This window comes from Arachis stenosperma, chromosome 10, assembly GCF_014773155.1.
Source record: "Arachis stenosperma cultivar V10309 chromosome 10, arast.V10309.gnm1.PFL2, whole genome shotgun sequence".
Lineage (NCBI taxonomy): Eukaryota > Viridiplantae > Streptophyta > Magnoliopsida > Fabales > Fabaceae > Arachis > Arachis stenosperma.
This window is the reverse complement of record NC_080386.1, coordinates 107,714,404-107,786,492: the sequence shown is the minus strand read 5'-3', so window position 1 is coordinate 107,786,492 and position 72,089 is coordinate 107,714,404. Positions and strand designations below refer to the sequence as shown.

Sequence of the window (72,089 nt, the reverse complement as noted above, 5' to 3'; positions counted from 1 at the left end):
TTATCAAGAACTAGAATACAATTTGTATCGTCAGTAACTGGTCACTGATAGGGTATAATTCTAAGGATGTGGTTATCATTTTTCTGTAATTAAATTGTTAACTACATAATTATCAATTTAGATATTAAATATCAGGGTAGATATTTTCCAACAGTTGAAGTTAGTTTATTGGTTACACATTTCTTAATTTATTAATTTAGTTATTAACCATCGAAGTTTGATAATTAAATTATTAAGTTAAAGTTTGATAAGATTATTAATTACTTTACTGAATGTTTTTATTTTATGTAACATATTGAGGAAATGTCTATTAATTAAGTGAGTACATATTAACGTAAGAAGTTGTATCGACATAAATTCAGTTAGTACATACGCGTAAATTTCTCATAAACAAATGTATAGAATAGTTAAGTCGGTTTCATATGTCGATGGACCTATAGAAATTCTTAATAATTGTGATATTTTTTTTTGTCAGAAGCCTCGCTTACTTTTGTTCTGGCGAGTGAGTCACACGCTTCCACCACCCGACGCTATCATCCCATATCTAAGGGAGGCTAGGTTCGGCGATACAGTGCCTCTTAAAGACTTTGTCTTCGACAACTCTTTGATCACGGCATCCGTGGAGCGATAGCGTCTAGAGACCCACACGTTCCACCTACCATAGGGTGAGACCACTACCACCCTGCAAGATGTGGCATACAACCTTGGGCTACGTGCGCTCGGGGAGCCAGTGGGAGGGTGCTTACGTGATTTCTATAGGTGGTACGACACAAAGACATGAGAGTTAGTGGAGTGACTGCTCGGTTCCAGGCCTCCGGTGGTTGCGCAGCAGGAGGCGGCAGAGGAAAGAGTCGTTCTCACTGAAGCTTACATGGTTGCGAGACCGTGTACAACGTATGTCACAGACGGATGATCCAGAGACACTCTGACAGTATGCGAGGTGTTACATCTTGTTACTGATCGGGGGTCCATCTCTGGTGGCTGCCACTGCTTCAGGACTTTGAGAGGTGTCGTGGGTTATCTTGGGGCTCAGCGGTGCTTGCATCGACATACCATTCGCTGTGCTCTGCAGCACACCGAAGCACGACAGACATCACCAGCTGCACTCCGCTGTTGATGTCTTGGATATACTAGAGATTTTTCCAGTGGTGTCCACCTGACCGACAGGTTTTCATGTATCCTATGGCAGCAAGGCAACCATTATTTATGTCTTGCTTGTGTTTTATTTGTAACTCATTATGACATTTCATAAATTGAACTCGTGTTATTCTTGTAACCGGTGATAGGTTGATAGGGTTGATGCAGTAGAGTAGGGACCAGCACGAGACGAGGGTTCTCTGATGGTGTCTATCCCTAGACCAGTTACGGATGGATGAGGTTAGCACTAAGATTTTATTGCATGGTAGTTTCTTTTGATTTTGGTTATTCTTTGATTTGGAATTGCTTATAGATAACCAGGGTAATAAAATATAGTAAATGCATTAAAACTTAATTACAAAATTTAGTCTTTTAGATATGGTAACTTTTTTAGTACATCGACATTAGATATTGATTTATATTTATATATATTGATTCACGTATTTTTTTAATTGAATATTTATAACGAACCAATGATTTCATATTGAGATATAAAATCTTTATTTATCCTTTAATTTAGTTTGTATCACTGATCATTATTTCACAACTATTGTTTTAGTTTGTCTAGACGTCGTACGATGACCCTGTCCTACAGGCTATGTGCCCGCCATGATTTGTAAAGGAGGCAGAGTGGGGGACATGGATGTTTTTCGTCCCCCTCGTCTGCTTTAACATCGTTGAGTTTCACTAGGTTGACTGAGTGAAGCGTCAGTTCAATGGAGAGCAGCCGGTAATGGGGGCCCCAGTCAACGTCGACAGGTTCCTGACATCCACAGGACAAAGTGAGGATGTCTAGTGGCCTGACAAACTTGTCAATTGATATGATAGCTGGAAGGCACAATTTGCAGAGGGCGGCAAAATCACCATTCAGCCATGCTTTGACAATAGGCCAATCCAGGAAAATTGGGATTGGTACCTGGGTGCTTGCCGGTTTAGGCACCTATCAGGCCAGGATGTACTCGATAATCCTAGGTTATTTGATTTACCGGCTGACATCCAGCCTACTGCTAGCTAGCCGAAAGACATGAGGAGCACGGGAACATCCCACCGGGCGGCGATGATTCACCCCTGATGAGCGGATATTTTATACGCTTTTTGGTAGTATTTTCATATAGTTTTAACATGTTTTATTCACTTTTTGTTATATTTTTATTAATTTTTATTCAAAAATCACATTTCTGAACTTCACTATGAGTTTGTGTGTTTTTCTGTAATTTCAGGTATTTTCTGACTGAAATTGAGGAACTTGAGCAATTATCTGATTTAGAAGCTGAGAAAGGACTGCAGATGCTGTTGGATTCTGACCTCCCTGCACTCAAACGTGTTTTTCTAGAGCTACAAAAATCAAATTGGTGCAATCTCAATTGGGCTGGAAATCTAACATCTTGGGCTTTCCAGTAATGTATAATAGTCCATACTTTGTCTGAGATTTGATGGTCCAAACTGGTATTTAAACGCCAGCCAAAGACCCTTTTCTGGCGTAAAACGCTGGAACTGGCACCAGAGCTGGCGTTTAATGCCCAAACTGGCACCCAAGCTGGTGTTTAACTCCAAGAATGGCCTATGCATGTGAAAGCTTCAAAGCTCAGCCCAAACACTCACCAAGTGGGCCCCGGAAGTGGATTTCTGCACTATCTGCACTTAGTTACTCATTTTTTGTAAACTTAGGTTACTAGTTTAGTATAAAAACTACTTTTAGAGATTCATTTTGTAACTTATGACATTTTACATCTCATATTGTATCTTCTACGGCATGAGTCTCTAAACCCCATAGGTGGGGGGTGAGGAGCTCTACTATGTTTCAATGGATTAATGCAATTACTATTGTTTTCTATTCAATCACGCTTGCTTCTATTCTAAGATACTCACTCGTACTTCAATATGAAGAATGTGATGATCCGTGACACTCATCATCATTCTCAAATTTATGAATACATGCTTGACAACCACTTCCGTTCTCTCTGAGCTCAACGTAGTCATTGGGCGACAGCTTGAGTGCACATCTCTTGGGTTTCTAATCCACGAGTTTGACTTGCATCTCCTGACAACAAAGCATTCAAACTCGTGAGATCAGAACCTTCGTGGTAGAGGCTAGAACCAATTGGCAGCATTCCTGAGATCCGAAAAGTCTAAACCTTGTCTGTGGTATTTCGAGTAGGATCTGGGACGGGATGACTGTGACGAGCTTCAAACTCACGAATGTTGGGCGCAGTGACAGTGTGCAAAAGGATAGAGAGATCCTATTCCGACACAAGTGAGAATCCATAGATGATTAGCCATGCAGTAGCTGTGCCTGGTATTTTTGAAACTCAGAATGATTGGCTTCTTTCAGAACTCAGCATCCAGATAAGGTTATTGATTTTCCTAGTTTAACTCTGATTGATTCTTGAACACAGCTTCTTTGAGTCTTGGCTGTGATCCTTAGCATTTTGTTTTCCAGTATTACCACCGAATACATAAATGCCACACACACATAATTGGGTGAACCTTTTCAGATTGTGACTCAGCTTTGCTAGAGTCCCAAGTTAGAGGTGCCCAGAGTTCTTAAGCACACTCTTTTGCTTTGGATCACGACTTTAACCACTCAGTCCAAGCTTTTCACTTGAACCTTCATGCCACAAGCACATAGTTAGGGACAGCTTGATTTAGCCGCTTAGGCCAAGATTTTATTCTTTTGGGCCCTCCTATCCATTGATACTCAAAGCCTTGGATCTATTTCACCCTTGCCTTTTTGTTTAAAGGGTTTCTGGCTCTTTTTTTAATACTGCTTTTTCTTGCTTCAAAAATAAATTTTATGATATTTCAGATTATCAATAACATTTTTCTGTTTACCTTATTCTTTTCAAGAGCCAAACATTACTTAAATTTTAGTATAAAAAATATGCACTGTTTATGCATTCATTCAGAGAGCTAAAGTAATGCCACCACATATAATTAATTTGAATTTTTCTTATTATATACTCGAAATGTTTGCACCTTTACTCTTCTAAAAAAATCTACTATTTTATTCATGTTTAATGATGATAAGAAGAGTAAATTATAGCCAAATTGGAAAAATAAAAAATAAAGTACTACTCATGCAATGGAAAAATGGAAATTTAAATGCTACTAATACTTATGGAATAATAATAAAAAAAATAAACGACTCTAATACTATTGCTCATGTAACTCTTAAAATAGGTTTCTAATAACAAAAGTTATCACAGAGTTAGGACTCAACAACCTTTATTTTGAGAGATAAGTGCTCCTTCAATATGTGGGATGTCTGGCTCTTCAAGAGACAGCTTCTGGCGCTTTAGCTCCTGTATCTCAAGCCATTTCTTCTCCTGTTCTTTGAGCAGTTTGCAGAGCATGCTGTTTTGATTCTGCTGCTCTTCTTTGAGTTGATCCATAGTTTCTTGCAGATTGTTAACAGATGCTTCTAAGCAGGCCCAATAGTCAAATTGAGGAATTTCTGGGAGGAACTCATGCACCCTCCTCTTGATGGGGTTGTCTTGAACTTGAGGTCCATCCATTACCTTTTTGGTGATTGGGCGTTCAACTGGGATATACTCATCCACACCTATCTTTATCCCCCGTATCTTTACATAACAGACTAATCAAGCTTGGGTAAGCCAATTTGGCATCAGTGGATTCCTTGTTTGCAAATATATAAATTTCACAAGGAATCAGCTGATGAACCTCCACTTCTTTTTCCAGCATAATACAGTGAATCATCACTGCCCTTTTGATAGTGACTTCAGAACGATTACTGGTGGGAAGTATAGAACACCCAATGAAATCCAGCCATCCCCTGGTAACTGGTTTGAGATCTCCTCTCTCCAGTTGGTTTGGGACACCTTTTGAATTGGTTATCCACTCGGTTCTAGGGAGGCATATGTCCTCTAGAACTTGATCCAGCTTTTTATCTTTAGCCATTCTCCTATTAAAGGATTCTGGATCATCTTGTAGTTGAGGAAGTTTGAGGACTTCTCTTACTTTGTCAAGGTGGAAGTGAATAACCTTCCCTCTGACCATAGTCCGAAAGGAGTAGAAAACATTTCCATCTATTCTTTGCTTATCCGTCATCCACAGATTTACATAGAATTCCTGGATCATGTTTCTTCCAACATGTATCTCAGGATTAGCTAGGACTTTCCAGCCCCTGTTTCGAATCTATTCTTAGATCTCTGGGTATTTGTCTTCTTTCAGATTGAACTTAACTTCCGGAATCACTGATCTTCTGTACACAATTTTGAAGTAATGGTCTGCATGTTCTTTGGTGCAGAACCTCTCATGTATCCAAGGTAGTTTTGGATTGTTTTCTTTCTTGCCTCTTGGAGTGGTTTGTTTTCCTTTAGGGGCTATGATCTCGATCTGTTTTAGCTCAGTGATCACGGAAAATCACACCAAACTTAGAGGTTTTCTTGTCCTCAAGCAAAAGAAAAGAAAGAAGAGAAATAGAGGGAGAGAAAGATTCGAATAATGGGTCAAGGAGGTTGGCCGAATGTGTATTTAAAAGGGAGGGGGAATGGGTTTCGAATTTTTAGAAAAAGATAAGATAGAAAGATATGATTGATAAAAGATAAACATGATATGAAAAAATAAGATTTTAAAATTTAAAAGAGATGAAAAAGATACGAGGAAGTGAAATCTGAATTTTTGTTAATGCATCTAAGAATGAAAAGATAATATGGATGAATTAAAAAGATTTGAAAAGAAATTGGAAAGATAAATGAGTTTTAAAAATGTTTTGAAAAAGAATTAAAAAGAATTTATAAAATTATTAATTTTTGGAAATGGAAATTGAAAGATGAATAGTTGTAACATTTTATGCAGAAAATTAGGAATAAAAACATGAAAATTCGAAAAAAAAATTAAATTGGAAACAAAATTACCTCCCCCTTGCTGTTCTGGCGTTTAACGCCCATCTGGAGCCATTTTGAGCGTTTAACGCCAGGCAGGGTAACGCCCATCTGGTAGCCATTTTGGGCGTTTAACGCCCAGGCAGGTACCCTACCTGGCGTTAGACGCCAGAAATCCTTTGTTACTAGGCGTTTTTCTAAACGCCCAGGATGCTGCTGTTTCTGGCGTTAAACGCCCAAAATACTATCCATTCTGGCATTTAACACCCAGAATGATACCTTTACTGGCGTTAAATGCCCAGAATGATAGCCATTCTGGCGTTTAATGTCCAAAATGCCTCTTTACTGGCGTTTTAACGCTAGTGAGCTATTTTTCTCTGTGATTCCTCTACTTTATGTTCTGAACCTTCATTTCTCTGTTTTATTTACTGAAATGTATTAACAAACATGAATAACATAATTAAATAAACTCATATAATTGTTATAAACATCTAATTTCTGCTAATGACTGGGTTGCCTCCCAGCAAGCGCTTCTTTACTGTCTTTAGCTGGACTTTACTGAGCTTTAATCTAGTCTCAGTCTTGAGTATTTTGCTCAATATTGCCTTCAAAATAATACTTGACTCTCTGTCCATTAACAATAAACTTTTTATCAGAGTCAATATCCTGAAGCACTACATATCCATATGGTGACACACTTGTAATCACATATGGTCCCTTCTACCGAAATTTCAATTTCCCAGGGAACAATCTGAGCATAGAGTTAAACTGCAGAACCTTCTGTCCTGGCTCAAAGACTCTAGATGACAGCTTTCTGTCATGCCACCTTTTTGCTTTCTCTTTGTAAATTTTAGCATTTTCAAAAGCATTGAGCCTGAACTCCTCTAGCTCATTCAACTAGAGTAATCTTTTCTCTCCAGCTACCTTAGCATCAAGGTTGAGGAACCTGGTTGCCCAGTAGGCCTTGTGTTTTAATTCCACTGGCAGATGACATGCTTTTTCATGCACAAGCTGGTAAGGAGAGGTCCCTATAGGAGTTTTGAATGCAGTTCTGTATGCCCACAGAGCATCATCCAGACTTCTTGCCCAATCCCTTCTACGGGTACTTACAGTCCGTTCCAGGATTTGTTTTAGTTCTTTATTTGAGACTTCAGCCTGCTCATTTATCTGTGGGTGATATGGAGTTGCCACTTTGTGGTTAATTCCATATCGGATCAAAGCAGAGTCAAGCTATTTATTGCAAAAATGAGTGCCTCCATCACTGATCAATACCCTAGGGACACCGAACCGGCTGAAGATATGCTTCTGGAGGAACTTCATCACTATCTTAGTATCATTAGTGGGTGTTGCAATTGCTTCTACCCATTTAGATACATAGTCTACTGCCACCAGAATATAAGTGTTTGAGTATGATGGCGGGAAAGGCCCCATAAAGTCAATACACCATACATCAAACAACTCAATCTCTAAGATCCCTTGATGAGGCATGGCATAACCATAAGGTAGATTACCAGCTCTTTGGCAACTGTCACAGTTACGTACAAACTTTTGGGAGTCTCTATAGAGAGTAGGCCAGTAGAAGCCACATTGGAGAACCTTTGTGGCTGTTCGCTCACCTCCAAAATATCCTCCATATTGTGATCCATGGCAATTTCATAGGATCTTTTGTACCTCTTCTCTAGGCATACATCTACGGATTATTCTATCTGCACATCTCTTAAAGAGATATGGTTCATCCCACAAGTAGTATTTTGCATGAGAAACTAATTTTTTTGTTTGCTGCCTATTGTACTCTTTGGGTATGAATCTCACAGCTTTATAGTTTGCAATGTTTGCAAACCATGGTACTTCCTGAATGGCAAAGAGTTGCTCATTCGAAAAGGTTTCAGAGATCTTAGTAGGAGGGAGGGACACTCCTGCTACTGGTTCTATCCGGGACAGGTGATCGGCTACTTGGTTCTCTGTCCCTTTTCTGTCTCTTATTTCTATATCAAACTCTTGCAGAAGCAACACCCATCTTATGAGTCTGGGTTTTGAATCCTGCTTTGTGAGGAGATATTTAAGAGTAGCATGGTCAGTGTACACAATCACTTTTGATCCTACTAAATAAGATCTGAACTTGTCAATGGCATAAACCACTGCAAGCAACTCCTTTTCTATGGTTGTGTAATTCTTATGTGCGTCATTTATAACACGGCTAGCATAATAAATGACATGCAGAAGCTTGTCATGCCTCTGTCTCAATACTGCACCAATGGTATGGTCACTGGCATCACACATTAGTTTGAATGGTAATGTCCAGTCTGGTGCAGAAATGACTGGTGCTGTGACCAGCTTAGCTTTCAGAGTCTCAAAGGCCTGCAAACACTTTATGTCAAAGACAAATGGTGTATCAGCGGCTAGCAGATTACTCAGAGATTTTACAATTTTTGAAAAATCCTTTATAAACCTCCTATAGAATCCTACATGCCCCAGAAAGCTTCTGATTGCCTTAACATTGGCAAGTGGTGGTAATTTTTCAATTACCTCTACCTTAGCTTGATCTACCTCTATCCCCTTGTTTGAAATTCTGTGCTCAAGGACAATTCCTTCAGTCACCGTAAAGTGACATTTCTCCCAGTTTAAAACCAGGTTAGTCTCTTGGCACCTTTTTAGAACAAGTGCTAGATGGTCAAGACAGGAGCTGAATGAGTCTCCAAATATTGAGAAGTCATCCATGAAGACTTCCAGAAATTTCTCTACCATATCAGAGAAGATAGAGAGCATGCATCTCTGAAAGGTTACAGATGCATTGCACAGACCACTTGGAATCCTTCTGTAGGCAAATACTCCAGATGAACATGTGAATGCTATTTTTTCTTGGTCCTGAGGGTCTACTGCAATTTGGTTGTAACCTGAATAGCCGTCCAAAAATCAGTAGTATTCATGACCTGCTAGTCTCTCTAGCATCTGGTCTATAAATGGTAAAGGAAAATGATCCTTTCTGGTAGCTGTATTGAGCCTTCTGTAGTCAATACACATATGCCACCCTGTAACTATTCTTGTGGGAACCAGTTCATTTCTTTCATTATGAACCACTGTCGTACCTCCCTTCTTGGGGACAAATTGGACAGGGATCACCCAGGGGCTATCAGAAATAGGATAAATAATCCCAACCTCTAGTAACTTAGTGACCTCTTTCGGCACCACCTCCTTCATGGCTAGATTTAGTCGCCTTTGTGGTTGAACCACTAGCTTAGCATCATCCTCCAATAGGATCTTGTGCATGTATCTGGCTGGGCTAATGCCCTTAATATCACTTATGGACCACCCAAGAGCTGTCTTGTGTGTCCTTAGCACCTGAATTAGTACTTTCTCTTCCTGTGGCTCTAAAGCAGAGCTTATGATTACCGGAAAAGTATCATCTTCTCTTAGAAATGCATATTTCAGGATGGTGGTAGTGGTTTGAGCTCGGGTTTAGGAGGCTTTTCCTCTTCTTGAGGAGTTTTCAGAGGTTCTTCTGTTTTCTCTGGTTCCTCTAAATCAGGCTGAACATCTTTAAAAATGTCCTCTAGCTCTGATTCGAGACTCTCAGTCATATTGACCTCTTCCACCAGGGAGTCAATAATATCAATGCTCATGCAGTCTTTTGATGTGTCTGGATGCTGCATAGCTTTGACAGCATTCAACTTAAACTCATCCTCATTGACTCTCAGGGTTACCTCCCCTTTTTAGACGTCAATGAGGGTTCGTCCAGTTGCTGGGAAAGGTCTTCCTAGAATGAGAGTTGCACTCTTATGCTCCTCTATTTCCAGCACTACAAAGTCAGTGGGAAAGACAAATGGCCCAACCTTGACAATCGTGTCCTCAATTATGCCTGATTGAATTTTAATGGAGCCATCAGCAAGTTGGAGACACATTTGGGTTGGTTTGACTTCTTCAGTCAAACCAAGCTTTCTGATAGTGGATGCAGGTATCAGGTTGATACTTGCCCCAAGATCACATAAAGCTGTCTTGGTACAAGTATCCTCTAATGTGCATGGTATCATAAAACTTCTGGGATCTTTAAGCTTCTCTGGTAAGCTTTTTAAAATAACTACACTACATTCTTCAGTGAGAAAAACTTTTTTAGTCTTCCTCCAATCCTTCTTATGACTTAAGATCTCTTTCATGAACTTAGCGTAAGAGGTATTTGCTCAAGTGCTTCTACAAACAGAATCTTTATTTCAAGAGTCCTGAGATAGTCTGCAAAGCGGGCAAATTGTTTATCATGTTCCTCTTGGTGGAGTTTCTGAGGATAAAATGAGATGCCAAAACTATTCAGAAGCAAAAAGCTATAAGCCCCGCTCATCTAATTTGAATTTGAGCTCCATTAAAGACTCTGAGATTTTATTGCACCATAATTTTCTTTTTATCCTATTTTATTTGTCTAGTTGCTTGGGGACAAGCAACAATTTAAGTTTGGTGTTGTGATGAGTAGATATTTTATACGCTTTTTGGTAGTGTTTTCATATAGTTTTTAGCATGTTTATTCACTTTTTATTATGTTTTTATTAATTTTTATTCAAAAATCACATTTCTGGACTTCACTATGAGTTTGTGTGTTTTCTGTAATTTTAGGTATTTTCTGACTGAAATTGAGGGACCTGAGCAATTATCTGATTCAGAGGCTGAGAAAGGACTGCAGATGCTGTTGGATTCTGACCTCCCTGCACTCAAACGCGTTTTCATAGAGCTACAAAAATCCAATTAGCACGCTCTCAATTGGGCTGGAAAGCTAACATCTTGAGCTTTTCAGCAATGTATAATAGTCCATATTTTGCCCAAGATTTGATGGTCCAAACTGGCATTTAAATGCTAGCCAACCCCTACCACCACCACTGCCTCCACCTCCTCCACCTCCCACGCCGGGTTATCCATCTGGTTCAGGAGGTCTACTGCATTGGGCCATCTATAGGACACTTCACTACCTGGGTGGCATGATATCGAGCCATTCAGCAGCTATCACGGGGAGTAGATGGTTGAGAAGATATGATTTGAGGTTGAATTCCAGCTTCATACCGTTGATTTGGCCTCGATGCAATGCCTCACGAATCAATTCTGGACAAGGAGCAGAGCATCAGACAGTTTCATTACTCTTCTACTCCCGCGTACACTTCAGCTCTGGATGCCACAGTTCTTACCGGGCACTGGCTCGTCATACGGGACAGGGGTGTGGTGCGTGCGTACGCAATTCCCCACATTTTTTGTACAGTAGCAGTACCAGCAAGTACACTGGGTCGTCCAAGTAATACCTGAGCGAGTCAGGGTCGATCCCACAAGGATTGTGGCTTGAAGCAAGCTTTGGTTGTCTTGCAGGTCTTAGTCAGGTAGAATCAAAAGGAGTTGAACAATATTTTGTAAACCTTAAATGATTATATGTCATAAATGCTTAGATTTTATGAAAGGAATAAGCGATAGGATTAGATTGAGAATTGAGAGTTGGAGTTGCTTTGTCTTTCTGAAGTAACTCTAGTACTATTATCTTCTTTGCTTGTGAATGATCTTCTTCTATTATAGGCTGTAAGTGATCAAAGTCATTGCCTGTGGTCATTGATCTTTGCTACAGAATTAACGCCAGGCCCCTTGGTCATTCAATCCAATGGAGGGTGAAGCTCTAGCAAGTCATCCTCTTGGCGATCCTACTCAGAACTCCACAGACAAGGTTGAATCTTTCGGATAAAAAAATGCTGCTTCTAGGATCTAGCCTATACCACGGAGACCTTAATCTCCCCAGAGATCGGCTGAACTGATGTCTCGAGAAATCCCCAATAAAATTGCGGATTAACCGTCTGAGAGATGTATAAACATAGCTGTTGGCTCGTGCTTTTCTTCCAGGTACTCACACGAACCCAAGTAGACGCGGGTGTTTGTCAGGCACATTCATCTTAGCGTGATGAACAGAGCTAATTTGTCAGATCATCCTATTCATCACTATGAAGATCGGATATACATCTTAGAGATAGATCAAACACGGATCGAAGAAGAAGAAATGGTACTTTTATTAATTCATAGGACTTAGCAAGGCTCCTCCCCTCAACCTAGGAGGTTTAGAAACTCATACTGAGGTAAAAACAATGGTGAAAATGACAATAATGAGAAAAGTGATGATAAGTTGTCTGAATTACACAAGGGTTAACCACCAAAAATGCCCTCGAATTATTCAAACGCTGATAGAATTGCACCCGAATTTTACTATCGACAAAAATACCTTTAAATAATTTAAAAACATAAAAATAATACCCAACAGTAAATATATATTTTCAAAAAATGTCTTAGAGATTGAATTTTGGTGTAATTTTTTACAAGAATAATTAAAAAATGAGATATTATTATTCTTAAAATTTGATAATTTTTTTCTAAGTATATATTTTTTGTGATTTTTTAAAAGTATTATTAGTTGTTAACAAAAAAATTACAAAAAAATATATACTCAACAAAAAATTACCAAATTTTAAGGAAACTAATATCTCATTTTTTTTAATCATATTTGCAAAAAAATGTATTAAAATTCAATCTCTAATATAATTTTTGAGAAATACATATTTAATGTTAGATAATCTTGCAAAAAAAACTAACATTAAATATGTATTTCTCAAAAAATATATTAGAGATTGAATTTTGATGTAATTTTTTGCAAGCACAATTAGCAAAATAAGATATTATTATTCTTAAAATTTGGTAATTTTTTGTTAAGTATATATTATTTTGTGATTTTTTAAAAGTATTATTGGTTATTAACAAAAACAATTATAAAAAAATTATATACTTAACAAAAAATTACCAATTTTTATGTATAATAATATATTATTTCTATAATCATGCTTGCAAAAAATTGCATCAAAATTCAATCTCTAAGGTATTTTTTGAAAATATATATTTACTGTTGGGTATTGTTGTTATGTTTTTAAATTATTTGAAGGCATTTTTGTCGATAGTAAAATTCGAGTGTATTTTTGTCGGCGTTTGAATAATTCGGGGGCATTTTTTGTGGTTAACCCATTACACAAACATAAACCCTTAAATACTAAACAGATGACTAGATAGGGTAAAACAGTTTATTTAGTGCTAAAATCCACTTCTGGGGCCCACTTGATGAGTGTTTGGGCTGAGCTTTGATGAGATCCATGTGCTATGAGGTCTCTGGGACGTGGAAAACTAGCTAGGGGATCCTCTCTGGGCCTTTGGACGTTGGGCTCTACTCTTTGGACGCTGGACGCTTGGAAGGGGACAGGAAGCTGGCGTTGGATGCCAGTTTTGGACCTTCTAATCCGAAGCAAAGTATAGACTATTATATATTGCTGGAAATCTCTGAAAGTCAGATTTCCATAGCCGTTGAGAGCTCTCCATTTGAACTTCTGTAACTCCAAAAAAGCTCTTCCGAATGCAGACAGGTCAGATCTAGACAACATCTGCAATGCTTTCTCTGTCTCTGAATCAGACTTCTACTCCAGCTCCTTAATTTCAGCCAGAAAATACCTGAAATTGCCCAAAAACACAAAAACTCATAGTAGAATCCAAAAATGTGAATTTAATACTAAAATCTATAAAAACTTAATAAAAACTAAACAAAAACTACTAAAAATTGTATGAAAGTGATGTCAAAAAGCATATAAAATATCTGCTCATCACAACACCAAACATAAACTGTTGCTTATCCCCAAGCAAATTAAAACACAGTAGAATAAAAAAAGAAAATTAAGATACAATAAATTTCTAAGTTTCAAATGAAGCTTAGTTAAAATCAGATGAGCGGGACTCAGTAGTTTTTTGCTTCTGAATAGTTTTGGCATCTCACTATTCATTGAAACTCAGAGATGTTGGCATCCTTAGGAACTTAGAATCCAGATGATATTATTGACTTTCCTAGTATTTTGATTCTTGAACACAGCTTTTTGAGTCTTGGCCATGACCCTAAGCACTCTATTTTCCAGTATTACCATCGGATACAATAATGCCACAAACACTTTAACTGGGTGAACTTTTTCAGATTGTGACTCAGCTTTGCTAGAGTCCCCCGATAGAGGTGTCCAGAGTTCGTAAGCACACTCTTTTTGCTTTGGACCACGACTTTAACCGCTCAGTCTCAAGCTTTTCACTTGACACCTTCACGCCACAAGCACATGGTTAGGGACGGCTTGGTTTAGCCACTTAGGCCAGAATTTTATTCCTTTGGTCCCTCCTAACGACTGATGCTCAAAGCCTTGGGTCCTTTTACCCTTGCCATTTGGTTTAAAGGGTTATTGGCTTTTTCAATCTGCCTTCCTTTTCCTGAATTTTTGGACAGTAATGGATTTTTCTGCTTTTTAATTTTTTTTTCGCTATTTTTCTTTCTTTTTCACATGCATCTATTTTTTCTTTTGCAACATGCTTTTTCTTTTGCTTTTTGCTATTTTTTCTTACTTCAAGAATCAATTTTTAGATTTTTTCGATTATCAATAATATTTTTCCTTTTTTCTTATTCTTTCAAGAGCCAATATTCATAAATTTCAACTTCAAATATGCACTATTTATTTTATACATTTAGAAAACAAAAGCAAATGACACCATATCAAACTAATTAAACTAATCTTATTTTAAACTTGAAATTCATGCATCTCTCAGTTCTTTTCAAATAAAAATTTTTCATTTAAGCAAGGTGAGAGATATATGGAATATTTTACAGCTTTTTAAGACATTAATGCAAATAATCTTGCAACTAGAACAAGAGAACAAATAAACAGACAGACAGAAAACATAAAGATAACAGAAAAGGAGTAAAAAAGAACGAATCCACCTGAATGATGGTGGCCAGTGCTCCTCCTTGAGGATCCCATGTAGTGCTTGATCTCTTCTATGTCACTCCTTTGTCTTTGTTGAGGCGGCTGCACAGGCTCATGTGCATGCTCTCTAGTTTGCTCCATCCTCTTCTTCTATACTTAAGAGTGGTAGAAGTCACAAAGCAAAGCTTTGGCAACACCAAACTTAAGATTTTTGCTCGTCCTCGAGCAAATATGATCACTGGGGAAGAAGAAGGTGGGGTAGGTGGAGCTTCCATGGGACCTCTTGGTCCTGAGAGGCTAGGGAATTCCAGTTTCTCTGCTTCTCTACACTGGCATTTGAACTCCCAGGGGTTGCTCCCTGGCTGGCGTTCAACGCCAACAATGCTTCTCTCTTGGGGCGTTGAACGCACAGGAGGGCTTCCTCACTGGTGTTCAACTTTAACACTCTTTCTGGAGTGTTCTATTTTAACTGCTGCGAATTCTGTCTTTGGACTGATGCACATAATCATGACTCTAAGACTGAAAGAAAAATAAAATGAAAATAAAATAAATAAGGTTGAGTAAAGTTTGGTTGCCTCTCAATAAGCACTTCTTTAATGTCTTTACCTGTACTTCACTGTACTTAACTTAGTAACGGTGTTGAGCCTCCTGGCTCTATATCACCTTCAAGGTAATGTTTGACCTTCTATCCATTGATAGTGAACCTTTTTTATTTACCTTGAAGCTCTATATGCCCGTATGGTGACACTTTAGTAATCACAAACGGTCCTGTCCAACGAGATTTGAGTTTCCCAGGGAACAGTTTGAGTCTTGAGTTGAAGAGCAAGACCTTCTATCCTGGTTCAAAGACTCTAGAAGCTAACTTCCTGTCATGCCACCACTTTGCCTTTTCCTTATAGATTTTTGTATTTTCAAATGCATCTAACCAGAATTCATCCAACTCATTCAGTTGGAGCAGCCGTTTCTCCCTTGCTGCTTTGGCATCAAGGTTGAGGAATCTAGTAGCCCAATAGGCTTTGTGTTCTACTTCCACTGGCAAATGATAGGACTTCCCATATACTAACTGATATGGTGAAGTCCCAATGGGGGTTTTGAAAGCTGTTTTATATGCCCACAGAGCATCATCAAGCTTTCTAGCCCAATCCCTTCTAGAGGCACTTACTGTCCTCTCTAGGATTCATTTTAGTTCTCTATTTGAGACTTCAGCTTGCCCATTAGTTTGGGGATGATACGGTGTTGCTACTTTATGGCGAACACCATATTGGCTTAAGACAGAATCTAGCTGTCTGTTGCAGAAATGAGTTTCTCCATCACTGATTAGTGTCCTGGGGACACCAAACCTGCTGAAAATGTTCTTTTGGAGGAACTTCATCACTACTTTAGTGTCATTAGTGGGTGTTGCTATTGCTTCAACCCATTTAGACACATAATCTATTGCCATAAGGATGTAGATGTTTGAGTATGAGGCCGGGAATGGTCCCATAAAATCTATACCCCATATGTCAAACAACTCAATCTCTAAGATTCCTTGCTGAGGCATTCTGTGACCATGAGGAAGATTGCCAGCCCTCTGGCAATTATCATAGTTATGGACGAACTCTCTAGAATTCTTAAAAGAGTAGGCCAGTAAAAGCCACTTTGAAGTACTTTAGTGGCTGTCCACTCACCTCAAAAGTGTCCTCTAAAGTCAGAGCTATGGCAATGCCATAGAATTCTCTATGCCTCTTCCTCAGACACAGCGTCAGATTATTCCATCCGAGCATCTCTTAAAGAGATATGGCTCATCCCATAGATAATATTTGGCATCATACATGAGTTTCCTGGCTTGCTGCCTGGAAAACTCTTTGGGAATAAACCGTATAGCCTTGTAGTTTGTAATGTCTGCAAACCAAGGTACTGTCCGGATGGCATAGAGTTGCTCATCTGGAAAAGATTCGGATATGTCAGTAGAGGGAGAAGAAGTCCCTGCTACTAGCTCAATCCAGGACAAGTGATCAGCTACCTGATTTTCTGTCCCTTTTCTGTCTCTAATTTCTATATCAAACTCTTATAGGAGTAATACCCATCTTATAAGTCTAGGTTTAGAATCCTGCTTAGTGAGTAGATATTTTAGAGCATCATGGTCTGAATAAATAATGACCTTAGATCCTACTAGATAGGATCTGAACTTGTCAATGGCATAAACCACTGCAAGCAGCTCCTTTTTTGTAGTAGTGTAATTTTTCTGCGCATCATTTAATACGCGACTAGCATAATAAATGACATGCAGAAGCTTGTCATGTCTCTGACCTAGGACTGCACCAATTGCATAATCACTTGCATCACACATTAGCTCAAATGGCAGGTCCCAGTTAGGTGCAGAGATAACAGGAGCGCTGACAAGCTTGGCCTTCAGAGTTTCAAAGGCGTGCATACATTCTTGGTTAAAGACAAATGGAACATCAGTGGCCAAGAGATTACACAGGGGTTTGGCAATTTTAGAAAAATCTTTTATGAATCGCCAGTAGAAGCCTGCATGTCCTAGGAAGCTTCTGATAGCCTTAACACTAGTAAGTGGAGGCAAGCATTCGATCACTTCCACCTTAAGCTTGATCCAATTCTATCCCTTTGTTTGAGATCCGATGCCCAAGAACAATGCCTTATGTTACCATGAAATGGCATTTCTCCCAATTTAGAACTAGGTTTGTTTCTTGGCATCTTTTTAGGACCAGGGTTAGATGATCAAGACAGGAGTCAAAGGAATCTCCATAGACAGAAAAGTCATCCATGAATACTTCAAGGAATTTCTCTACCATATTAGAGAATATGGATAACATGCATCTCTGAAAGGTGGCAGGCGCATTGCACAGGCCAAATGACATTCTTCTATAGGCAAACACGCTAGATGGACATGTGAATGCTGTCTTCTCTTGATCATGTAGATCTACTGCTATTTGATTGTACCCGGAATATCCATCCAGGAAACAATAAAAAGCATGACCTGCTAGTCTTTCTAGAATTTTGTCAATGAAGGGTAAAGGAAAGTGATCTTTCCTGGTGGCGTCATTGAGTTTTCTATAATCAATGCATATATGACCCCTTGTGACTGTCCTTTTTGGGATCAGTTCATTCTTTTCATTGTGAACCACTGTCATTCTTCCCTTCTTAGGAACAACCTGGACAGGACTCACCCATGGACTGTCAGAAATGGGATAAATAATCCCAGCCTCATATAGTTTAGTGACCTCCTTCTGCACTACTTCCTTCATGGCTGGATTCAATCGTCTCTGTGGTTGTACCACTGGTTTGGTATTATCCTCTAGCAGGATTTTATGCATGCATCGGGCAAGACTAATGCCTTTAAGGTCACTGATAGACCATCCAAGGGTGGTCCTATGTGTTTTAAGAATTCTTCCCCTTTCCTTACTAATTTTACAACCAAAATGTGCCACATGTCACTCTCTTATTGCAATTGGAATCAAACATTTCCCTCCAAAATTAAGGAATTCTCTCCTATTCCTTACTAATTTTACAATTAAAATGTTCCACATGTCACTCTCTTATTGCAATTGGAATCAAATCTTTACCTCCATAAGGAATTCTCCTCCCTCTTCCTTACTAATTTTACAACCAAAATGTACCACATGTCACTCTCTCATTGTAATTGAAATTAAATCTTTTTCTCCAAAATTAAAGAGTTCTCCTCTCCTCTATCTTCTTTTCTTTATCTCTTTCATTCATTCAACCACTCTATCTCTTATATATATATCATTATCAATATCAATGACTAATTACTTATTTGACAATCAAAATGTGCAACATGACATTCTTTAATTGTTTTAAAATTAAAATTGAAATATACCTATATTATGTATCATATATTACTATCTAATTTAATAACCAAATATATCACATGACACTCTCTTATTAAAATTGAGAAAAATATTTTTTTCCAAAATTAATAAATTTCCTTCCTAAATTATTTCATCTACCTTTCTCCGTTTTTCTATTTCTCTCTATCATTTTCACTCTATATATATTTTATATTTTATATTAGTAATTTGACAAATCAAAATAAATTTTTTCTTCTAAAATTAACAAACTCTCACTCTCATTCTCATTCTTCATCTTTATCTTTCTCTCTCTTTTCTTTCATTCTCTATTTTTTCTACCTTTCTGTTTTACAGAAAACAAAAGTAACAAAATGATATAATTTAAATAAAAAATATTATTATTATATACATATTTTTTAAATTTTCATTGCTTATCTTTTTAATCTATATTTTCATTTCTCTTCTTTCAAATATTTATTATATATAATTTGGAAAGAATACTAATGTTATAATTAAAAGTTAGAATCAAAATATAATTGTTTAAAAAAATTAATTTTGAGTTAATTTTATAACTAGCAGTATGATTTTTTTATGCTAATATCTAATTATATTTTTATATACATAGAGAAAAAATATTATTTTTAAATAGTAAGTATAAAAATTAATTATTTTTATTTGTACAACAGACTTAACACCTAATTAAATATAAAAGTATACATGTTAAATTATTTTAAAGTTTAAATAACAAATATTAAAATTAATTATTAATAAAAATTATACTTTTTATGTAAAAATAATAACTAAAAATCATATTATTTGATTTTTTATCTACAGAGATATTGGTCTTCTTAGCCGGAGATTGTTATTAGTTTACAACTTTTTTTTGCAAAAGTAGTTTGATTTTATAAATCTTTTATGTCATGCATAATTTATACTGTCAGAATAAAATGGATCGTAATTTTAAAAAATTTATATTTCCATAATGTTATTATGAGTAAAAATACTAGTTTGATCCAAAATTTTAATATTTAAATACAATGGACAATTTTAAAACTTAATTTCAAACCTTAAGAACGATTTTGTATGCAAAAAAATGTTGAAAACGAAAAACTTTTTTAACATAGACCAAAATCATACTTAACCTTATTTTTAACGTATAAAATAATAAATAAAAATATTAAACATTAATCATTTTTATTAATATTAACTAAGATAATACTTTATATTTATACTATTAAAATTTAAAATTTAGTCTATAATATTTAAAATTAATAAATATCGAACAAAAATAATAAATTTTATTCCTCGTATAACCTTGTTCTGAACAAAATGGTTGTCCAGTTGTACAAAGGAAAGAGTTAGAACACCCCAGGAGACAAAATCACAACCGTATGAGAAGTATTTTCTGTGAGTTTCCAAAGGCGGACCCACCCATCCACCCCACACTCCTTCCGTAGTAGATTCAAGAAACAAATTCTCTCAATTTTGGGCACCTCCCTCACATCAAAAGTCAAAACCATCAGCTATACACGCATCCCTTGCGCCACCGCCACAACCCACTCCTCCGTCAATATGGAATCGGAGAAAACAAACTTTCAAAGCGTGACGATAGGATCATGTGCAAGACCCTCATGGTCCATCCTCTTTCTCCTCTTTACCCTCATCACCATCTTCTCCATTCAGCTCTCCACCACCACTCCCTACCTCTTTCCTCCCAACTGGGCCCTCATTCGCCCGCAACGACCCGTCCCTTCCTCCTCCGCATCGGATCCGATCACATGCTCCGGTTTCTTCAGGGCGCTTCCAAAGAGGAAGCTCGTCATGTCCATCAAGGACTTCGGCGGCGTCGGCGACGGCAAAACATCCAATACCGAAGCCTTCAGGAGAGCCATTCGCTACATGCAGCGCTTTCAACACCGTGGTGGGTCCCAGCTTAATATCCCTAACGGAACTTGGCTCACCGCTCCCTTCAATCTCACCTCTGATTTCACCCTTTTCTTGAACCAAGGTGCTCTTCTTTTGGCCTCTCAGGTCAGGTGTCCCCACTTTTTCGATCTTCACGTTCTTTTCTTTGTTTTTTATCAACTTTGATTTCGTCTCTGTTTTTTATTTTTACTGTTAATCTTGCTATATATGCCCATTTCTGAATTAAAGTTGCAGTTATGTTTATCGTAATAGTATTTTACGTGAAATGGCTCTTGCTACGGGAGATCCTGAAGAGTAAATTTATTTAATTTCAGTGTATAAAGTATTAAATAGCTACGTCTTCTATTTTTATTTTTGTTTATTACTACTGTATTTAACTACACTAGATGAACCTAACCCAAATATTTGGTGTTTTTCTACTGTCTATGTGCGAATTCATCAAAACCAGCTCAGGGATCTGCATGTGATTTCGGTTTCTGTCCCTTTTCATTTAATGTGGGCCTAAAAAGTTACTCATAAAAAAACGAATGTTCTTGATCTTTGAGTTACTCTTTTTTTTTAAAAAAAAATTTATAAGAAAATCATATGATTTTCGGTTTTTCTTGGAGCTTTCTGCGGGATTTAGCTTTTTGAATAGTTTGTTCTTTCACTACATATGGTTAGGATCAACAATCACATGGAACCGTCCAAATAATAATGCTTCTGTACCTTGATTCTTGGTGGGTCTTTTTTGTTCATTTATTCTGTCCTTAGGCTTTTAGCTTTGTGTTAATTAATTAATTAATTAATTAATTAATTAATTGTGCCAATTGCTGAAAGTACTGCTAGTTGTTCAATGTTAAAATTTTCAATTGCCAGGACGTAAAAGAATGGCCTATAATTGAGCCGTTGCCATCTTATGGAAGAGGAAGAGAGAGGTTAGGAGGAAGACATATTAGCCTTATACATGGAAATGGCATCAAGAATGTTATCATCACAGGTAAAACTTGTGAACCTATTTTCCTTTTTTACTTTCAATTACTTTTCTTAACAACAAATTAAGTATGAAAAAGTACTTTTTTTTCTTTCTTTTTATGGGGGGTTATTTAAATAGTTTTAAATAAAGGGTCCCGTGATTGGTGCTAGTGGCCAAGAGCACGGGCACCGTAATGTGTGGGACAGGACCTATGTATTGCAGAAAAAGCAGGTTTGATTTTGAAGACCAAATGTCGAAAGGGGGTATATTCATGTCCTTTTTTAAAAAAGTCAGAAAATGCTTGAATTCCCGAAACAATAAATTGAAGGTTAAACTGGTGAATCATTTATTTTGGTAACCCCACAATTTTTTTTTTGTTTTTATAGACATGTAAATATTTACGTTTTGTTTTATGTAGGAGATAATGGGACAGTTGATGGTCAAGGGAAGATGTGGTGGGAACTTTGGTGGAACAGAACATTGGAGCACACAAGAGGCCACCTCCTTGAACTAATTAACTCCGAAAATGTTCTCATATCAAACCTCACCTTTCGAAATTCTCCTTTTTGGACCATTCATCCTGTTTACTGCAGGTACCATCCTTTTTGGCTATTTGTCTCTTCTGCTATAGTGTGTTCTAAGTTCTAATGTATTTTTAGTTGAATTCACCAATGTTTCAATTCAACTGATTGGGGATCTTCTGCATTGTGCACAATTGGAGTTGTAGCAAGTTCAATTTGAGTGCATCAATTTAAAACTAAAATTAATTGTGGCCTCCTTGTATTTGGCTTTTGGACAACAAACACTTAGGAAAGTGATTTAACTGACAAGATTGCTTTGTTTCAGAAATGTTGTGATCAAAGGGATGACAATCTTGGCTCCTCTTAATGCCCCAAATACCGATGGCATAGACCCAGGTTTGTCCATTTTTTCCCAATCCATTTCCTTTGTAATGCACGAAATCGAGGACAAAATGTTCAGTATAAATCAAGCAATAGTCTAGTGAGTTTTCCTTCCTGATGATACAGACTCAAGCACCAACGTATGCATAGAAGATAACTACATAGAAAGTGGAGATGATCTAGTAGCCATCAAGAGTGGTTGGGATCAATATGGAATCACCATGGCGCATCCTAGCACAAATATCATAGTGAGGAGAGTCTCAGGCACAACCCCAACTTGTTCCGGAGTTGGAATAGGCAGTGAGATGTCCGGAGGAATTTCGAATATCACAATTGAGGATCTACATGTGTGGGATTCTGCAGCTGGTGTTCGGGTGAAATCCGATAAGGGTAGAGGTGGCTATATATCCAATGTTAGCATAAGCAACATAAAAATGGAAAGAGTGAAGATACCAATTAGGTTCAGTAGAGGTTCAAATGATCACCCGGATGATGGGTGGGATCCAAATGCTGTTCCAAGATTTAAGGACATCTCTATAAGCAACATTGTCAGTGTGAATTCGACCAAAGCACCGGTTTTAGAAGGTATAGAGGGGTCATCATTTGAAGGCTTATGCTTCAAGAATATCACACTGCATGGAATTGCCGCATCCACAAAATGGCATTGTGAATATGTATCTGGTTTTGCCACTAAGGTGTTTCCTGTTCCATGCCCCGATTTAAAGAACACTAGCAGTGATTCATCATGGTGTTCACCTTCTTGACAATGGGTAAAAACCCAACGGTTTTATACAAATTACTTGAAGAAGTACGAGACTACGAATGAGCCTTGCTAATGCAGAAATCAGAATCTTGGTGGATAAGTAAAAATGAGCTAAATTGAATTGGGATTTTGAATGAAGCCTAATTTAATCTGACATCTTCCTTCCATGGGTGGCATGGGCACAAGATCTGATCGGTGTTTTTTGAGATTGGAACGTGCAGGGTACCAATTTTTATTGGTATGTGACCCCTTTTTAGCCATGGTTGGTGGCTGTTGAACGTGGAGTTAGGCTTTGGGGTGTGACCGATGAAATGAGTTTTCTGCTAGTGCTGCTTTTTTTTTTTTTTTATAATTGTTTATTACTCTTGTACAGGCTGTTTTTTCATTGGAAAGAGTTCCCACGGTTGACTACACTGAATGTGTGAAATTTTTGGATCATAGAAAATCATTTTTTAAATAGAAAAAGGTATACTCATGAGAAATTTTAATAATGGAGATGGAACATGGCTTTATGTTTCATGTGTTGGGATTAGATCAGATGACATGTACTAGCACTACTTTGTAAGGGAGAAACAATACTGCTACCTTTCTGTTCATACCCTGGCCCAATGTTAAGGGCCCAGGTCCAATCGAAAGGCCTGATCCATTAGATTAAGCCTAGCAAAGCACCCACCTCTACTCAAGAGGTCGGTGTCCACCCCGACTTGGTACGAAGAAGTCGGTTGTGAGATTAGCTGGCAGGTAAACACCCATTCAAATGAGTAACCGCCCCTAAAATCTCTCTAACCACTTCCTAAAGCCATATCTTAACCTCCCTAAGATAGTGGGACGGTTATTATCCTAAAGATACGGCACTACTCCAACGGTGGTTATTGGCTCACCACTATAAGTACACTGACACACCTCAGGTATTCCTAAGTCCAATACTCTCTAAGACCTGCTCACACCCTTGCTAACTTAGGCATCGGAGTGTCTTTGCAGGTACCACCCCCCATTCACACGCGAGCACAAGTCGGACGGAGCCTCCCGAGTTGCGGACCCACACGGAGTCCTCCTCCATCATACACTTGGGCCGCCGTACGCCATCCATTGGACTAATCTCCGGTTACCCACCGTAACATTGGCGCCGTTGCCGGGGACCGAGAGATCATCCCTTGATGGCAGAAAGATCCCATGAAGAAGGCCATGTTGAAACAGATTCTGAGCAAGAGAATCTAGGCCTGGGCAACGACAATGAAGACACAGCCCAACATCAAGATAACGACCAACACAGAGAGGGTACCTCTGGAATGAAGAATCCAAAGGTAAACTTCTCAGATGGACGTGAATCAGAAAAGGGTGGACCATCCCACGTAACAGAATTGATGGGACTAGTCCATAGCCGCCTGGAGCAATTGGAACAAGAGCGGGAGAGGCAAAAGGAAACCGAAAGGTACCTTAAGGAAGAGATGGAACGGCGAAGAGAGTTGGAAAGAAAACTCTTGCAGCTAGAATCCTCTCTCAAGAACTCCCGCGACGAAGGAGAAGATCAACCCCCAGGCGGAGAAGATCCTTTCAGCGAGGACATAATGAGGGCAAAAGTTCCAACGAACTTCAAAAGCCCTGATATGGACCTCTATGATGGAACTACGGATCCAAAGCATCATCTTAGCAACTTCAAAAGTCGGATGTATCTAGCTGACGCCTCCGACGCTACGAGATGCAAGGCTTTCCCGACCACTTTGTCGAAAGCAGCGATGAAGTGGTTCGATAGCCTTCCCCCAAGATCCATCACCAGTTTTGAAGACCTCTCAAGAAAATTCTTGATGAGGTTCTCAATCCAAAAAGATAAGGTAAAACATGCACCGAGCCTCCTGGGGATAAAACAGGAGGTCGGAGAATCTCTACGAGCCTATATGGAAAGGTTCAATAAAGCATGTTTAGAAATCCAAGACCTGCCCACGGAGGCAGTAATAATGGGGTTAGTCAATGGACTTAGAGAAGGTCCCTTCTCACAGTCCATATCTAAAAGACACCCCGTCTCTCTAAGTGATGTACAAGAAAGGGCCGAGAAGTACATCAACATGGAAGAGAATGCCAAATTAAGAGACCTAGGTTCACGACCTGGACCCACTTCCTCCCCTAGGGAGAGGGAAAGGGAAGTCAGGAAGAAGGAAGAACCCGGTCTCGAAAGGCCCAGAAAGTATCACTCTTATACTCCTCTAAAGACTTCTATAGTGGATGTATACAGAGAGATATGCAACACTGAAAGGCTGCCACCCCCAAGACCTATTAAAAACAAAAAAGGGGAAGTCGCAGCGAGTATTGTGAGTACCATAAAATATATGGTCACTCCACCAACGACTGTTACGACCTCAAAAATGTGATAGAAAAGCTGGCTAGAGAAGGCCGGCTTGATAGATATCTCATGGAGAGGTCGGACATCCATGGAAAGAGAAAGCGGGATGACATGGACAGGAGAGATCCGCCACCACAAACCCCAGAGAGACATATCCACATGATCTCAGGAGGATTTGCGGGAGGTGGGATCACCAAATCTTCTCGCAAAAGACATCTCAAAAGAGTCTATCAGGTCGGGGATGAGACACCCGACCTCCCCACTATCTCATTCACGAAAGAAGATGGGCAAGGGATAATCCCCGGGCATGATGACCCCGTGGTGATAACTATGATCCTAGCCAACGCCCATCTCCACAGAACCCTAGTAGACCAAGGAAGCTCGGCGGACATCCTTTTCAAGCCCGCCTTCGACAAACTAGGGTTAGATGAAAAAGAACTGAGAGCTTACCCCGACACTCTATATGGGTTAGGGGATACGCCAATAAAGCCACTGGGATTTTTACCCCTTCACACCACCTTTGGAAAAGGGGAAAAATCAAGGACTCTGAGTATAGACTTTATAGTCATCGATGAAGGGTCAGCCTACAATGCCTTAATTGGCAGAACTACCCTTAATCGACTTGGAGCAGTAGTGTCAACTCCTCACCTCTGCATGAAATTCCCGACTCCAGGAGGAATAGCAACGGTGAGGGGAGACCAAAAATTGGCAAGGAAGTGCTACAACGAAAGCCTGAATCTGAGAGGAAAGGGCAAAGAAGTCCACACCATAGAGTTAGGTGGGACAAGGACAAGAGAAGAGCTACGACCCCAGCCGGGAGGAAAAACCGAGGAGATACAAGTCGGTAAAGAGGAAGGAAAAACGACTTACATAGGAGCCAACCTAGGGGAAACCCTGAAACAAAGGTTGGGTGAACTCCTAAAAGCTAATTCCGACCTCTTCGCCTGGAAGGCTTCCGACATGCCCGGGATTGATCCCGAGCTCATGTCTCATAGGCTCTCGGTTTACCCAGGGTCCCGACCTGTACAGCAAAGGAGACGCAAACTCGGCCCAGAGAGGGCCTCCATAGTAGAAGAGCAAGTACAGGCGCTCCTGGAAGCCGGCTTCATCAGAGAGGTCAAATACCCAACATGGCTAGCCAATGTAGTGCTAGTCAAAAAACAAAACGGTAAATGGAGGATGTGCGTCGACTATACCGACCTGAATAAGGCCTGTCCTAAGGACCCTTATCCCTTACCAAGTATTGATACCCTAGTAGACTCCAGCTCAGGGTACCAATACCTATCATTCATGGACGCCTACTCGGGATATAACCAAATCCCGATGCATGAACCCGACCAAGAGAAAACATCGCTCATCACACCAAAAGCCAACTATTGCTACGTGGTCATGCCATTCGGACTGAAGAATGCAGGAGCCACGTACCAAAGGCTGATGAACAAAGTGTTTTCTCCCCATTTAGGGAGCTTAATGGAAGTATACGTCGACGACATGTTAGTGAAAACCAAGCAAGAAGTCGACCTCTTAACCGACCTCTCACAAGTCTTCAACACTATAAGGTCGCATGGGATGAGACTAAATCCCGCAAAATGCGCCTTCGCAGTAGAAGCAGGGAAATTTCTAGGCTTCATGCTAACACAAAGAGGGATTGAGGCCAATCCCGACAAATGCAGAGCCATCCTAGAAATGAAGAGCCCGACTTGTTTAAGAGAGGTTCAACAGCTCAATGGCCGACTTGCAGCCCTCTCCAGATTTTTGGCAGGATCGGCACTAAAATCCCTTCCATTATTCTCCTTGTTAAGGAAGGGATGCCAGTTTGAATGGACTCCGGAATGTGAGGAGGCGTTCCAAGAGTTCAAAAAATTCTTAAGCCAACCTCCCATCTTAACCCGACCAATACCGGGAAAAGACCTCGTCCTATACCTATCCGTGGCAAACAGGGCTGTCTCCTCAGCCCTGGTCCGAGAAGACGAGGTCGGTCAACACCCGGTCTATTTTACCAGTAAGGTTCTACAAGGCCCTGAGCTAAGGTACCACAAACTAGAGAAGTTTGCCTACTCCTTAGTGATAGCCTCACGAAGACTACGACCTTACTTTCAGGCTCATACAATAAGAGTCCGTACGAACCAACCCATGAAGCAAATCCTCCAAAAGACGGATGTTGCAGGGAGAATGGTTCAATGGGCAATAGAACTCTCCGAGTTCGATTTGAAATATGAAACTCGGACAGCAATTAAAGCCCAATGCCTCGCCGACTTCATTGCGGAATACGCCGGTGAACAAGAGGAAAAACCGACTACATGGGAACTCTATGTAGACGGATCCTCCAACAAGACAGGGAGCGGCGCAGGCATAATATTGGTAGATGGAAAAAGGACCCAGATAGAGGTCTCCTTAAAATTTGAATTTCCAGCTTCAAACAATCAGGCAGAATATGAAGCCTTGATTGCAGGATTAAAGCTAGCAGAAGAAGTTGGCGCCACAAAGGTGACAATCTATAGCGACTCACAAGTGGTGACTTCCCAAATAAGTGGGGAATATCAGGCAAAGGACCCCAATATGAAAAAATACTTGGAAAAAACCTTGGAACACCTTGGGCACTTTGCGGAAACTGAGATCAAACACATAACTCGGGATCTAAATAGCAGAGCCGACGCCCTATCCAAGTTAGCAAGTACCAAACCTGGAGGGAACAACAGAAGCCTGATTCAAGAAACTCTCCAAGAACCCTCGGTAACAAAAACGGAAGATGAACAAGAGGTACTTGAGGTAGTCGGCCTAAACCTCGGATGGATGAATCCCTTAGTCGAATACCTGAAATTCGACATCCTCCCTAAAGAAAGAGGCTAAAAAGATCCGAAGGGAAGCACAACATTATACATTGGTGAAAAATGTCCTTTACAGAAGAGGGATATCAACACCATTACTGAAGTGCGTACCGACCTCAAGAACCACCGAGGTGTTAGAGGAAGTACATAGTGGAATCGGCGGAAATCATCTCGGAGCAAGATCGTTGGCCAGGAAAGTAATCCGAGCAGGATTCTATTGGCCGACCTTGCAGAAAGATGCTACAGACTTTGTGAAAAAATGCCAGCCATGCCAGATGCATGCAAATTTCCACGTAGCTCCACCAGAAGAGCTCATTAGTATAACTTCCCCCTGGCCCTTTGCAAAATGGGGGATGGACCTGTTAGGTCCTTTTCCCCAAGCACCAGGGCAAGTTAAATACTTAATCGTGGGAATAGATTACTTCACAAAGTGGATAGAAGCAGAACCATTAGCCACTATCACTGCTCAAAGAAGTCGCAGGTTCCTCTACAAAAACATCATCACAAGGTATGGGATACCTTATTCCATCACCACAGATAATGGAACCCAATTCAGCGACGCCACCTTCAGAAACCTGGTAGCCAGCATGAAAATCAAGCATCAATTCACCTCGGTAGAACACCCACAAGCCAATGGGCAAGCCGAGGCAGCTAACAAGGTCATACTGGCAGGTTTGAAGAAAAGATTACAGGAAGCAAAGGGAGCTTGGGCCGAAGAGCTCCCTCAAGTACTGTGGGCCTATAGGACAACTCCCCAATCCGCCACAGGAGAAACACCTTTTCGACTAGTGTACGGCGTAGAAGCCATGATTCCTATAGAAATCAGTGAGCAAAGCCCAAGGGTAATTCTCCATGATGAGGTCGGAAATGTACAGGGGCACAAAGAGGAGCTCGACTTGCTCCCCGAAGTCCGAGAGAACGCCCAGATAAGAGAAGCAGCATTAAAGCAAAGAATGGCTACCAGATACAACAAAAAAGTCATTCGAAGAACATTTGCTGTAGACGACTTGGTCCTAATCAGAAACGACATTGTAGTCAACAAGTCGGGGGAAGGAAAGCTCGCCGCCAATTGGAAAGGGCCATACAAAATCAAAGAAGTGTTAGGGAAAGGTTATTATAAAATAACCGACCTGGATGGCACTGAGTTACCAAGGTCGTGGCATGCTTGTAATATGAAAAGGTACTACAGCTAGAAGCGAACTCTACTCCCTGATGTACTCTTTTCCCAGCTTCATGATTTTTTCCCAAAAAAAGGGTTTTTTCTGGAGAGGGGTTTTTAACGAGGCATCATAGTAGAGGCTAAGGGAAATATACTGTCAAGACCCTTAGTAGCAAAAAGGTACCTTCACGATTAATAAAGATCTTTTTTCATTCATAATATCTCTCAATATCCTCCTTTATTTTTCTAAGTCTTTCTACGAAACGCGCCGACTTAAGCTTGACAAAGCGTGAAAATCCCATGAATCGACCTAGATGGTCGTCAGGATAAAACGACGAGGTACAAGTCGGTGTAAAGAGGTTATACAAGTCGATCGTAAAAACTCGGGAACCAACCCGACTCATAAGTCGGAAAGAGATCCCGAGTAGGAAAACTTGGAAAACTTTGATCCACAGATCGGAGTATAACACCGAGTAGAAGAAAAACGCATCGCAAAAATAACCTAAGTCATAAAAACTCACTAAAGCAAAGTCGAGTATAAAGGATAACAAAAGAGATATGACAACCTGAAAAGTTTAAAGCTTGCATACAAGCCTTTCCACGAAAAAGGCTCGAGAAAATAATGCAGGCTAGCAGAAGGTTTTTCGAAAAAGATCAAACATATTTCAAAATAGAAAAGCATGTGCACGCGCAAAGTAACTTAAACCCTTATCCAAAAAAGGGCACCTACTTCGATTAGAAAACCCTTATCCAAAAAAGGCATTTATTTTGTTTAAAACCCTTATCCAAAAAAGGGCAACAAACAGAATATTTTGTTTACGGCCTTGAAAGGCCAGAAGCAAATTGTTCACAACCACCAGCAAATAAATAGAAGTTTAAAAAAGGGGGGACCCACAGGCCGGGCCCCCATATAGCCACAAAAATAAAAAGTCATTTCTTGGACGGAGTAGAGGAATCACCAGGAAGAACACCACCAGGACCGGGAGGAGGAGCTAAAGAGGAAGTCGGAGTGAGGATTGAAGAACTCGGAGCATCTTGGGGACGAGGAGGAGACTCAATAATCCTCTGTCCCCGAGTCTTCAGGTCTGATTCGGAAATGACCTCGGGGACGGGAGGATCAACGATGGCGCCGTCAATAACCACCTTGTCGGGATGGAGCGGAGAAAGGTCCAAGTCGGGAGCGATAACTCTGACTTGTTCCAAGAAAATCCTCCAAGACTCCTCGGCACCATCGGCGATAGAGTCCTCCAACTCGGCATATGCGTTCCGAGAATTCAGCAAGTCCTTCCTCACGGCCACAATATCTTGAAATAAGCTGTGGTAGCTGTCTTGCGCCGTCTTCCTCAGATTAGCCTCCAAGGTACATTGGGCCCGTAGCTTACCCTCCTCCTCCTTCAGGTGATCCCTCTCCTTCCTCAACCTATCTCTCTCCTCTTTCAGCTCCTTTTCATGTTTTTCAAAATACGAAGTCTCCCCTCCAACTCCTCAACCCTCGAGGTTGCACCCAAGGAGCTAAGGGGAGCCTTCTCAAAAATGTCCAAAAGCTTGCCACAAACACCCGCCGTCCTAAAACTCTCTTCGGCCATGGTGGTAAGGTGGTTCCGAACAGAAACATCATCCATATGTATAAAAGGATAGATGTTCTTTCGGACGAATGCCATAGCATCCGCCTTAACCCCACCATCGAAGGAAGAAGAGCCAGACTCTGAAGTCTTGCGCTTCTTCTTCTCGGGTTCGGAGAGAATTTGGGCAGAGGGGGGTGGTCGGGGCAAGCTCGAGGAAGAGAGAACAATAGGTTGAGTAGGAGTGCCAGTGTTCTTAGGAGGAGGAGGTGGAGGGGGAGGAGAGATGACTACCCCGGACCTAGCCCGGGACTTCGCCTTAGCCTCCCGGACCCTTTGGTAGGCCTCCTGAGCATTCTTTTTTGCCATATCTACAAAAGAAAACAAATAACAACCGAGTTACAAGTCGGTAAAATGTAAGTCAACAACTCGTCGGCAAAATGTAAGTCGGCGGAAACAACTCGGAAATAAAGAATGCATGCACTACCTATTTGAGATTGAACGAAGGTCGGTGTACCCTGGAGAATTTTCCTGGTATCCAAGTATGGGGACTTTCCCCACGCTTCTCGGAAAAACCCTACAATGGCCGCCTCCACCTCGTCTAGGTCATCTAGACCAATCTTTTCGCAAGGGGTGGCTGGCAGCCAGTAAAGGGGAAAGCGAGGGGAGGAATGCTCATCCAGAAAAAAGGGGTGGTGGCCCTCTACAGCTTGAACCTTGAAGAAAAAGTTTTTGAAGTCGTGGAAAGATTCGTCAAAAGGGTGAAAATCCTCCGACCTTGAATGGCTCGGAAGGATACCCATTGTTGTTTGTTGTTTAGCCCACTAAAGGGCTTAGTCATATGGAAAAGATAAAAGAAGATTCTCAATGAAGTCGGGAAGTCTAAAGCGTGACTTATAAACTGATAAATCTTCAAAAAACCCCAGGAATTGGGGTGGAGTTGAGTAGGGGCAACCTTGCAATGGTGCAAAACGGACATCTCGAAAGCCGAGAAAGGGAGAAAAACACCCAAACGGGTGATCATACATTCGTACATGAAGAAAAAATGAGGGGCTGCCTCATTAACCCTTCCAAAGCAGACCCGGTCTTCAGGACCCGGGATTATCAATTCATATTTGGGCTCGTCCTCGTCCGAAGTACAGAGCCTATGATGAGTTCGGAGGTGAGTGATGAATTCAGCGTCGACCAACGGTTCCTCCCCAAGGACCGTATCGTCAACCCACTGAGAAAGAATGTCTACAGAAGCCATTTTTTTGTAAAGAAAAGTGGCAGAAAACCTACAAAAGGGAAAAAGAAAAAGAAAATCAAAAAACAAGGCCACTAAAGAAGAAAGATTCGAAACTAGAATCTACGGGTCAACCTATCTACTCGCCAAACAAAACATGCAAACAAAAATGACATGAGAAAAGAAGAACTAACCTTTATCCGAAAATGGAGGTTGGAGAAGAACAGAAGTCTTCGAACGCAAGGATGCAACGCGAACAAGATAAGAAGAAGTTTGAAAGATCGCAGAAACGGAAAATGGAAAGAGAGGGAAAGTATTTATAAATAGGCTAAGGGGCATAATGGTAAAAACGAGGCAGTCATTAATGCGACTGCACCGTTACCAAAGCCCTCAATCCCTAAATAAACCCTCAACGGACACGACGCTTGAATTGACGTAACTGTCAGAAACTAAAAGTCGCGGAAATCACGTCGGTTTCCAAGATCCGTGTTCTTTCAAACAAGTCGACTACGAACCCGAGTTAAATACTTGAACCCAAACTTTAAAAAGATTTGGGCTCAAGTAGGGGCACTGTTCATACCCTGGCCCAATGTTAAGGGCCCAGGTCCAATCGAAAGGCCTGATCCATTAGATTAAGCCTAGCAAAGCACCCACCTCTACTCAAGAGGTCGGTGTCCACCCCGACTTGGTACGAAGAAGTCGGTTGTGAGATTAGCTGGCAGGTAAACACCCATTCAAATGAGTAACCGCCCCTAAAATCTCTCTAACCACTTCCTAAAGCCATATCTTAACCTCCCTAAGATAGTGGGACGGTTATTATCCTAAAGATACGGCACTACTCCAACGGTGGTTATTGGCTCACCACTATAAGTACACTGACACACCTCAGGTATTCCTAAGTCCAATACTCTCTAAGACCTGCTCACACCCTTGCTAACTTAGGCATCGGAGTGTCTTTGCAGGTACCACCCCCCATTCACACGCGAGCACAAGTCGGACGGAGCCTCCCGAGTTGCGGACCCACACGGAGTCCTCCTCCATCATACACTTGGGCCGCCGTACGCCATCCATTGGACTAATCTCCGGTTACCCACCGTAACACTTTCCAATTTTTAAATATGGTTATTGAGTTTCTCTTCTATATTTATTTTTATGAAATTAAAAATGAGGAACTTTTATATTCTTTATTATTATTTATTTATTGGGAAATATTTGGCTCATTTTTGTTATTTGAAGGAAATTGGTGTATAATGCTATGTTAGTAGAAGGGTTAGTATTTTTTCTTGATGGAGTTAATTCTTTTTCAAATTGTTATTAAACAAATAAGACGATCAGATTTACTGATGAGAGAGGATGAGAATGAAATCTAAGGGTCTGATTCTTCATATCTATATATTATAAAATTTTAAATAAAATTCAAATACACAAATTGTACATTCTCAAATTCAAGTACATAAATTTAAAGGCTAAATTTATATCTTTCACATCTTGGTTAAACTGGGGTGAGCATGGCCTGAAGACCCGACCTGGTTCCGAACACTTTAGAGGCTAATTTGGTGTGATTTCATCGGGTCTATGGTCAGGTAAGAGTCTCAAAAATAGACCCGGTCATTATTTCGGGTCGGGTCCAGGTCATAGCTCGAGTCACTCGAAATCGGCCCGGTGGCCCGGTCACCATACACAATAAATATTTTGTATTATTAGTGATGGATGATGGCCATTATTATGTGGAATTTAAATATTGTTGTTCCGGGGCTTACCTAGAACCGGACGGTGGTTGGACTTATTTGAGGCCCAAGCGCTGGAGGAGTGTGGTCTCCGACTTGGTTTACGTCTGGGAGCCGCCTCCGAGTTGTGTGTTCCAAGAGATGGGGGGTGGTACCTGCAAAGACACTCCGATGCCTAAGTCAGCATGGGGTTAAGCAGGTTTAGAATGTATTGGAACTTAGAGATACCTGAGGAGTGTTAGGGTATTTATAGTGGTGATCCAACAACCACCGTTGGAGTAGTGCCACCTTTTTAGGCGGATAATCATCCCTTTTATCTAGGAATTGTTGGGATATGGCTTCTAGAAGTGGGTTGAGAGATTTTAGGGGCAGTTACTTATTTGAATAAGTGTTATCTGCCAGCTATCTCTTGAGCCCGACTTCTTTGGAAAGAAGTCTGTGTTGAGTTCGACCTCTTCTAAAGAGGTCGGTGAATAACAAAGGCCAATCTTTGGATTGGGCCTTTTGGTGTATTTGGACCGGAGCCTTAGTGTTGGGCCAGTGTATGAACAGTGCCCCTACTCGAGTTCAATCTCTTTTTCTTAAGAGTTGGATTCGAGTATTTAAACTCGGGCGTGTAGGCTCTGTATAATTGGTTTTAGCACATCTTACTTAACCAAAGAATATTTCTTGTCCTAGTTTCGTACAACTCGTTCAATTCGAGTTGTTTTGAGGATACATGACTTGTTTTAATACAAATCACCTTTCTGAAACTTATTCTGATTTCTTACGACTTGTTTTGATACAAATCGTTTATTTCAAAACTCGTAATTATTTTTTAGTATAACCTCATCTAGCTCGTTCGATGCGAGTAGTTTTAAGGTCTTACGATTTGTTTCATTTCAAATCGTTTAATTAAAACGTGGCTATTTCTTGATCTAATTTCATACAACTCATTTAAATTCGAGCTGTTTTTTAGGACTTCACAACTTGTTTCAAGTACAAATTATTTATTTTAAGTCCTTTTAAACTATCAGATCATCTTTATAACCATCGGACTTCGTTGCTTTATCCATTATGCCCCTGCTCGAGGTCGAGCTTTATGAAGTCGGACTCGAGCAATCAAGCAGAAAGGATTTTCGAATGAAGCCTTTTTTTGTTGAACTCATTTATTCTGAGTTTTCTAGATGACTTGTTTTTTATACAAGTCACTTTTTTGAAGCACAACTCGTTATATATCAAGTTGTTTTGCGCAATTTATTTTAATACAAATTACTTAGATCATATGGTTATTTTTTACTCGATTTTGTTCAACTCATGGGCTTGAGTTGTTTTAAATCATCAAGCCGTATTATAACCATTAGACACCAATTTATACCTCGTCGCTTTATCCGAGCGACCATTGAAAAGGTCAGCTCGTGATTTTTGCGCTTTGTCGAGCATAAATTGGCGCCTTAGGTGAAGGGATTATATGCTTATTCCTTCCCATTTCTAGTTTTTACAAGGTTGTCGTCCTTGTGTATGATACAGCTTGTTTTATCCAAGTTGTTTTGGAGGATAGTTTTTACGTTTCGATTTTGTTCAAAAACGTTTACAATCCTTCCTTTTTAACTCGTTTCTATACGAGTCGTTTGGTTGAAGTGATTCATTTTGATACAAATCACTTTTAAAGCTTTGCTTTTAGATAGACACGACTTGTGCTTAACACGATTTCGTTGAAAATATGGTTGACTGGCATAACTCGTTTAATCCAAGTTATCCTTATATTGTTGTGAATGCTAGAACGAGTTTTCTTGGAACAACTTGTTTTTGTGAAAGTGTTCCATTTTATACGACTAGGTCGTTCATTTTTAGAACTTGTAGAGATGAGATTGTGGGCTTGAGATTTTGTACAATCCATTTGTTATCCGTGTGGATCGAGTTGTTAGATCGTATTTATGCCTCAAGGGGCATATTTAGTTAAGTTACTTTTGCGACTTATTCTAAACACAACTTTTTCAACCCGTTTGGCCCGAGCTGTTTCGAGGTGTTTTCTTTCCAATTCGCATATGTAACTTCTTTCCACCAATTGGTTCCTCGTCGCTTCATCCAAGCGATTTCTATATGATCAGCCCGTGATTTTCGCGGTTTATCGAGCTTCAATTGGTGTGTGTTAATTGTAGAAAATCAATTTTCATAAGGAATTGTTTTATCTCCTTATGTTGGAGGTGTGTTGCGACCTGGGTAGTTTTTCACCCTCGAAGTTAGACACTTTGTAGTAGCCCTTTTCTAAGATTTCAGTAATCTTAGAAAAAACCTTTTTGATCTTTGTTTTGAAAAACCTTTTTCTTGGCTGACTGTCCCTTTCTTTAAGTTAAGTTTTCCTTAACAACTCGGGACAGCCTTTTGCCTTAGTGCTTTCAATAGGTTTCCTGATCTCTTTTTGGTATTTCTTATACTCAATTTTTGATTTATTGAGCTCTTATGATTTAGGTTATTTTTGCGATGCGTTTCCTTTTTTCTCGGTTTTTCCGACTTGTAAGTCAGATAATTTCCGAGTTTATTACGATCGACTTTTATAACCTCTTTACACCGACTTGTACCTCGTCGTTTTATCTTGACGACTATCTAGGTCGGTTCATGGGATTTTCACGCTTTGTCGAGCTTAAGTCGGCGCGTTTCGTAGAAAGAAAGAAAAACGAGAAGGAATTTATAAGAGATAAAAGATCTTTATTTATTGCGAAGGTACTTTTACTGCTACTAAGGGTTTTTCACTATCTATGATCCCTTAGTCTCTACTATGATGCCTCGTTAAAAACCTTTCTTCAGAAAAAATCCTTTAATTTTTGGGAAAAAATCATGAAGTTGGAAAAAGAGTACATCAGGGAGTAGAGTTCGCTTTTAGCTATAGTACCTTTTCATGTTACAAGCATGCCACGACCTTGGTAGCTCGGTGCTGTTTAAGTCAGTCACCTTGTAATAACCTTTTCCTAAGATCTCAGTAATCTTGTAGGGTCCTATCCTTTTTGTTGTCAGCTTTCATTCGCCCGAACTCAGTAGCCTGATATTTTTTTCTTATCAAGATGAGGTTTTTTGCGGCGAATCTCGTAGCCATCCTTTGTCTCAAGAGCTCTTTCCTTATCTGAGTTTGCTCTCAGGTTTCTGGAAGGGGGTCACGTTCTTCTTTCGTGCTCTAGCATCATTGTAGAATGTTGTCTTTAGTTTTTAATAATTTTGGACTTAGCTTTCATGATAAGCCAGTGCCCCTACTCGAGGTCGAGCTTCATAAAGTCGGACTCGAGTATTCAGTCATGCCATTCTTGAATCTTACTATTTGTTCCTATGTGACTTTTACAAGTTATTTTGGACTCTCTTTTTAGGAGGTCGGATAACTTGTTTTATACTTGTTGTGTCAACTTAGTAAGGTCGGATACTTATCTCTTGGCTTGAGGAGGCATTCTTATAAATCGCCATCCTTTCTCAATTTGTTTTAAACAAATTGTTGTGACGTCGGGTTTACATCCTCTTCGTGTTGATGTTTGATTATGATCACGTTGTCCTTAAGTTATTTATGCAATTCGTTTTAGGCTTTGCCCCTTGCCAGTTTGATTTAGTACAAGTGGCTTAATGAGGTCGGACCACGATTTGCATTTATAACTTCTTACGCCACTTTGGATCTCATCACTTCAAGTCAGAAAAAGTGTGCATTAAGGAGTAAGGTGTGCTTTCTAGCTGTAGTATCCCTTTTGTTGTAAACATGGCACAATCTAGGTAGATTGTTTTCAAGTAAGTTGTAGTAGTTCTTTTTCAAGTCTTAAGTGACTTTGTTGGATCTTTTCATTTTGGTGTTGGCTTTTCTTCGTCCGCTTTTGGTCCGATGTCATTTTGGATCAAGACGAGGTTGTCAGTTGAGAAATTTCTTCGTATGACCTTCTCATGGCCATTTATGCTTGGGATCTGGTTCTTGAAGTCATACCTCTTCCAAAGAAGTCGGACCTTTTTTTTGTAAGCTCTAAGCCTATCCGACCTTGTTGTAAAGTCGGACCTTTAAAAGAGGTCGGACTTTTCTTTGTGAGCTCTAAAAGAGGTTGGATTTTCCTTTATAAATTCAGAGATTTCGACCTCATTGTAGTCTGACCTCTAAAAGAGGTCGGATTTTCTTCGTAAGCTCTTAAAGGAAGTCGGATTTTTATTTGTAGACTTGAATCCCCATAAGAGGTCAGATTTTTTTTATAAGCTTGGATCCTTAGAAGAGGTCGGATTTTTCTTTTTAAGCTTGGGAAGAGGTCGGACTTTCTTTCTAAGCTTGGAGGTTTTCGACCTCATTGTAGACTCTGATCTTTAAAAGAAGTCGGAATTTCTTTCTGGTATTCTTCGAGATTTTTGACCTCATTGCAGAGTTGATCATGAAAGAGGTCGGATTTTTTCACAAACTCCAAAAGGAGGTCGGATTTTTTCCTTGTTGGCTCTAAAGAGGTCGGATTCTTCTAAGCAAATGAGGTTTTAGACCTCATTTGTAGAGTCTAATCTTTAAAAGAGGTCGGACTTTCTTCGTAGGATCTGAAAGAAGTCAGATTTTTCTGTATTAGTCTGGAGATTTTTTGACCTTATTGTAGAGTCTGACCTTTAAAGAGGTCGGACTTTTCCTTCATGAACTTTGCAAGAGGTCGGATTTACTTTGTGAGCTCCAAGCTTATCCGACCTTGTTGTAAACTCTGACCTTGAAAAGAGGTCGGACTTTTCTTCATGAGCTCTATAAGAGGTCGGAATTTTCTTTATGAGCTCTATAAGAGGTCGGACTTTTCTTTATGAGCTCTCTAAAAGAGGTTGAATTTTGTACAACTTTCTCCGACCTGGTAGACTTCTTTGAAGTTGCTGAGATAGTTATGTGTATCAGTAGATCCATCAAAGGGATCCATGTTGGGATGTTGAAAAATTTTTTAGGACCTTTGTACGCATGACCTCCTTAGAGAAAAGATCATCTCCTCCAATGAAGACTGAGCCTTTGTCAATCCGACTTTCTTTTTTCTTTGGATTGGATTCCAGTTTTCTTCCTGGAAGACATCCATCTTTATTGGTGTGTAAACGACATCAAATTCTACCATAGGATTATTTCCTTCCATATTCATTGGCAGTGATGTAATTTGTGAGCAACCAATGAAAGATGTGCCATGTGAATTTTTCGTGTTATTCACTGCTCTGTTGTAATTGATATGTGAATCCAATGAAGAAAAAACTAGATTCATCACTTCATTGTCGGATTGGGTTGCATTCAAATGGATTGATGCTGCACTTTTTGGCATAAGTTGAAAAGAAAGGTTTCATTGTTTTTATCAACAATGTTTTCCCTTCTTTCTTCAATTACTGACTAATATGGGATATTTTATTTATTTATAAAACCTGTGTATTTGGAACATGCAACTGCTCCATTCCATGAGTGGGTATCATGGACTTTTCCGAGATTGTAAGTCGGCACAGATGTCATTGTCCATCCTATTTCACGAAGAGGTTGGGATTAGTCACATTCCCTTTTCTCCCCCTCTTTTTTTTTATACATAACTTCTTTTGCCAATTAAATTTTCTGAATTGAAAATTCTTTTATTCAATTGGCTTTCGAGTTTGTCTTTTTTTTTTCACGTAACTTCTTTCGCCAATTGAATTTTCTGAATTGAAAATTCTTTTATTCAATTGGCTTTTGAGTTCGTCCTTTTTTTTTCACGTAACTTCTTTTGCCAATTGAATTTTTTGAATTGAAAATTCTTTTATTCAATTGGCTTTTGAGTTTGTCCTTTTTTTTCACGTAACTTCTTTTGCCAATTGAATTTTTTGAATTGAAAATTCTTTTATTCAATTGGCTTTTGAGTTCGTCTTGGTTTGCTTTCTACAATGGCCTTGGGACGGTGCTTTATTCTCTTTTGTTTAATCCAATTTAACTGTAGAAGTAGAATCATCATCCCTATTTGATATCCTCTGTCCATTTGGAGAAGTTCTTACAGGATTTCTGGCATCCATAGAAACTGTATTCTAGCTTCTTTTTAACATGCTTTCATCTTATTCATGTCGAGAGGTTGTCCGACCATCTTGTTGATCATCCGCCATTATCAAGGATTGAGCTCCGGGTCCCCGGCAACGGCGCCAATGTTGCGGGGCTTACCTAGAACCGGACGGTGGTTGGACTTGTTTGAGGCCCAAGCGCTGGAGGAGTGTGGTCTCCGACTTGGTTTACGTCTGGGAGCCGCCTCCGAGTTGTGTGTTCCAAGAGATGGGGGGTGGTACCTGCAAAGACACTCCGATGCCTAAGTCAGCATGGGGTTAAGCAGGTTTAGAATGTATTGGAACTTAGAGATACCTGAAGAGTGTTAGGGTATTTATAGTGGTGATCCAATAACCACCGTTGGAGTAGTGCCACCTTTTTAGGCGGATAATCATCCCTTTTATCTAGGAATTGTTGGGATATGGCTTCTAGAAGTGGGTTGAGAGATTTTAGGGGCAGTTACTTATTTGAATAAGTGTTATCTGCCAGCTATCTCTTGAGCCCAACTTCTTTGGAAAGAAGTCTGTGTTGAGTCCGACCTCTTCTAAAGAGGTCGGTGAATAACGAAGGCCAATCTTTGGATTGGGCCTTTTGGTGTATTTGGACCGGAGCCTTAGCGTTGGGCCAGTGTATGAACAATTGTAAACCTTAATATTTTGTGTTATTAGTCATTATATATAAGACTATAAGTTAATGTTTTATATTTAAAATGCATAAGACTTTAGACTAATGCATAATATTGTATTATTTGCATTGATTTAAATATTTGGTGTTATTAGGCAATATTAGTATTGATTATAGTTATGCTTTAATTTTAGAGAAGAGTTGGTTCCTGTTATATTTTTCTAAGTGAATTTTATCATGTCAAATAATGGTTGGAGTCTTGGAAATTTGGATATTTTTACATGCTAACTTACAAGAAGGTATCAAGGTAATATAATGTTAACGGCCCGGTTTTCACCCGGTATAGTTGTGGCCTGAAAGGGTATAGGTTTCATCGGGTCTAGGATCGGATTCGGGTCTCAAAAATGGGTCCGGTACATATTTCGGGTCGGATATGGACCACATCAAACCCGGTTTCACCCGGCCCATGCACACAGGGACGGATCCAGAAATTATATTATGGGGGGGCCAAAAACACATATAATATTAAAAATTATGTAAAAAAATTATATAATATAAGATGTATTACAAAAATATACCGACAGAGAATATATTTTAAAGTAAAAAAATATGTGTATACTTTTTATTAACGAAGTGGTCGAATCTTCGTATTATAAAATTCACCAATAATAGAATTTGTGTCAAATTTTTCAGTAATTTTCTTTTCAATATAACTAAAAGACAATTGGCAAGAAATTCATCTTTTATTTTATTTCTAAGTTATTTTTCACAATATTCATAGTTGAAAAAGATCTCTTAATTGTAGCAGTTGATATAGAGAAAATTAATACCAAATGAATAAAAAAAGACGGCCACAAGAAGAAAAAGAATTCACTTTATGAGATTTGAAAATTTTTATTTAATTAAAAAATATTAGTAATAATATATTTTTCAGATTTCTTTAATATTGTTACTTACTTTGTAGATATTAAAAATTATTAATATTTAAATTAGACTGAACTTTTATTTATACTAGACAAAATAATAAATAATTTAAAAAAAAATTAAATTATACATAATAACTTATTACTATTAAAAAAAGTTGGGGGGGCCGAGGCCGCCACTCGCCCCCCCTTATGTCCGTCCCTGCATGCACACCCCTGTTAAACATATCATATTCTAATAATACTGTAAAATACTATTTTCTCTTCAATATCAAAATAAAAAAATTGGAAATATTGCCCTTCTTTTAAGTTATACTTTTGATTTGTTACTAACCTCTTTTAAAGAAAGAGATTTGTGTTTGTGTCATGTTTATTAGGAAACTTCTGTCATTTTTTATACAATACAGGAGTGTGGAGTATTAAATAATATAACTAACAATCTTATTTTCATTAAAGTTGATCTATATTTTTACAAATGGATAAATGTACATAATATCGTGTAGATGTATAATTTAATGTTTTTTAGGTATGTGATTATCGTAACAACAATTTTGGCAATGATAATATAGAGCCAAAACCGGTTCTTAGAGAAGATGATGGCAAGTTGGCAACACAGGTAGGAATAGTGGGGTAGGTATAAAGAGTGATGGTGAAAATGTATTAGGGTTGGGCTTAATAAAACACAGAGAAGGGCTTAACAAAATTGACACATTATCTGATTCAAATTTTACCATTTGAAAATAAGCACATACTCAAGCCCATCAGTGTCCCTAATTCCCTAGATAGCTACTTTTCGGTTCATCATCAAACAAGCACTTCTACTAGACCCAATAGAGTGGATGGTTTTTCTTTCAATCCAAGCAAATGCACCTTCACACAATCATATTAATACCAAAGCCAGCAGTGAACTCCAAGAATGTGATAACTTGTATTTCTTGCAACCCCAAAACTCTTTGTTAAAGAATCTAACATCTTCATGTACATATATAATTTGGAACACCACCATTATTTACTAGTGGAGAAAAACTACAGCAGGAAAATATTGACTTATTAGTGGAGAATTAAATCAAAACATGAGTATGAATTTATGTTCTTCCTTTTTCTTCATGTTCTTCATTGCGACCCCTTTTACCTGCATCATCCATGTTTGCTCAGCAGATTGTGATAATCTACAAGATACATGCCCGACATCTTTGCCAGAAAAGGAAACCATATTCATCAATGGCCTACCCTGCAAGAGTAAAGACAACAACACTGCTCAGGATTTCAAGACCGCAGAACTGACAAGGGCTGGTCCTAGAGACAATTTCTTCGGCTCCTCAATGAACATAGTTAGTGCTTCCAAGTTCCCCGGCCTTAACACGCTTGGCATCTCGATTAGTAGAATTGACATTGAAGTGGACGGGATGGTAAACCTCCACAATCATCCAAGAGCCACCGAGATGATCTATGTCAACCAAGGGGTGCTGGCAGCAGCATTTCTTGATACGCAAAACCAGTTTTTCCAAAAGTCTCTGAGAGCAGGCGATGTGTTTGTGATCCCTAAAGGATTGTTCCACTTCTTTCTGAATCGCGGTTCAGCTGCGGCAGTTATCTTCTCTGTTTTCAATAGCCAGAATCCAGGGTTGGGCTCCCTCAGTGCTTCTACACCTTCTGAGACCACATTGGAGTCGGTAGAGAACCTAAAGCGGAAACTCATAACCTCATTTTCTGACTTAGAACTTCATCATGGCACTACTGATTTGGCCTCACAAATACTAGAGATCATATACAGTTAGCCATTGAATGAATGTTACATCATGAACCATGAATTTTTCACAAACAGTTCAATTTCTTGCACTCTAGTCATTTATATTGATGGTTTGATATGCTTGTTGTGGTCTTGTGTGCATTATGAGCTCACATTTGTATTCCATCATTAAAGTAAGAGACCTTTACAAAGAAACTGTTACATGTCAAAGCAAGATTTGAATGGAATGACATAGTTAAGTCTAGAAATTAATTACAAGCTGTGCATAATATATAGGCGATTAGGAAAGCATGAACATTCTCTTCCAAAACATTGCTTTTACTTCACCAAAAATAACATTGCTTTTATGTATCATATTTGGCTTCAATAATAAATCCACAACATAGAAACCCTAAATCAATGTCTCAGTAAGTATAAATCCAAGTAACTAGATACAGGCATCAACATATTTTCTTCCATCGTGATTAAAGGCCTAGAGGTGCCACACACAACACAACTAGCTCCAGGCTGTTAAACCTAACCTATCAGCAAGATTGTACATAACCAATTGATCCCAGACCGGCCCAAAGAGGCGTTCCCCTCCAAGCGAAAATGTTAGAGCCCAGGTACAGAGAAGCGCCGAGAATACTGTGAACCCAACTGCTGATCCTACAATATCTGCATAAGGATATCTGATAAATTAAAACAACTACAAAAAGAAACATGGCGACAAAATTTAATGAAAAAATTACAAAAAACGGTTGAAATAGATTCAACAATCCAGTCATAATAAAGCAAAACTCAGACCTACTTCCAGATATGAAGCTATGAGAGCTTTCTAAATCCAATCCATTTATTATAGACAGCACTACGTCACTACTTTATAATTATCAAAGATATAAATTTGAAGCAAATATACATCGTTCTTCCCCTACAACGAGAATTTGTTAGGCACTCTAGTCACTACACAAGGAATACTGTCGTGCTTATGAGAACATTGATGCCAGACTTGTTAGAAGGGTGAAGCATGATGCAAAATGAATTTTAGTGTGTACTCTGGTTGGTACAACGTTCACCCCAGATTCGGGAATGAATGTCAAGCACTTATATTGCATTTTTACATCCCAAGATCATCAATATTCCTTCAGATACATAGTTTACTGCTCTTATGACCTCCCATATCATATTGCAGACTTACAAAAGAAAAAAAAGGTGGCTCACCAAAGAACGATTTCTTGTCAAGTAGTTTGCTATCTGCAACCAACCAAATCATGATATACCAACAGGCAAAGATAACCAATGGAGATAGTAAAAGGACCATTACATGAGGGATTATCCGCAAAATGTACATAGTTTCAACAGAATCAAGTTGGTCGCAAGCACCCTGCATATGCAATTTTTTTCCCTGATTTGCATTTGCATCTATCATTGCTTTCAAATTTCCAACATGTCAGAACATTGAATATTTTCCTACTTTTCTTTTTCGAAAAACTATGTATTTAGCAACAGGTAAGTGGAGGAACCCAAGATGCCAAGACACTTTCGGCTAAGTGATTAGGAAACACTATCTCACTAACTAGTACGAACAAATCGCAAGTGGATGAAAGAGCATACAAAAGATCAAAACAGTTCATGAGCAATAACAATTTCAACACAGAGAGAGAGAGAGAGAGAGAGAGACGAACAGGGGCGAATGCGAGGGAAGGAGCGAGAGTGGCGAAGGACGGGCCAGAAGTAGAAGCAGTTAACGGCCCAAAGAAGAGGAAGAAGTGCGAACCCGAACTTGTAGAACCGCCGCGCGTAGCTCACTGATTCTTCCTCCGACAGCCCCAGAGGTCCGTCGATTGTTGGCCAAATTCCCCCCGTACTCCGAATCGGGCTAAGGTTAGGGTTAGGATTGGGGCTGCTGTTACCCTGCAACTGCACCTGCACCTGCATCTGTGACTGCGACTGCGGTGCTTCCATCTCCACCGTGATCAACGGTTCTGCACTCTACCCTCACTCACCTACGCTTCCTCCAGCCAATTCTTTCTATTCGTGTTCTGATTCAGCCTTCAACGTGTTCGTCTTAAAGTTAGATCAATAAAAAAAAAAAAAAAACTACCATTTACACCATAAAAGTTGAAACCACTGACATATCTACCCATAAAAAATAGAAATTACCATTTGTATCTATAAAAAATGATTTTTACAAATAAAATTATCTAAACTCTAAAAAATTAAATAAAATTACTAAACTATCCTTCTCTCCACTACTACCACTATCATCTCCTTCCCTCTCCCTCTCCCCTTTCCTCTCTCTCTCTCTCAATGTTCTCATCTTTTCCCCACACTGCTACCACCACCACTAACCCATCTTCTCATTCTCTTTCTATTTTCTAAGCTCGTCAGTGCCGTCATAATCCGTCAACTCTGCCAACTCCTTCCTCTTTCTCTTTCTCTCGCTTTCCTTCTATATTTTGTTTTTCTCTCTCTTTTCTGCTTCTTTGAATTCTTAACCCAGAAAAAGGGCTTCATCATCAACAACAACAACAGAACCATCTTCAGATTCCTTGTCCCCACACTCTTTCTTACCTGCAAAATCTTTTCGGGTTGACTCATAATCCATTTGCCCCTCCTCCTAGTATACCCCAAACCCTAACCCTAATTCCCAACTCCAATATTGGAATCGACAATCTCAAGAGATTAGGGTTTTCAGTTGAAACTGCCGTTACTACTACTACTACTAATATAAGCAATAACAGCAACACTATAGTTGATGCTTTTGTTATGCAGCATGAGCTGAAGCTAAAGTTCAGGTCTTTGCCTAAGGAGGTTGAAGATTGAGTTATGAAAAGGAGCAAGAAGAAAATAAAAAACAGGAAACTCAAAGTGGTGAAGGGCATGGATGAGTTGGGCCACAGCTCGTCCCCTCTGTTGTCGCCATCACCGTCGGCAACGAGTACCTCACCACCACCGTTGACACGGGTACGGCGACGCTGGTGCTGACGGAGCGATTGAGGCTGCGCGTAGTGAGGATCGTCGATGGAGCCCATGGAGGCGTACTTGCGTTTGAGGGTGGAGTTCCAGTGATTCTTAATGGCATTGTTGGTTCTGCCGGAAAGGAGTCGGGCTATGGTGGACCACTTGTTGCCGAACCAAGCGTGAACTCTGATTATGGTGTCATCCTCTTCAGGGTGAAGGCCCGATGCTCCACGGGTGGAGAGAGCTAGTTGCACCATCGAAGTCTGCAAGACTTGCCCTAGCAGAACATTGAGAGAGAAAGAGAGAGAGAGAGAGAAAAGAGAGAGAGAGGAGATGATAGTGGTAATGGTGCAGAGAAGAGTAATTTAGGAATTTTATTTAATTTTTTTGGATTTGGATAATTTTGCTTGTAAAAACTATTTTTTATGGATACAAATGGTAATTTCTGTTTTTTATGGGTAGATATATCAGCGTTTTCAACTTTTATGAGTAGAAATGGTAGTTTACTAAAAAAAAAGTAAACCAGGGATAATTTTGGCGGCGTAAAATTATCATATAAGAAAGAATTTAAATATTTTCAATTTTAAATTTTTACTTTAAAAAATAAAAAATAATCTTTCATTTTTAAATATTTTTTTATATTTTTTTATCCTACTTACAAAATAAACCGATAAAAAATTATATTTTATTTTTTAAAATAAAATTTAAAATTTAAAAAATCCAAATATAAAAGAAAAACACTATAACATGTCTTCTATATATAATTTTTGTTGAACTTCACTGCTTACAGTAAAACACTATAACATGTCTTCTATACTATAATTTTTTGGCAAAGTCTTCGGTATAGACAGCAAAATAGTATCTACATGTGTAGACAATGGGTGGCAAGCTGTGGCTATGACATGTGGTACAAGGAGGGGACAAATTGATCAGGCTTTTACAGAGGTTGCAGGAAAAGTTGATGGAAGCACGTGAGGGAAGGCATAATTAGGTTGGGTAATTAGGTGTTATAATTAGTAATCAGTTTTGGCTGATTAGGGGCCCAATCCTTGTGGCCTGTTTTTCGTTGTTGGACAAAAATATTTTGATGCTGTTTTTTAATCTGTTAAAAAAAAAAGAAAGAGACCCAGGTCATTCCCAACCCTCCCTCGTGACCCAACCCCCTGCCCCTGTTCCCTGAATCATTCATTCAAACACGTAGAGGAGAACGCAGAATCAAAGAAACCCTCACGACCTTGCCCTCCGCCTAGCCCTGCATGGTCGCCGACTAATAGAGGTCATCAGCGCCAACGCCGTCCCAGGTCCTCGGCACCGCAGCTTCTTCCTCCATCCTCTCCGCCTAACCCAGATCCTCCATCGTCACCGCCTGACCCAGTAACTCGGCAGGTCCTCATCGGGTCTTCATCTTTGCTGGCTTCTCGGCACGGACCCAGGTTAGTGGCTAGTCGTCCTCATCTTCACTGAGGGTGTGGTCTTCTTCTTGAATTTTTGTTTCTTTTTTTTTCAAGTCTTCTTCAGTCTTGCCTTGCATTTTTGTTCTGAAGTTCGGTTCTTGGATTCTTCTTCTTCGATCTTCGGTCTTGGTTTGAAGTTTGATTCCGTCTTTTATTTGCAAAATTAGTACTGTGAAAATTTGTATGTATGGTTGCTAATGGTGGAAACTCACTCTGTTAGGTGGAATTTAGACTGTATGGTTGCTAATGGCAGAAGCTTACTCTGATGCTAATGGCGAAAATTTGTATATTGTTGAATGCTGTAGGCAGAATTTGAATGTCTCTGAAGTACTTGAATTATTGAATTTGAATGTTGGTGCGCGAAATTGTGAACTATACTTTTTCACAACTCTCATAATCCCTGGTAATGGCTCCAAAAACTTGGTGCGCTCAATACCATGGCATTACACAACTTCGCACAACTAACCAGCAAGTGCACTGGGTCGTCCAAGTAATAAACCTTACGTGAGTAAGGGTCGATCCCACGGAGATTGTTAGTATTGAAGCAAGCTATGGTCATCTTGTAAATCTTAGTCAGGCAAACTCAGATATATATGGTGATGAACGAAAATAACATAAAAGATAAAGATAGTGATACTTATGTAATTCATTGGTAGGAACTTCAGATAAGCGCATGAAGATGCCTTCCCTTCCGTCTCTCTGCTTTCCTACTGTCTTCATCCAACCCTTCTTACTCCTTTCCATGGCAAGCTCGTATAGGGTCTCACTGTTGTCAGCAGCTACCTCCCATCCTCGCAGTGAAAGCTAATGCTCAATACTCTGTCACAGTACAGCCAATCACCGGTTCGGTTCCCTCCCCTACCGGAATAGAATAACTCTTTTGCGTCTGTCACTAACGCCCAGTAGGTTACAGGTTTGAAGCACGTCACAGTCATTCAATCATTGAATCCTACTCAGAATACCACAGACAAGGTTAGACCTTCCGGATTCTCTTGAATGCTGCCATCAGTTCTTGCCTATACCACGAAGACTCTGATCTCACGGAATTTGAATGAAAGAACAATAGTAATTGCATTAATACTCGAGGTACAGCAGAGCTCCACACCTTAATCTATGGTGTGTAGAAACTCCACCGTTGAAAATACATAAGCATAAGGTCTAGGCATGGCCGAATGGCCAGCCTCCCAATGATCTAAGAACTAAAATGTCCAAAGATGATCTAGAGATCTAAAAGTGATCAAAAGATTTCTATACAATAGTAAAAGGTCCTACTTATAAGAAACTAGTAGCCTAGGGTGTACAGAAATGAGTAAATGACATAAAAATCCTCTTCCGGGCCCACTTGGTGTGTACTTGAGCTGAGCAATGAAGCAATTTCGTGTAGAGACTCTTCTTGGAGTTAAATGCCAGCTTTGGTGCCAGTTTGGGCGTTTAACTCCCATTTGGGTGCCAGTTCCAGCGTTTAACGCTGGAATTTCTTGAGGTGACTTTGAACGCCGGTTTGGGCCATCAAATCTTGGGCAAAATATGGACTATTATATATTGCTGGAAAGCCCAGGATGTCTACTTTCCAACGCCGTTGAGAGCGCGCCAATTGGGCTTCTGTAGCTCCAGAAAATCCACTTCGAGTGCAGGGAGGTCAGAATCCAACAGCATCTGCAGTCCTTTTGAGTCTCTGAATCAGATTTTTGCTCAGGTCCCTCAATTTCAGCCAGAAAATACCTGAAATCACAGAAAAATACACAAACTCATAGTAAAGTCCAGAAAAGTGAATTTTAATTAAAAACTAATAAAAATATACTAAAAACTAACTATATCATATCAAAAACATACTAAAAACAATGCCAAAAAGTATACAAATTATCCGCTCATCACAACACCAAACTTAAATTGTTGCTTGTCCCCAAGCAACTGAAAATCAAATAAGATAAAAAGAAGAGAATATGCAATGAACTCCAAAAACATCTATGAAGATCAGTATTAATTAGATGAGCGGGGCTTTTACTTTTTGCCTCTGAATAGTTTTGGCATCTCACTCTATCCCTTGTAATTCAGAATGATTGGCTTCTTTAGGAACTTAGAATCCAGATAGTGTTAATGATTCTCTTAGTAAAGTATGATGATTCTTGAACATAGCTATTTCTTGAGTCTTGGCCGTAGCCCAAAGCACTCTGTCTTCCAGTATTACCACCGGATACATACATACCACAGACACATAATTGGGTGAACCTTTTCAGATTGTGACTCAGCTTTGCTAAAGCCCCCAATTAGAGGTGTCCAGGGTTCTTAAGCACACTCTTATTTGCCTTGGATCACAACTTTATTCTTTCTTTTTCTTTCTTTTTCTCTTTCTTTTTTTCGATTTTTTTTTTTCGTTTTTTTTTGAAATGCTTTTTCTTGCTTCAAGAATCATTTTATTGATTTTTCAGATCCTCAGTAACATGTCTCCTTTTTCATCATTCTTTCAAGAGCCAACATTCATGAACCACAAATTCAAAAGACATATGCACTGTTTAAGCATACATTCAGAGAACAAAAATATTGCCACCACATCAAAATAATTAAACTATTATAAAATTCAAAATTCATGCAATTCTTTCTTTTATCAATTAGGCACGTTTTTATTGAAGAAAGGTGATGGATTCATAGGACATTCATAACTTTAAGGCATAGACACTAAGACACTAATGATCATAAGACACAAACATGGATAAACATAAAGCATAATTTTCGAAAAACAGAAGAACAATAACAAGGAAATCAAAGAACGGGTCCACCTTAGTGATGGCGGCTCTTTCTTGCTCTTGAAGATCCTATGGAGTGCTTGAGCTCCTCAATGTCTCTTCCTTGTCTTTGTTGCTCCTCCCTCATGATTCTTTGATCTTCTCTAATTTCATGAAGGATGATGGAGTGTTCTTGATGCTCCACCCTCAGTTGTCCCATGTTGGAACTTAGTTCTCCTAGGGAGGTGTTTAGTTGCTCCCAATAGTTTTGTGGAGGAAAATTCATCCCTTGAGGAATCTCAGGGATCTCATGATGAGTGAGATCTCTTGTGTATTCTATCCTTTTCTTGGTGATGGGCTTGTCCTCATCAATGGGAATGTCTCCCTCTATGTCAACTCCAACTGAATAACAGAGGTGACAAATGAGATGAGGAAAGGCTAACCTTGCCAAGGTGGAGGTCTTGTCCGCCACCTTATAGAGTTCTTGGGCTATAACCTCATGAACTTCTATTTCTTCTCTAATCATGATACTATGGATCATGATGGCCCGGTCTATGGTAACTTCGGACCGGTTGCTAGTGGGAATGATTGAGCGTTGTATGAACTCTAACCATCCTCTAGCCACGGGCTTGAGGTCATGCCTTCTCAATTGGACCGGCTTTCCTCTTGAATCTTGCTTCCATTGTGCGCCCTCTTCACATATGACTGTGAGGACTTGGTCCAACCTTTGATCAAAGTTGACCCTTCTAGTGTAAGGATGCTCATCTCCTTGCATCATAGGCAAGTTGAACGCCACCCTCACACTCTCCGGACTAAAATCCAAGTATTTCCCCCGAACCATAGTGAGATAATTCTTTGGATTCGGGTTCACACTTTGGTCATGGTTCTTTGTGATCCATGCATTGGCATAGAACTCTTGAACCATCAAGATTCCGACTTGTTGAATGGGGTTGGTAAGTACTTCCCAACCTCTTCTTCGGATCTCATGGCGGATCTCCGGATATTCACCCTTTTTGAGTGAAAAGGGGACTTCGGGGATCACCTTCTTCAAGGCCACAACTTCATAGAAGTGGACTTGATGCACCCTTGAGAGGAATCTATCCATCTCCCATGACTCGGAGGTGAAAGCTTTTGCCTTCCCTTTCCTCTTTTTAGAGGTTTCTCCGGCCTTGGATGCCATAAATGGTTATGAAAAAGCAACGCTTTTACCACACCAAACTTAAAATGTTTGCTCGTCCTCGAGCAAAAGAAGAAAGAAGGGAGTAGAAGAAGAAGAAATGAAGAAGAGGGGAGATGGTAGTGTGTTCGGCCAAGAGGGGTAAGAAAGGGTGTTTAGGTTGTGTGAAAATGAAGAGTTGAAGAAGGGTATTTATAGGAGAGAGGGGGGTAAAGGTTCGGCCATGGAGGGTGGGTTTGGGAGGGAAAGTGGTTTGAATTTGAAGGGTGAGGTTGGTGGGGATTTATGAAGGATGGATGTGAGTGGTGAAGAGAAAGATGGGATTTGATAGGTGAGGGGTTTTTGGGGAAGAGGTGTTGAGGTGATTGGTGAATGGGGGAAGAAGAGAGAGAGTGATGGTAGGGTCCTGTGGGGTCCACAGATCCTGTAGTGTCAAGGAAAAGTCATCCCTGCACCAAATGTTGCTCAAAATCACGTTTTGAGCTATTTCTGGCGTTAAACGCCGGGCTGGTGCCCATTCCTGGCGTTTAACGCCAGGTTGTTGCCCTTTTCTGGCGTTTAACGCCAGTCTGGTGCCCCTTTCTGGCGTTAAACGCCCAGAATGGTGCCAGACTGGGCGTTAAATGCCCAACTGCTAGGCTTACTGGCGTTTAAACGCCAGCAGCTTCTTCCTCCAGGGTGTGCTGTTTTTCTTCCTGTTTTTCATTCTGTTTTTGCTTTTTTCATTGTTTTTGTGACTTCTTATGATCATCAACCTACAAAAAAGATAAAATAACAAAAGAAAATAATTAATTATAAAACATTGGGTTGCCTCCCAACAAGCGCTTCTTTAATGTCATTAGCTTGACAGAGGGCTCTCATGGAGCCTCAGAAATGCTTAGAACCGTGTTGAAACCTCCCAACACCAAACTTAGAGTTTGAATGTGGTGTTTCAACACCAAAATTAGAGTTTGGTTGTAGCCTCCCAACACCAAACTTAGAGTTTGACTGTGGGGGCTCTGTTTGGCTCTGTTTTGAGAGGAGCTCTTCATGCTTCCTCTCCATGATGACAGAGGGATATCCTTGGGCCTTAAACACCAAGGATTTTTCATTCACTTGAATGATTAACTCTCCTCTGTCAACATCAATCACAGCCTTTGCTGTGGCTAGGAAGGGTCTGCCAAGGATGATGGATTCATCCATGCACTTCCCAGTCTCTAGGATTATGAAATCAGTAGGAATGTACTGGTCTTCAACTTTAACCAGAACATCCTCTACAAGTCCATGGGCTTGTTTTCTTGAGTTGTCTGCCATCTCTAATGAGATTCTTGCAGCTTGCACCTCAAAGATCCCTAATTTCTCCATTACAGAGAGGGGCATGAGGTTTACACTTGACCCTAAGTCACACAAGGCCTTCTTGAAGGTCATGGTGCCTATGGTACAAGGTATAGAAAACTTCCCAGGATCCTGCCTCTTTTGAGGCAGTTTCTGCCTAGACAAGTCATCCAGTTCTTTGGTGAGCAAGGGAGGTTCATCCTCCCAAGTCTCATTTCCAAATAACTTGTCATTTAGCTTCATGATTGCTCCAAGGTATTTAGCAACTTGCTCTTCAGTGACATACTCATCCTCTTCAGAGGAAGAATACTCATCAGAGCTCATGAAAGGCAGAAGTAAATCCAATGGAATCTCTATGGTCTCATTTTGAGCCTTAGACTCCCATGGTTCCTCATTGGGGAACTCAGAGGAGGTTGGTGCACGTCCATTGAGGTCTTCCTCAGTGGCGTCCACCTCCTCTCTTTCCTCTCCATATTCGGCCATGGTTATGGCTTTGCACTCTCCTTTTGGATTTTCTTCTGTATTACTTGGGAGAGTACTAGGAGGGAGTTCAGTAACTTTCTTACTCAGCTGACCCACTTGTCCTTCCAAATTCCTAATGGAGGACCTTGTTTCATTCATGAAACTTTGAGTGGTCTTTATTAGATCAGAGACCATTGTTGCTAAGTCAGAAGTACTCTGCTTAGAACTCTCTGTCTGTTGCTGAGAAGATGATGGAAAAGGCTTGCTATTGCTAAACCTGTTTCTTCCACCATTATTATTATTGAAACCTTGTTGAGGTCTCTCTTGATTCTTCCATGAGAGATTTGGGTGATTTCTCCATGAAGAATTATAGGTGTTTCCATAGGGTTCTTCTAGGTAATTCACCTCTTCCATGGAGGGGTTCTCAGGATCGTAAGCTTCTTCCTCAGATGAAGCATCCTTAGTACTGTTTGGTGCATTTTGCATTCCAGACAGACTTTGAGAAATCAAATTGACTTGTTGAGTCAATATCTTGTTCTGAGCCAGTATGGCATTCAGAGCATCAATCTCAAGAACTCCTTTCTTCTGACTAGTCCCATTGTTCACAGGATTCCTTTCAGAAGTGTACATGAATTGGTTATTTGCAACCATTTCAATCAATTCTTGAGCTTCTGCAGGCGTCTTCTTCAGATGAAGAGATCCTCCAGCAGAGCTATCCAATGACATCTTAGATAGTTCAGAGAGACCATCATAGAAAATACCTATGATGCTCCATTCAGAAAGCATGTCTGAAGGACATCTTCTGATTAATTGTTTGTATCTTTCCCAAGCTTCATAGAGGGATTCTCCATCCTTCTGTCTGAAGGTTTGGACTTCCACTCTAAGCTTACTCCATCTTTGTGGTGGAAAGAACTTTGCCAAGAAGGCATTGACTAGCTTTTCCCAAGAGTCCAGGCTTTCTTTAGGTTGAGAATCCAACCATATTCTAGCTCTGTCTCTTACAGTAAAAGGGAATAGCATCAGTCTATAGACCTCAGGGTTAACCCCATTAGTCTTGACTGTGTCACAGATTTGCAAGAATTCAGCTAAGAACTGATGAGGATCTTCCATTGGAAGTCCATGGAACTTGCAATTCTGTTGCATTAGAGAAACTAATTGAGGCTTAAGCTCAAAGTTGTTTGCTCCAATGGCAGGGATAGAGATGCTTCTCCCATGAAAATCGGGAGTAGGTGCAGTAAAGTCACCCAGCACCTTCCTTGCATTGTTGGCATTGTTGTTGTTTTCGGCTGCCATGGGTTCTTCTTCTTTGAAGAATTCGGTCAGGTCCTCTAAAGAGAGTTGTGCTTTGGCTTCTCTTAGCTTTCTCTTCAAGGTCCTCTCAGGTTCAGGATCAGCTTCAACAAGAATGCCTTTGTCTCTGCTCCTGCTCATATGAAAGAGAAGAGAAAAAGAAAATGTGGAATCCTCTATGTCACAGTATAGAGATTCCTTGAAGTGTCAGAGGAACAAAGAAATAGAAAGAAGAAGGAGAAGAAGAATTCGAACTTTAATTAGTTAAGGTTCGAATTGTGCATTTAGAAGGAGTGGTACTCCATAAATAGAAGGATGTGAGAAGGAGGGAAGAGGATTTTCGAAAATTCAATTAAAAGATTTTGAAAACATTTTGAAAATTTGATTGATAATTTTCGAAAATTGAAAGTGGAAGAGAAATCAAGTGATTTTTTGAAAAAGATTTTGAAATTAGAAACTAAAAAGATTTGATTGAAAACTATTTTGAAAAAGATGAGGTTAAAAAAGATTTGATTGAAAAGTCATGGTTTTAAAAAGATGTGATTGAGAAGATATGATTTGAAAACAATTTTAAAGGATATGATTTGAAAACAATTTGAAAAGATGTGATTTTTTTAAAAAAATTGATGACTTGCCTAACAAGAAAAGATATGATTCAAACATAAAACCTTCCTTAATAGAAAAGGCAAAAAATGTTCAATCAAATCATTAATTGTTAGTAAGTATCTTTGAAAAAGGAAAGAAATTGATTTTGAAAACATTTGATTGAAAAGATATGATTTGAAAAAGATTTGGTTTTGAAAAACTTGAAAAAAAATTGATTTGAAAACAAAATCTTCCCCCTAGCACCATCCTGGCGTTAAACGCCCAGAATGGTATACATTCTGGCGTTTAACGCCCAAAATGCTACCTTTTTGGGCGTTAAACGCCCAACCAGGTGCCCTGGCTGGCGTTTAAACGCCAGTCTGCCTTCTTCACTGGGCATTTTTGAATGCTCAGCTTTTTCTGTATAATTCCTCCGCAGTGTGTTCTGAATCTTCAATCCCTTGTATCATTGACTTGAAAAGACACAAATTAAAAATATTTTTGGATTTTTAATAATTAAAATGCAACAAGAATCAAATAACAATGCATGCAAGACACCAAACTTAGCAGTTTGTATACTACTGACACTAATGAACTGAAAATGCATATGAGACACACAAAATACTCAAGTCAATAGAATTCAAAGATCAAAACAAGAAATATATGCATGGATTCGAAAAATGTAACAAAAACATGCATTTGACACCAAACTTAAGATGAGACTCTAGACTCAAACAAGAAATATTTTTGGATTTTATGATTTTGCAAATTTTTTTTGTGTTTTTCGAAAATTAAGTGGAAAAAAGGTATCAAAATTCTTAATGAGAATTCCAGGAATCAGTGCAATGCTAGTCTAAGACTCCGGTCCAGGAATTAGACATGGCTTCACAGCCAGCCAAGCTTCCAAAGAAAGCTTCGGTCCAAAACACTAGACATGACCAAAGGTCAGCCAAGCCTTAGCAAATCACTGCTCCAAAAGCAAGATTGATACGAAATCAACAAGCTCTTGTGGTGATAAGTTGAAACCTCGGTCCAATCAGATTAGACATGGCTTCTCAGCCAGCCAGATTTCAACAAATCATCATGAAACTCTAGAATTCACCTTCAAGAATTTCGAAAAAAAATACCTAATCTAAGCAACAAGATGAACCGTCAGTTGTCCAGCCTAAACAATCCCGGGCAATAACACCAAAAATTTGATGTTGTTGCCGGATCTTGGCACTGATGTTACCAAAGGCTTGCTCAAAACTAGAACAATCCCCGGCAACGGCGCCAAAAACTTGGTGCGCGAAATTGTGAACTATACTTTTTCACAACTCTCATAATCCCTGGTAATGGCTCCAAAAACTTGGTGCGCTCAATACCATGGCATTACACAACTTCGCACAACTAACCAGCAAGTGCACTGGGTCGTCCAAGTAATAAACCTTACGTGAGTAAGGGTCGATCCCACGGAGATTGTTAGTATTGAAGCAAGCTATGGTCATCTTGTAAATCTTAGTCAGGCAAACTCAGATATATATGGTGATGAACGAAAATAACATAAAAGATAAAGATAGTGATACTTATGTAATTCATTGGTAGGAACTTCAGATAAGCGCATGAAGATGCCTTCCCTTCCGTCTCTCTGCTTTCCTACTGTCTTCATCCAACCCTTCTTACTCCTTTCCATGGCAAGCTCGTATAGGGTCTCACTGTTGTCAGCAGCTACCTCCCATCCTCGCAGTGAAAGCTAATGCTCAATACTCTGTCACAGTACGGCCAATCACCGGTTCGGTTCCCTCCCCTACCGGAATAGAATAACTCTTTTGCGTCTGTCACTAACGCCCAGTAGGTTACAGGTTTGAAGCACGTCACAGTCATTCAATCATTGAATCCTACTCAGAATACCACAGACAAGGTTAGACCTTCCGGATTCTCTTGAATGCTGCCATCAGTTCTTGCCTATACCACGAAGACTCTGATCTCACGGAATTTGAATGAAAGAACAATAGTAATTGCATTAATACTCGAGGTACAGCAGAGCTCCACACCTTAATCTATGGTGTGTAGAAACTCCACCGTTGAAAATACATAAGCATAAGGTCTAGGCATGGCCGAATGGCCAGCCTCCCAATGATCTAAGAACTAAAATGTCCAAAGATGATCTAGAGATCTAAAAGTGATCAAAAGATTTCTATACAATAGTAAAAGGTCCTACTTATAAGAAACTAGTAGCCTAGGGTGTACAGAAATGAGTAAATGACATAAAAATCCTCTTCCGGGCCCACTTGGTGTGTACTTGGGCTGAGCAATGAAGCAATTTCGTGTAGAGACTCTTCTTGGAGTTAAACGCCAGCTTTGGTGCCAGTTTGGGCGTTTAACTCCCATTTGGGTGCCAGTTCCAGCGTTTAACGCTGGAATTTCTTGAGGTGACTTTGAACGCCGGTTTGGGCCATCAAATCTTGGGCAAAATATGGACTATTATATATTGCTGGAAAGCCCAGGATGTCTACTTTCCAACGCCGTTGAGAGCGCGCCAATTGGGCTTCTGTAGCTCCAGAAAATCCACTTCGAGTGCAGGGAGGTCAGAATCCAACAGCATCTGCAGTCCTTTTGAGTCTCTGAATCAGATTTTTGCTCAGGTCCCTCAATTTTAGCCAGAAAATACCTGAAATCACAGAAAAACACACAAACTCATAGTAAAGTCCAGAAAAGTGAATTTTAATTAAAAACTAATAAAAATATACTAAAAACTAACTATATCATATCAAAAACATACTAAAAACAATGCCAAAAAGTATACAAATTATCCGCTCATCAAATGTCTCTGAAGGCTAAAGTAGTGATTTGTGATTTTGAATATCTCTGATTCATTGAGTATTGATTTGTGTTTTAGATATAAAATTTGTGATAAATGATAACTGACTTCTCGTGCTGATGAAATTTGTGTTTTCCCTCAAGTTAATTTTGGTTCATGTGATTTAATAGGTGTTTAGGGTAGAAACTGAAGAGGTTTTTTTAATTGGATTTGCAAGGTGAAATTTGGTTGACTTTTGATTTAATTTGGTAACAATTTTTTATGATTGGGTTTATCTGGTTTTCATTCTTTTTGAATTTGGTAATAGGGTGATTTCTTTTTGCTGTTTTGTAGTGTTTGTTGCTGAATGATGGTTGTTCTCTCTTGCCTCTGTTTAGTAATCTTTATTGAAATTATGTACATTTTCAATGCATATTTGTACATTTTCATTGATATTATACATTGTGAATAAGTATCTGGTTAATTATTATTCCAATGTTGTGGTTAAAATTTTTGTCCAGTTGATGATTTCTGTACCGATTTCCTTTACTTGAATTTGTAAAGTTGACTGTGTTTTAAATTGGTTTGCTGCTGCCCTTTTAAGTTGCAAAATTCCTTAGGGTTTTGCAATTTCAATTGGCGGATTATCTATTTAGGTGTTGTGGTTGTCTGTTTGTTAAATTGTTGTTGTGTAGAGGTTAAGGCAGTGTATTTTTATAGCAGAAAAAAGTTATTATTTAAAAAACCAACTATTACAACTTAATAGATGGAGTGCTATGGTGGGATGGGCAAGGCAAATGGTTTGTCTCCAGATGAAAGTGAAAACGATTTATGCCTTTCAAACAACAACGTTGTTGACGAGAATGACTTAAGAAAGGTTGAGTTGTTGTCGGATGAAGATGGTCGTGAATATGGTTACGTGACTGGGTTGACTGCAGAGGATATAATGAAAAAGGTGTTTCGAAGTGAAGAGCGTGCATATGAGTTTTATGGTAGGTTTGGGAAATGCAACGGATTTGTGGTCCGTAAGGGAGACTATGCAAAGGATGAAGATGGGAGTGTAGTGAGAAGGAGGTTCTTCTGTAATCGGGCTGGCCTAAGGGATGGAAAACAATACAATAGACTAGATAGGGAGAGACGCCATAGGCCTGAGACACGCACGAATTGCCAGGCCCTGATGTCTGTATACCTTGATAAGGGTAGCTCGGTTTGGAAGGTTTGGAAAGTAATCATCGAGCATAACCATGAGTTGATACCGACGGGAATGGTTCATATGATCCGAAGTTTCCGGGCAATATCGGGTTCTGCAAAGGCCCACATGGATGGAATGCATACGTATGGGTTGCTGACATCTAAGATATTGGGGTACATGGCTGGGATTGCGGGTGGTTATTCTTCTTTGGGTTTTACCAAGAAAGACGCATACAACTATATGGATCGGTCGAAGTGTGCAAAGGTGGTTGATGGAGACATGAACGCTGCTATAGTATACCTGGAAGGTAAGGCAGCTGCTGATCCCATGTCTATGGCCCGGTACAATTTGACTGAAGAAGGTATGTTGGGAAACATGTTCTGGGCAGATGGTCCTAGCAGGGTTGATTTTCAACACTTTGGAGACGTCGTTGCATTCGATTCGACGTATAAAAAGAACAAGTACAATAGACCCCTTGTCATATTCTTAGGTTCAAACAATCACAAGCAAACAACAATTTTTGGTTTCGGTTTGGTTTTAGATGAGACAATCAGTTCATACAAGTGGATATTGGAGAACTTGTTAGAAGTCATGTGTAGAAATCTGCCCTCTGTAGTCGTTACCGACGGGGATGAATCAATGATTGCTACAGTTAGGGAGGTGTTGCCCCGGGCAACCCATAGGTTGTGTGCATGGCATCTGCAGAAGAATATTACCTCGAACACCAACGAGCAGATGTTCCGTGATGTCTTTGCCAAGTGGTTGTATGCTGACATGGAGGTTGAAGAGTTTGAGCGTGAATGGGCACAGGTTGCTGAACAGTATGGGTTACTTAATAAGTATTGGGCGTTACAGTTGTATGAAAAGAGGAAGATGTGGGCAAATGCGTACTTGCGTCGCAAGTTTTGCAATGGGTTTCGCACGACGTCACGGTGTGAGGGCATCAATTCCCATCTAAAAAAATTTCTGTCGTCTAGGCACAGTATTCTAGAGCTTGTGCAGAATCTGGAGGTACTAGTACGGGAGTACCGGAATAGTGAGCTGGTTACACAGTTCAGTTCAATTTGCGGTGTTCCCGTTATGACGACCCGTCTTGATCCCATCGAACAGTTTGCTGCATCGGTGTACACGAAGGTCATCTTCACACAAGTGAAGAAGGAGATTAAGTCTATCTCAGTCGTTAACTTCGTAAGCAAACGAAGGGTCTCAACAACCATGGTGTACACGGTTGAGGAGTATGGATTTCCCGGTCAGAATGTGGTGGCATTGTACGATCCAAAAAGAGATAGGTTGGTATGTCGATGTGGATTTTGGGAGAAAGAAGGTTTTCCTTGCAGGCATATGTTTTTTGTCATGAAGCACGAGCACGTAAAAAGAATTCCCGAAAGCTTGATTTTGAGACGATGGAGGAAGGATGTGAAGACAGTCAACAAATACACTGAGAAGACGGGACTAGAGGATGAGCGGGGTTTCTTGTTGAGACATGGAGCCCTGCATGCTGCTTTGCAGTGGATGTTGTTCGTCGGATTTAAAAATGACGATCTGTACAAGAAATGCATGAAAGGGATCAGGTAGATATGCTATGATCTAGAAGCCCGCAGCGGCAATGACATGATGGATAGGAGTCCGAACGCTGTCTGTGCTGTTCGGGATCCAACCGTTGTGCGCACCAAAGGGGCACCCAGCACACGGGGACACAAAGGTAGAAAAAGAAAGTGCACGAGATGCAGAAAAACCGAGCACACAAAGCGGAGGTGCACCGAGCCACAAAAAATCTCAACCTCAACAAGATATAAACACTGTCCTAACAAGGAAACGAGAGTTAGCAAACTCGAGGTAAACACTTGGTTGCAAACACTATATTCACTACTTAATTAGTTTTACCTCATTAAGTAAGCAATTGTATATCAATTTTGTTGTCATGTAGGCTGTTTCTCCGCACTTTAACCTGCACGCTGATCAAGGCAAACGGTTAGAAGAGGGAGATGATCATCGCAGTGAGCAAGATGGCGGAGATAACGACAGATGGGACCATGTAATAGGCACAGCGCAAAGCCAAACCAAGAACATGGGCGGAGTGGGTAACACCGTCGACTGGAACATAGAGGTAATCGACTTGTGGCTTGGTAATCTCCCTTTCGATTGTTACTCGTATTCTTATTTCTCCATCCATAGAACATGCTTTGTGGTAGGGATTGTGTTTGGGAATTTCTTGATGATATTTCATGGCGCTGTTTGTATTATGAATTTATTGTTATAGAACTTGCAAATTAGCTGCATGTACTTGATTTTGTTATAGTCATTGTGGAGTAGAAGTAGTTACTGTGATTCATTGATCTTGGGTGAGTTTGGATTAATGTGAGGTTCTTCATTGTAGGTGTTGGAAATATTGCATTTGTTACAAGATCGCTGCTGAAAGTATTGAGCACATGGTGTTCTTTGTATGGCTGGAAAAATGTTTTATACGTTACCAACTTTTTAAGGGTTCTAAATTTCCTTGGTTTGTATTCCGTTAATCCGGCTGATGCCCGGAATCATGCAGCTGCATCCAAGTTAGCATGAAAAGTAAATTATGGTGTTGTTATACCTATATATATTGGAAGAAATAGTTTTGCAGTTGAGGGCAGATTGAAAGACAGCAACATCTCTTTTTGTTAGCCATGCAATTTATAAATTTATTTCAATTTTCCTATTTCCACTTTTGATTGCATTTTAAGGCTAAAGAAATATTAGATGATATACGATCTCTCAGGTCTAGGAATTTGTATCTTGAAGCAATGCATCGCAATGTAACCCATCGAGAGAAATATAAGTTTTCACACATTTGTCTCAAGCATGGACACGCATGCACTGATTTTGAGTTCGCCCGCTTGGAGTATTATAATTTTACCTTCATTTCATTATCTTTTCTTACTTTACTAGTAAACATTTCTTGAGTGTTAGTTTATTCCAATTCTCGAGTATAAGTTTTTTCCATTATTGACATGTGTTTTTTAAGTTTGGTTTACAAGATATTCTTAATTGTATAACAAGATCTTGCATACGTAAAAATTATTATAGAGTAATTCAAAGGTTTTTTTTATTAAGTAAAAAATAACGACAACTAAAAATTTAAAAATCTTTAGTTACATGTTGTCTTGAAAGAGAATCAGTCAATTTTAATAGTTCTAACATGTAACATATATAATTAAAAGTTTAACGATAATCCAAAACTTTAATATATTTATAAAGACTAACATAATTAACGCTTAACTAAATTATATATCCTTGCAAAAGGTTTCATTGATCTAAGACAAAGTAGATGACTTAAAATCCACAACAATTTAGGAACCTTTCTTACAGGTTCTGACCATCAGTGTGGCACATCTACCCATTTTAATTACCAATTGTGGTAGCCCAAAATAACAGAAGTGCTAAACTGCATGCAACATAACAAAACCAAAAGGTTGCATGCAATGGTAGAATGAATGTTTGGAATCACAATAACACGTCACGAGAACGAAGTTCGTCCTCACCCATAAGGACTTTTCAAAAAAATAACAACCCTCTACTATATTAACTTAGATGGTCAGGCTTTGGCTGCTCATGCTGCCGGCTGCTGCATCCTCTTGCCCACCATCCTTGGTGTCATATCCATCACTGTCGAAGTAGCTCTTCACTGAGTTATCCCAAAAATATCCAGCCTTCTGACATACCTCCTCCCTCTTAGGGTTCGACTTCGACATAACCAGATCCACAGCCAACCTCATCCGAGTTTCGTCATCAACCCTCTACAAACAATAAAATGAGCAACTGCGTTACTTCCATATAGGTTCAAAGCTTTAGGGCTTTTCCAAAACATATTGCAACACACAATGAAATATAAGTCACAAGATCACATAAACCCACGTAATAGTTGCCAAGAAGCAAAATGCAGTCCGGTTAAAAGAACACCTATACATACCTCCAAGTCAAAGAATCCCCATAGATGTGACAGCTCCATCCATTAGGCAACCCAGATGCCACAATCATTGGAGTTTGGTGCTTGTTGACCCGTCGCAGGCTCTAAAAATTTGAAATTCGTGACTTGTGGTGGTTTGCTTTCTGGCCTCTCATAGAACTTTCCTTCTCGCAGCAATTGTTGAATGTACCTGGCCTGCAATGCCAAATAGACATGATACTCAAGTATAGTAAAATTAAAGGATGCTGGTCATCTTTATTTAGTAGAACAAAAGGGAATGTGACACGGTCAAACTACCACAAAATACATCTGGTTGATCCTGGCGGCACGCGTGTTTTGTGACTTGAGAGAGTCTATATAAATCAGAGATTCATTCTGGATATCGATGATCATTAGATACCCATGACGATTTAAGTGCATCGGTACAAAGATCTACGTGAAAAAATAGTTTAACATTCGGCAAGGACATCTATAGATGGATGAAACCACAAATCCATAGTCTTTTGAAATACAGAGGTATACCTTTGTGAGATCATCAGCCCGGCCCATGTAGTGTTCTCTGATGAAGGACAATGTCTCCTGGCAGAATGCGACAGGGTTCAGGGCCACCTGCTGCAATATCAATGTTGTCCGTTAGTTTTCATATTGGCACTCGTGATTACAATATACAGAAGAGAAGTTGAAGTAGTTGGTAAAGGGTTGCTAAAACATCGTTTAAAAACTTAATATAGTCGAGCATGGTTAAAATAAATTGGGGTGGACAGATGACATCATTCGGGGTTGAGGCGACATACTGCGAATGTCGTTGGAAGCCACCAGATGCGCCTATCTGCTCGCTCATCAGTCAGCATAGTAGCCAGCAGAGTCAGCACCTGCACATAGCGTCATAGGTGACGTAAAAAGTTATTGTTAAAACAAAGCTTATGAATACAACCGATTAGACTAAAACAAGTAAGAGTGAGCTGACTAAATGGTAGTTCAGAATACTTTACATCGTCCACAACTTCCTCTCCAAGTCGCAACGTCCACAAAGCTTGCCTGTCTCCCTGGCAGTGTTCATTGGGGATCAGCACCTCCCTACAAGGTTCCATCAAGCGAAATTGGAATCATTGAAAGAAAACTATAGCAAAGAATAGTTAGAAAATATAGCAGCAAAGTAAACGGGAATAAATTTACTGGGACTTCAACGTAAAACTAGGAATGTGTGAAATACATTACAACAAATTATTCATGCTGGTTATTTATAATGCATGGTTTTGGTAATTATTATATAGCAAGTAGTATTCCGTTGGACTTGATGAACCTTTTAATTTTTAATGGACTTGAAAATTTGAATGGAATGGATCAACCAAAATTCTAATTTTTTTGGGCTGCAGTATATGTAGTTGGAAAACGGGCCTAAGGCCTTCATTTAATTTTCCTATTTCTTACACAACTTGATTTTTTGGTGGCCTAAACACGCATTAAACTTTCAGTTTGCCACAAATCGAAAAATAAATGGGTTTGGGGGGTGGGGGAGCAGTTGTACTAAATTTTTTGGGATTGAGCAAAAAATAGAAAACTTTGGTGAGGAGCCATGCACAAAGATATGGATGTTACCAACTAATAAAACCTTCAAGTAATTAGCTAATGAGAAATACACAGTGCTAAACAGATGGCTTATCATGATACTTCATGAAAGAATCAAATTAATGATCTATCATGAGGAATGAAAACACAAAGTTAACATGCATACGGTGATGGCTAAAGCACCTTTACAAACCACAAGGACATGCAAGTAACAAGTGCAAACATCAAACTTTTAAAGTAATTTGACGAATGAGGGAACGTACTTCATCGACAGCTTCCGACCGAATACGTACGCAGCGACCGCTAACTCAACAGTCATAAAGTTGACACCGGCGAGGGGGCAGAACACAACGTCAATACACTGCACAGGTATCCGGCATGATATTTTATTTCTCCCACTCACAAATGTCGTGTAAACAACACAAAGGCGGGAACCAAGGAAGGTTATAGGACTTACGTGCTGGAGGTCTCCACCGTCCATGAAGCCCGGTGCACCAACTCGATAAAAGAGAGGGACTTCCTTACCACCGTTGGCACGAATGGGGTATGGACTGGAATCATTGCCAGAAACGAACTCTAGCCGCCGCTATAAAAAATTTTTCAAATGATTCCGGGAAACAAAGAAGCATTAGCTCGTGATAAAAAAATCTATATATGTTAAGAACCTCCAAATAAAACAGTGTTCATGTGAGAGACTAACAGTGAGTCCTTGCAGCATTGCTACCTTGAGTGGTTGTTGCTTCACAGTGCTAGACTATGCTGCTGGCCTTGTACCCTTGTTGTTGTCAGTATTTCTTGCAAGGTCGGGATTTGTGTTTACAGCATTCATCCCAGTGCCGATCTTGGCTATTATAGCATCGACATCGTTGGTTAGAGCCACCGCGTCGACATCCTCAGAGGCCAGCTTCGGCTTTCGGTGCCACTCCTTCTTTTGCTTCTTTGCATCATGAACAGCAAGACCATTAGTTAAACCATACCTCTCCTGGTGCGTTAGCGGCCTTTCTCGTCCGTTTGCATATTCCGACCACAGTATCTCTAGTAGGATTCCGTGACCATCAATCGTACGCTTAAGCTTCTTAATCTCCTCTGCTTGAGTCTCAACTATAGATCTAGTTGCTCCATCAGATCCGATCAAAATCTGGAAACCCAAAGAAAACAAATCTCTTAAAAAAAATAGACACACTATTGAAAGATAAAATCAACAAGAGAGGTCCATTTGGAAATAATCCTTATGCAACCCACCTCACGCACTTTGTTGAACACGTCGACGATAGGATCATCTGATGTGGAAAATGCCTCCTCGGTCACAGCCGGCATCTGCTTTGCCTCTTCCACACCGGAGTCATCTTTCGAGGTCACATGAGGACCCCTAACGTTCTGCACAGTAGCCTTCCCCTTGTTTTTCATGTCTGCCTCCAACGACCCAGAGCAAAGAAGATTGCACCAATGTACTTGGCGCCAAGTTTACACGGTCCAAATAATGAGATTCTCAGATGCAGTATCTTGGAGATATGCCATACCTCATAATGAAAACGTTGAAGTAATGGGCTCGTAGATGATAGGGCCCAATTGTTGTAGGTTCATGAAAAGAAAGGCTTGGAGTACTACAGAAAATTCACACTCTAAAAGAAGCACACGTTAGGATTAGACAGCAAAAAACACTAAAAGAGGTCCATTTTAGAGAGAGAGGGTTTGAGATATAGGATTTTTGCTTCGCACACATTCTGAGGTATTGATTATGTGATGTTGCTTCCAAAACACCCTCTCCTACTGCAACACTCAACCCTACAAAAGAGTGACTGATTGAATGCAAATGTCATTCATCAAGCCCAACTTGCAGGGCCGACTAAAAACCTATATTTGCATCAGCTTGCGACTACATCTACTGCCACCCCATTATCAATTTTTGGTCCGTTAGTTTATTTGTAAATTAGTCAACAGAACCACAACCTTGTGGCACCGTGATTTCTGCCCTCTGAGTTTAACTTTGATAATTATGGAACAAGTTGGATCCAAGGATCTAGTAGACATTAAAATATCTTAGTTTGGAAAAAATGTTGAGGCTGAAGCAGCATGTTTGAAAATAATTATTTCTCTTGAGCAAAAACTTTTTCATTAGTATACCAACATGAAAGAGTTCCCTGGTCAGAATGGAATATTTTGTTATTAGGCAAAAAATAAGATACTGACTTCTGTTCCACTCCTTTGGATATTACTTGTGCAACGAGTTGGATATAAATTCTCATGATAACACTTGTATCTAACCCCAAAATGAAATGGCATAACATTAACGACTAGATTTAATATAAGTTATTACGCAAAACATGAGCAACATAGCAACAGTAATATCAGTTTCAATCGGATATTTGCAAGCCACCCAATAAGTCTAGCCAGCAAGGAAACATTAACAAAATACAGCCAAATTACTAGTTCTAAAATACACTAACATAGAAATCCCAAATCCTGGAATACCTCCATCTGAAACATGCATTACATCCTCCAAAATGCAACCTATTCCTCTAACATCTCCCCAAACATTTCAATCTGTCCAGAAAGTTCCTCATTTTCTTTTTCTAGTGTACGAATTCGCTCTCATAATCTACCCACTTCGTCAACCCTCGACTGATTCAAACTTTCTTTGACCCAGCTCAAGATACGATAGTTATAATCATGAATGGTATAACCAGTAGCAACAAGAATTTTATCTAGCATTGTGAATGAAACTTCTTGACGAGCAACACGTTTCTGATAACACAAAGGACCATGAGCCACGAGATCTATACCTCTGCTATTGTGAGGCAGAACCACCGTAAATCCGAACAGCACACGCTCATCGTTCGTGTTGATTTCCTGAGGAACAAAAAGCGGAGAACCTATTTGAAAAAATGAACACGCCCTCATCAACATCAACTCCATATCTTCCAGATACACAAAACGGTCGTCTGTCCCCGTATCCTTAACTGCACGAGCCAAACCAATTTATTATTTTAGAATAAATTAAAATCTACATCATTACCAAAACTCTGCATTTACAGGAGTGCTACATGAAAAAAACTGATTCAAGATTAAAAATTATAAAAATAATCTTTGTGCTCACCAGTCACTCCAGTGGGGTTGCTCCCACCACTACCATCTCCACATTCCAAATTCTTAGCAGGCATGACGACCGAAGAAACTTTTTGAGACGAACGGAGTGAACAGAAAGCACCTTCTAGCAATTTTGACGGTCTTCTTCTCACCGGTTGAGGATGTGGTGTTGGCCGACGAGCAGGAGGAGATGCGGCACTACGCAGCCAAGCCAAGGTTTCCGACAGATCATGGAAGCCACAGTGTTCATTGTTCCGGAATCCGTTCACCTGAAGCTCGCATTCCTCCCATGACTTGTAAATGCCTGGGACACGTCCTCTTCGAACAGCATAGAAGGGAAAACGACCAGCTTTGGTCGCCATGAGCATTAACACATGCAACGGTTGAGGTATCTTCGAAGATTACAGAGGAAACCAAGAGTGCTGACACCACTATGAAAAGTATGAGGAAGGCATTTTATACTTCATAAGTATGAGAAAAGAATTTTATACTTCTTTTTATCCATTACCACCCGCTCCCCCTCCCACCGGCCCAACGAAAATAAAAGTGAATCTAAATGCACATTCACCTTAAACAAATTATACTCACATAAAATGGAAAAAACGATTTTTTTTAATTGTTTGTTTAGCCACATTTAAAAATATGTGTTATGAAATATAAATTAATAAAAAATATAGATTATAAATACGACTGAATCAGCAAGTAAATTAAGAAATAAATTTTTAAATTTAGAAAAAGGGAAATATTTTAAAAATATTAAACAAACACTCAATCCGGTAAAATTTATTACATTCTCAAAATATAAAAGTTTTAAAATGACGACATAAAAATAAAAACATAATATTTTATATTTATAACTAATAATGAAAATAAAAAATATAAACAAAAACATATAAATATGTGTTTTTATATTTGTATAGTTTATTATAGTTAATTAACGAAAAGATAATCAGAATTTAACAAAAAACAAATATGTGAAACTCTTTATATTCACTTGCATTTAATTTCATTAAAATTGCGACTCGTTTTTTTAGAGTAATATATAACTTTGCATTCATTTTTTGGCCTTTCCTGTGTTCAAGAAAATTATACTTGTCTCTAGAATTGTCAACCAATCACACCTTAATTGTTTGGTTATTATTTTATGATATAAAATCATACAAAAAATACTAGACAGTGAATACCTCATATAATTTTAACCAATTCTTAACGTAACTTAGATACATGATGCAACTACTACTCAATTGAATAGGAAAATAAAATATTCGCTTTCATTTCTACCAAATTGGTTTTTTTTTCTTTGTAAAAAACCAATATAAATGAATTAAAAACTGTATCAAAGGCCATGATAATATGTTATTTTCTTAAAACAGTAACCAAAAAAAATTAAGAATCCTATACTTTATTCATTAGGTAGGTAATCATTATATATAGTAAATTACATTTTCAACACATGTCAATCTCAAAATAAAAATACATGATGTTCATCCTAAACCTATCCACTCTATACTTTCATCGTGATTCGTGCAATTGAAAAGCTTCTGATGTCCTCTTCTTTAACTCTTTTGATAACCCATCCTAATCTCCTCATTTTTTTTGTGAGACCTAATCTCATCTATTTGAACTCACAGTATATGCCAAATGCATCATTATAACAACCCAAAACCTCCCACAAATAATAATAATAATAATAATAATAATAATAATAATAATAATAATAATAATAATAATAACATCGTAATTAAAATAATAAATAATTGACATGCTAACAATTTCACCATAAACTATACACTTTATTATTCTAATTCATTCCATTTTTTATAAAATACTATTTATTTTATATCATTTTTATCGATAAAATCATTTTATATAATTTATTTCGATTTTATATTTTTTAAAATTTGTAATAAGAATATAAAATGTTTAATATCTTCACCTCCTTATGGATAACTCGTTAAAAAATGTTATTAAATAATAATGTCAGGTTATAATTAATTTATTTATTCTTTGTTATACCCTTTTCTTTTGAATTTTTTAATAGTATTTTGTTTAGTACTCCATATAAGAAAATTTATTATTCAGTGTAACACCCTACCATACAGAGTCTTATGCTTAAGTCATAATTCAGAGATGGCAAGGCATTACGACCTCTAAAATAAAAATTTAGTACATATAGTAGTATGAATGATTGATTATAACTAGGAGCCTTGTAGAAAAAATGGGTAAACAAAAAAAATCGCAACTCGAAAGCGCAACACTCCGATCGATAACGTAAAGAACAAGGGATAAACCAACGCGAGATAATATATATACAAACGAGTGTCAAGAACAGAAATATCAAGGTTCAAAATCCGGTTGCGAAGATAACCGATATGAGCATAATAATATTTACATATGATAAAATAAGGAAAACCCCAAAGGAAACCCAAAGGGACACAAACACATAAAACCTATTCTCCAAAATCTCCCATAAGAGGAGTCATCACAGTTTGTATTATTTAATGGAGATAAAAGTATCTAAACAAAACATATAAACTAAACAGAGTCCCCAAGAACAAAGGATCTTCGCTAATCCAGAAGTCTCCAGCAGGCCTCAGCGAGAAACCTCACGTCCTGCATCTAAAAATCACAAAATCCGCATGGATGAGAACCAGAGGTTCCCAGCATGGTAACAGCTTCCACATATATAATACATAATAATAGAGGAAAGCCGAAGGCAATCCTAGAACTTCCTCCAGATAATTCAAAAGCTTATAAACAAGCTAAACCATAAAGGGCATCTGACTAAAGATTCTTCAGTCTAACTAATACTTCCCTTTCCAATTCCTTCAAACCTCCCATCTACCAGCAGGAGTATAATGTAGCAAACACAGTTATATCAAACAAGAAATATACAAATAGGAACAATTAAGGCATGTAGACAATTAGCAAGTAATATGCAGTCAAATAGGCAATCTCAAACAATTCATATAGTATGCATATGATGAATGCCTATCCCTAGCGGCTGATGATATCATCTGTCGGTTACCAAGCCAACCCGACATGTCCGGTAGCTAACCCAGACACAGTCTCTCTGTTGCGCATTATTATCATTAGAGGGTATCTGCGCCCTGTCGCCGTTAGAGGGTATCTGCGCCCTGTCGCCGTTAGAGGGTATCGGTGCCCTGTCACCCTTACAACCAGAGAGAAAACACAAGCATACTCGCTTACGACATAGGGTCAAAAGAGCTTCGAGTCTCAACCTGGAGTACGCGGTGGCTAGCCACTGCTTCCTTCCAGGGAAACTCTCATCTCCAACAGTGGAAGTGCAACATTCACAATTCATTCAACAGCATATATGCATTTATACTTAGCCACAATCCTGGCTCCGCCATAACACAACAATAATCTAGCCATCCGGCTCATGGTTAAATCCATAACCAGCCATTTCATTAACAAATACGGCCCTTCGGCCCATGGCATAACAAGTACTTCCACTACCATCCTCCGCATCTCACATAATCATCTTTGATCCTCATTGATCATTCATTTTTCCCTTGCTTCACTCGCAAGTTACCACATTCCCTAGCTCCTTTTCTCATTGCTAGGCATGTCATAATTATTTAAGACATAAGTGGTGAGATCAGAGGCTTAGAAGTATGAGATTTGGCTTTTAAAACTCAAAAATTAACTTTGGGATGAAAATAGGGCCATGCGCACGCGCACTCCGCGCGCACGCGTGGATGGCCACCAAAACTCATCGACGCGTATGCGTCATGCACGCTAACGCGTGGATTGAAAATTTGCCAATCGACGCGCACGCGTCAGCCACGCGTACGCGTGTGTACTCTCGTGCCCCAGGCACAAATCTGGCACAGTTCTGGCACAACTTTCTGGAAAATGGCTGGGCATTGGGTGCAGCACATCGGCGCGCCTGCGCACACCACGCGCACGCGTGGATGGCGCTTTCTGGAAGAACGGCGCGTACGCGCCAAGTGCGCCTACGCGCGGGGTATCATTCTGCTAAAAATTTTCTAAGTTAAAAAACTGCATAATTCACAAATTCAACCCCCAATCTTCCGACGGACATAACTTCCTCATTTTAAATCATTTTTCACCCGTTCTTCGAACGGCATGGACATCCCGGATCCAATTTCATTTCTAAATAGATTTGGCACAAAACAGAGATCCGTAGTCCAAGTTATGTCCCGTCAAAGTATGCCCAAAAACCAAGTTTTTCATAAAAACCACAAAGTGCCATTTTCAAAACAAGCCATTTTCAACTCTTTTCAAAATCAATCAAAACATGCCAATTTCATCCCTTTTCTTTGAAATCAATCAAAATATA

At 39.4% G+C, this 72,089-nt stretch overlaps 5 protein-coding genes and 1 non-coding gene across 6 annotated transcripts; 4 read left to right on the top strand and 2 right to left on the bottom strand.

Moving 5' to 3' along the window:
* The first annotated feature begins 19,969 nt into the window (after window positions 1-19,969).
* LOC130954644 (probable polygalacturonase) lies at window positions 19,970-23,461 on the top strand. Its single transcript, XM_057881400.1, has 5 exons — window positions 19,970-20,604; window positions 21,358-21,478; window positions 21,873-22,047; window positions 22,301-22,371; window positions 22,483-23,461. The coding sequence occupies exons 1-5, from the start codon at window positions 20,146-20,148 to the stop codon at window positions 23,118-23,120; spliced, it is 1,464 nt and encodes a 487-aa protein (XP_057737383.1). The 5' UTR covers window positions 19,970-20,145; the 3' UTR covers window positions 23,121-23,461.
* A 19,064-nt stretch (window positions 23,462-42,525) lies between these two features.
* Window positions 42,526-43,467, top strand: LOC130954645 (germin-like protein subfamily 3 member 4). Its single transcript, XM_057881401.1, has one exon. The coding sequence runs from the start codon at window positions 42,571-42,573 to the stop codon at window positions 43,273-43,275; it is 705 nt and encodes a 234-aa protein (XP_057737384.1). The 5' UTR covers window positions 42,526-42,570; the 3' UTR covers window positions 43,276-43,467.
* Window positions 43,420-45,282, bottom strand: LOC130954647 (probable gamma-secretase subunit PEN-2). The gene is made up of 2 exons (XM_057881403.1): window positions 44,912-45,282; window positions 43,420-43,904 (listed from the first exon to the last, which is right to left on the bottom strand). The coding sequence occupies exons 1-2, from the start codon at window positions 45,189-45,191 to the stop codon at window positions 43,744-43,746; spliced, it is 441 nt and encodes a 146-aa protein (XP_057737386.1). The 5' UTR covers window positions 45,192-45,282; the 3' UTR covers window positions 43,420-43,743.
* Window positions 45,283-45,823: 541 nt separating this feature from the next.
* On the bottom strand, window positions 45,824-46,447 carry LOC130957439 (uncharacterized). Its single transcript, XM_057884297.1, has one exon. It carries the CDS (start codon window positions 46,445-46,447, stop codon window positions 45,824-45,826), a length of 624 nt encoding a protein of 207 aa, XP_057740280.1.
* Window positions 46,448-54,100: 7,653 nt separating this feature from the next.
* On the top strand, window positions 54,101-54,208 carry LOC130958984 (small nucleolar RNA R71). The gene has a single exon (XR_009078081.1). It is a non-coding gene; the product is annotated as a small nucleolar RNA R71 (small nucleolar RNA).
* Window positions 54,209-58,740: 4,532 nt separating this feature from the next.
* Window positions 58,741-60,741, top strand: LOC130957438 (protein FAR1-RELATED SEQUENCE 5-like). Its single transcript, XM_057884295.1, has one exon. It carries the CDS (start codon window positions 58,741-58,743, stop codon window positions 60,739-60,741), a length of 2,001 nt encoding a protein of 666 aa, XP_057740278.1.
* Window positions 60,742-72,089: the final 11,348 nt, after the last annotated feature.

Bases quoted from the DNA above. Each gene is read 5' to 3' on its own strand.
- LOC130957439 (XM_057884297.1), bottom strand. From the start codon at position 46,447: ATGGTGCAACTAGCTCTCTCCACCCGTGGAGCATCGGGCCTTCACCCT.
- LOC130954647 (XM_057881403.1), bottom strand. From the start codon at position 45,191: ATGGAAGCACCGCAGTCGCAGTCACAGATGCAGGTGCAGGTGCAGTTG. The intron at 43,905-44,911 runs GTTCGTCTCTCT...ATCCTTATGCAG, and splicing joins CTTCCCTCGCATTCGCCCCT to ATATTGTAGGATCAGCAGTT.
- LOC130957438 (XM_057884295.1), top strand. From the start codon at position 58,741: ATGGAGTGCTATGGTGGGATGGGCAAGGCAAATGGTTTGTCTCCAGAT.
- LOC130954644 (XM_057881400.1), top strand. From the start codon at position 20,146: ATGGAATCGGAGAAAACAAACTTTCAAAGCGTGACGATAGGATCATGT. The intron at 21,479-21,872 runs GTAAAACTTGTG...TGTTTTATGTAG, and splicing joins CAAGAATGTTATCATCACAG to GAGATAATGGGACAGTTGAT. The intron at 22,372-22,482 runs GTTTGTCCATTT...CTGATGATACAG, and splicing joins TACCGATGGCATAGACCCAG to ACTCAAGCACCAACGTATGC.
- LOC130954645 (XM_057881401.1), top strand. From the start codon at position 42,571: ATGAGTATGAATTTATGTTCTTCCTTTTTCTTCATGTTCTTCATTGCG.